The sequence below is a fragment of the Echiichthys vipera genome (genome assembly GCF_963691815.1).
Source record: "Echiichthys vipera genome assembly, chromosome: 15".
In the NCBI taxonomy this organism is placed as follows: Eukaryota; Metazoa; Chordata; class Actinopteri; order Perciformes; family Trachinidae; genus Echiichthys; species Echiichthys vipera.
In genome coordinates this window covers 14846388-14918297 of record NC_139840.1, presented here as the reverse complement: position 1 = coordinate 14918297, position 71910 = coordinate 14846388, and the positions used below count along the sequence as shown (strand labels likewise).

General features: G+C 40.9%; 5 protein-coding genes across 8 annotated transcripts; 2 read left to right on the top strand and 3 right to left on the bottom strand.

Moving 5' to 3' along the window:
- Positions 1-585: 585 nt before the first annotated feature.
- On the bottom strand, positions 586-2307 carry LOC310957558 (G-protein coupled receptor 55; the record flags this gene model as incomplete). The annotated part of the gene is made up of 2 exons (XM_083928174.1): positions 586-789; positions 1579-2307. The coding sequence occupies 2 exons, from the start codon at positions 2305-2307 to the stop codon at positions 586-588; spliced, it is 933 nt and encodes a 310-aa protein (XP_083784300.1).
- A 3472-nt stretch (positions 2308-5779) lies between these two features.
- On the bottom strand, positions 5780-11941 carry snorc (secondary ossification center associated regulator of chondrocyte maturation). Its single transcript, XM_083928177.1, has 3 exons — positions 11798-11941; positions 7054-7215; positions 5780-6948 (listed from the first exon to the last, which is right to left on the bottom strand). The coding sequence occupies exons 1-3, from the start codon at positions 11871-11873 to the stop codon at positions 6839-6841; spliced, it is 348 nt and encodes a 115-aa protein (XP_083784303.1). The 5' UTR covers positions 11874-11941; the 3' UTR covers positions 5780-6838.
- Positions 11942-13168: 1227 nt separating this feature from the next.
- On the bottom strand, positions 13169-29989 carry gigyf2 (GRB10 interacting GYF protein 2). 4 transcript variants are annotated; one of them, XM_083928168.1, is made up of 29 exons: positions 29900-29989; positions 27947-27998; positions 27585-27753; positions 26995-27090; positions 26082-26190; positions 23781-23886; positions 23586-23626; positions 23460-23495; positions 23165-23332; positions 22518-22723; positions 22205-22352; positions 21241-21492; positions 20966-21132; positions 20456-20612; positions 20159-20325; positions 19241-19335; positions 18772-18900; positions 18502-18632; positions 18281-18414; positions 17846-17986; positions 17576-17734; positions 17248-17490; positions 17044-17166; positions 16614-16928; positions 16010-16209; positions 15728-15879; positions 15429-15622; positions 14082-14223; positions 13169-13974 (listed from the first exon to the last, which is right to left on the bottom strand). In XM_083928168.1, exons 2-29 carry the CDS (start codon positions 27982-27984, stop codon positions 13907-13909), a joined length of 4086 nt encoding a protein of 1361 aa, XP_083784294.1. In that variant the 5' UTR covers positions 27985-27998; positions 29900-29989; the 3' UTR covers positions 13169-13906. The 4 variants fall into 4 exon arrangements, with proteins under 4 accessions (XP_083784294.1, XP_083784295.1, XP_083784296.1 ...); XM_083928169.1 differs by having other exon boundaries at positions 18281-18381; XM_083928170.1 differs by having other exon boundaries at positions 18281-18381; positions 23240-23332.
- A 6525-nt stretch (positions 29990-36514) lies between these two features.
- Positions 36515-43311, top strand: kncn (kinocilin; the record flags this gene model as incomplete). The annotated part of the gene is made up of 5 exons (XM_083928614.1): positions 36515-36662; positions 40934-41002; positions 41104-41175; positions 42729-42822; positions 43257-43311. 5 exons carry the CDS (start codon positions 36515-36517, stop codon positions 43309-43311), a joined length of 438 nt encoding a protein of 145 aa, XP_083784740.1.
- A 4384-nt stretch (positions 43312-47695) lies between these two features.
- Positions 47696-48325, top strand: tmem275a (transmembrane protein 275a; the record flags this gene model as incomplete). Its single annotated transcript, XM_083928742.1, has 1 exon — positions 47696-48325. One exon carries the CDS (start codon positions 47696-47698, stop codon positions 48323-48325), a length of 630 nt encoding a protein of 209 aa, XP_083784868.1.
- Positions 48326-71910: the final 23585 nt, after the last annotated feature.

Genomic DNA, 71910 nt, shown 5'->3' with positions numbered 1-71910 from the left:
TGTCTTGATTTACTGGTTGGTGTCTTACCTTTTCACTAGGTAAGTGAATATTTTAATTCATATTTGAAGATGTATGTTCAATGTATTTGCATGCTTCAGCTTTAATTATCACTTCATTTGTTTCTTCAATTGTTTCTCAATTTACTAACTGAATCTACTGAAAAAAAGTGTTCTGACGTGTTTTAGCCCTGTGTTTGTAGAGCGCCTTTGACTTGACATCTTGAGTGTACACACAACCATCTCACAAGCTTATCCATAGATCATGATAGCAGAAATACACATTGCGGCTTGTTTGGAGGATTTTCTTTTCGAGAGCTGTCTGAGGTTAATAAGGCGTCTACAGGCTTCCTGTAACTGGACCAAATCATGCATCGGAGCTCGGCAGAGCCTTTCCCCTTACTCTCAAGCACTGTGGTTAACTGACACTGCACTCTAACCTGTTACCGTTGGTGCATGCCACTCTTACCTATCAGCCCACTGGCAACAATACTGGCTCTTTTTTCAGTTTCACCGCCCTGCTAAAACTGAGGAAGCCAGCCGTCCTGTGAGGACAAATATAGATTTGAACTTGAATTGTCTTTGCGTTCAGACCTCAGAAGTGCTGAAGGTGGCTCTTCTTTGGCTGATCATTGATATCCTGAAGGTGTGTTTGGTCCTCACCTCACGAGTGATGAAGTAGTAGCACACAGCGTCCAGACAGCAGGTGATGTTGGACAGGCACATAGCTATCTGTATAAACAGGCTGATCCTGGTCTTGTTGCCGCAGTCTTGAATCATTTCTTGTCGTACCTGGAATTATATTAAGGGTCACACAAACATCATAGCATGAAAATCACAGTCTTTAAAATCTGACAATAACAGTAGAGGTACAGCAGCAGTGTACCTCTGCGTTGGTTTTGCAGGTTCTTTGAAGATGATCTCTTTATACATTAGTTTGACTTTGACTTAATGTCTCGGCTTTTGTGGCTGAACTAGAATGATCTGAGATGCCATATCTGTCACAAAAATAACAAAAAAGTGCATAATAGGCTTCACCACTGGTTAAATTGGCTGCTTTCTTTGCTTCCATGTGAATATTTGTAAATTGAGAAAATAAGATCTTTGGATGGCCTAAGAAATGTGTCTGAAAATGATCAAATAACAATAAATAAAAGATGTCAGTATTTCTAAAATCCGAGTTACAACTCTGCTCTGTATGCCTGTTTGATTTAGTAAAAAAAAGAAGGAGGAAGCACAACTTCTAATTTCAATTTAACAAAAAGTAATTTATATAGTTTGCTAATAACAGACGTTATTATGATATTTAGACATTCCTATTGTATGGATATATTGTATGTCTCAACAAGTTGAGCCAATGTGGACGGAAAGTCCTTTAAAAAAAAGGGAAATTTAAACATCTACAATTTAACTGGGCTGAATAGCATCCGCTGATAAAGATTATATATTGTGGTCGAAAGCTCCAGAATAGCTACTAAATGGACCTTGAGGTGAGATTGCTTCCCCCTTTATTTGTTATCTACTTAAATCTTTTCTCTTTAGAGTTAATTTGACTTTAAATGAACTTGCAGTTTCTCTTACCAGGAACTGCAGGAGGATGGCCAGATGGCTGGGGGTGAAAGGAAGCAGGAAGGCACTCAGGCTGCTGTAGATGATCTTCACACAGGCCCGACTCTGGGGGCTGCGCTGGCCAGACTCCTTAAGCGCCCATATGGTGTGGACCGAACAGTAAACCACCACCAGCGCAGGCAGCAGGAACCCAAACACCTGCAGGCAGATGATCACAACAGGGCTCCAACCTTTCTCTGAAAACCTGTGGAAGCAGTGGAAGTCGGTCTGCCCGGCTTCCCTGAACTGATAGATGGTTGGAGAGATCGCTGCTAGCACCAGCACCCAGATCCCCAAACAGGTCCCCAGAGCCACTCTGGGTGAACGCAGTTGCTTGGCTTTGAATGGGTGACAGATAGCCACCCATCGGTCCACAGCTATACACATGATGGTGTAGATGCTGCCATATATCCCAACAAAATACAGGCTTTCCAAAACAAAACAGAGAGGCTGGAGGTTGGCAGGCCAGCGGTGATTGGTGGCGTGCATTTTGAAGGGAAGAGGGAAGAGGAGGAGCAGGTCCATCAGAGCCAAGCTGGTCATGTAGATGGTTGACTCTGTCCATTTCTGCAGAAATACGCAGAACACCAATAGCGCTGCAACATTGAGAATCAGACCAAAGACGAAGATGGGTACGTAGATGGCCAGTTCCAAATATCTCATCACTTGGTCCACCCCTTCAAACGAGCAGTTGCCTGTCATGGTGTCACTTTCCGCTGCTGCAGGGGAAATGGTTTGATTTGATTTGATTTCTGCAGCTCTGTGAAGATTTCAGAGTGAGTCAGTCTTTCCTGTCTTTACTCTTTGTTCCCACACAGAAACAATTGTAACAGTATGCAAAAACCTCTCAGTTGTGTGAGTTCAGCAGCTGTGAACTTGTTTTTGTATGTAAACGACCAAAACACCAAGAGAACCTATATCGTATTGGTTTCAGTAACGTGCTCTATATGTTTAATGTAAGTTTAGACTAGTAGAAGTAATAAGTCGGGTATTAGTTGAAGTAAATTGGTGATTTAATTCATTTAGATTTAAACGAAGATAGCTTGATCTTGACCTGGCTGTTTGACGCTTTCAGTGAACCTGTCTTTAATCAAACACCTATAAAGAGTACCACAAGGATCTGAGGGTTTAGTGAGTTAAACACAACTTGAAACCAAGAATGAGGTCTTTGGTGGAACCTGAAGTTACTTTGCAGTCGTCACTAGAGGAAAGTGTGAGCTTGTGACAGAGAAAAGCCCAAACTGAGGAGTGAAAAATGGTTGTACAGAGAAAAAACAAAAACAAATTTCTGGGGACATATATCTGGAAAAAAATCCAAAATCATCCACCAGACCTACTGCATGTTAAAAGTCATGTAGGAAATCGTTAGCAGACAAATATTCAGCACGTTGTTGACTCATTCAAGTGATCGACATCAAGGCCGTTAACAATTAGATCAACGTCGTTCCCGATCAAATTAATAGTCTAAATGTTTTACAATTCCTTTATCCCTTTTATTTACTTTATCCTGTCATTTTGGAGTATTTACATTGAACGTCTAATTTGTAATTTAAACATTTAAACAAAAGTGTTGCACAAGTTTGGTTTGTCATTATAATTTGACTGCAACATTAACCTGGAACTTTCTTAGAAATGTTGTACAGTGGAAAATCTTGTTGCTGCCTTACCTCACGGATGCCAGACTCTCAGTGGAACGATCAGTGCGTCTGTCTGACAGTCTGTGCTGTGCTGTGCTGTGCTGTGCCAGACTAACTTCTGCTTTCTCTACCTTTGTTGTTTCGTCACCACTTCCTGAGTCATGCACCATCATGCACGTCTGTTCAGATGATAATTAGACCTGAAACTATGAATTGTTTAATTCAAAAAGCTGATGATTTTCTGTTTTATGTTTACTTTCAAAAACACCATCTTGGACATCATTTTGTTGTTGTTTTTTGAGTAAATGATAAATTGGTTAATCAAAAAAAGAATCCTCAAACTATAATTAAATTAATAAATAATTGCAGCCCTAATAATAATAATATCAAAATAATGATAAAAAAAGACCAACTGATGGAAGCATTGGACAAGAATAATTGGAGAACCGACTTCAGCAGTGCAGGGAGACTGCTTAGTCGCAGCATTGGTTTGAGCTAAAATGCTAACAGTATGCTAAAACACTCATGCAGATGAAGCCAACATGCTGATGTTTTGCTCACCGTGTCCACCATAGTAGTTTAGTAAGCATGCTAACATTTGCTAATTAACACTACACATAAAGTGCAGCTAAGGCTGATGGGTGGCAGGTGTTTGCCTATAAACAAGGTATTGCTTAAATGTTGGTGCTAGTTGAAAAATCAGCGAATCAACAAAGTCATAATCCTCCTATGAGGACCATGAATGTCTGTTTAACCTTTTTTTTTAAAATCTTGATCCACCTCATAGTCGATGAGATATTTCAGTCTGGACCTAAGTTGTGACGAGTGGGACTAGAAATCAACTGAAAAATTAAAACAAAACACAAATATCAGAAAGGACAAACTTAAACAGGATAAAGTGATATAAACTTGAGGAAACTGCAATATCTGCTGATACCACGTGCCTGTCATGTCTGTCTACCACATGTCAAGACTGTGGTATTATATTTCCTCAAACTGGAACTTCCATCATTCTATAAAAATGAAGACATATTGGTTTTAATTGTTCACTGCATCTTGTTACTGTAGGTGTTAACTAAACTAAACTAAACGAGTCTCTTTCTATTAAAACGTGTATAAAGGAAAGGCTTGGACCTGGTGACTTTGTATATATTAACTTTCTATTTATTATGTCAAACAGTAGTTAGTTTAGTTAGTTTCCCTCTCTTTATCAAAGTATAAACCTAGCAGTTATCACTAATAGGGCATGATGACTCCAATACCATGATTTCTAGACTGCTACCGTGCAAGATACAGTCACAAAACGTTACAGCTGTGTAATGGAGATCAACATGAAAGTCGGTGCCAGAAGTAGAGTGGTAGGAAGTAGACTCTTTTAGGCTGCTGGCCTGATTTGGCGTTGCGTTTTCTGTGATCCCTTTGCAAGACGGTCTCTAGTTTCAGGTCTGCGAGAAGCAGCAAATGCAGATTTAGACTGATTGTTTTTGAGGTTTTCCTGGTTTCAGGCGATGAGATGACTTGTACTTTATTGTGTTCTCTGTTTGAGAAGATTACTTTTGCCTCTTTTATTCAGAAGGGGAATCCAAGACTTGATGATGTTTGAGCAAGTTTGAACTTGAATCCCCAGTCAGATTATAAATGTTTTTGAAGTGTAATGTAGTGGTTTCGGGCAAATTAGTGTGAGTTATAGCTTTCCTTTCCAAAACCATAGCCTCTTTTCTGCAAATGCAAATGAGGCTGGCAGCCACACTGCCACCTACTGTTGTGACTGAAGTGAGTGGTCTTTTCTCACTTTAAGTTATGGGCTGTGTTTTGGGACCATACAGGATTTTGTAAAGAGTTCATTTTGTGTAGTTACTTGAGACAGCAATTTTTTTACATTATTAGAGTCAATTTTAACAGAACACAAACAGCAATAGAACAAAGACATTACAGGTATATAGTAAAAGAAAAATTGGTTACATTTCCATGCCTTCAACCCCCAACAGTTTTCAGGCTGTCCATCCGTCCCATTGTTGTGAACGCAGGAACCCCTGGAGGGACTTTAATCAAATGTGGCACAAATTTCCACTTGGACTCAAGGATGAACTGATGAAATTTGGGAGGTCAAAGGTTCTGATGCTTAATTATGACAATAGTTCACACAATGCATTATAGGATAAACAAATTCATACAGATCTGGTGACACTAACTTGAAACTGTGCTGAATGTATAGATGTTTTGTGCTGCTGGGTTGAAGATGTGTGTAAAGCATCAACATACGCCCAAAAAATACACTTAATACCTTTGATTAATTTCCTTCAAAGTCTTTAACTACATATGTTATGTAAGTCTATGCCTGCACGGCACTCTGTCATCTTTTGTGAAAACATGCCTTTCTTGTTTTGTATCAAATCTAGATTTTCATAAATTATCTAAATTCCAACTGAAAAATACTGGTCCATAAGTAGAAAAATATAATACATGAATATAAAAATATAATATTAATATCTAAATATCTGGGTTAAAAAAAGAAAAGAAAACACAGTAGTCACAGACATTTGGCATCTGATTTATTGGATTTGTTTATTCAACTTTCATCTCACAAAATAATCGGGCACTTTCATTACCATGGCAACATCCAGCTGTATGGCTGAGGACTCTGTGGCTTATGAACAAAATAATGTTGATAAAATGATTTCCAACCCCCTGCAAATAAAAAGAAATATAAAAAATCTACCAAACTCTCACTTGTGTGTAAACCAGTGTCAGAAGTAAAGTGAGACAAAGAGTTTTGCTCTTTGGTCCCCAAGAAATCTCAGAATACCCCTAAAAGCGTGGTCGAGTGGTGACAGTTGCCCCCAAAATGTTGTAAATGCCCTGTTTTTTGTATAGTGTAGGCAAAAGTAGCCCCACAAATTATTCATTCAAATAATTCATCCACGCTCTAACTTTATATTTGCTCTGCAGGTAAAAAAAAACAAAAAAACAACCCAACTACCCTGTTTACATTCATCGAAGAAGCCTTTCTAAAATGTTTTCCCTTTATTTTGACTCTACAAATGTTTGTAAATGGTGCAATACAAACTTGTACACGGTTGACACCAAGGAAAATATTTTAGACATGATTTCGGCACAAGTTGAAATAATTGTGAAAGACTAATTAAAACCTCATGTGTATCTTATTGAATAAAAAAAGACAGACTGACAAAACCACACTCATACAAATAAAAGCAAACACATGCAGGATACTTGTACACACAAGGAAACGAACAGTCCACAAACATTAAAACCCCCTTGAGAGCATGCGAGATCGAGACAAAGACAAAGTGAATGACATGGACATGCTATGATTTCCACTGGAAGAGCCAGCCAGTTTCTAACATTATACGTTAAGTAACAAGTGGACATGTTGAGCAACAATTAGAGTGTGTTTACTGGAGGACATCAGTAATAGTCAGTCAAGGGACCTGCCACAGTTTTCAGCAACTACAGCGAAGCAAAAGACACAACTCATCTTGACTCTTTGCAAGAAAGAGTCAAGAGATTGAGACGAGAGGCAAAAGACAAACACTGACATACAAACACGCATTTGCTCAAGATGGGATGTTTTCACTCTAGGAGGCGGTGAACTTCCTGAGTGTGATGACGATGAGGGCGAGGAGGACAGATGCTCCTAGGAAGACCGCTATAACAATGGCAGTGATGGCGCCTGGCCCCAGCACCCCTGCGCACACACACACACACACACAAACACAGACACAGACACAGTTTTAATAATTTGAATACAAAACGATCGACACAGATTTGGTGTATGTAGTGTTCGTTTTACCCTCCTCCTCGTCCAGGGCCTGAGAGTGTGTGGTGTCATCGTAGTCGAAGGTGAAGGACTGCTCTGTCATGTCCTGGAAAGGGTCTTTGGTGGTGATGTCACTGGGTGGTTCTCCAGACATGGTGTCCTGGTTGTCTCTGGTTGTTGAGTCTGCGACTGTCTCTGAAGACATAGGGGAAAAAAACCTATTTACCACTTGTGCTTCTTTAGAAAATAGCTGCGTGATCTAGAAGCTGTCACTAAATCCCTGCGCAGTGTTTTTCTAAGGTGGTAATTTCACTGGCGAGGCGCACCGCTTTGCTAATGACTCTGTTTGACTTTTCTCTGGATGTGGAGGCCTCTGAGATGCAGAGCTGCACACATGGCCCCGTCTGTTATGACCCCAACAGCCTCTCTCTGTCTCACTGGGTTAACGGCTGAGGCCTCGGGCATAAGGATGCCTTTGTAGAGGATGGACATTTCGTCCGTTTGAGCTACGGGTAGCCTCCTGACGTGTTTCAAGGGTTCAACCAAGCTTGTCTATTGTCTCAAAAAACTCCTTCAACCAAAGTTTGGTTAAATTTTTCAGTGGAGTAGTAGATATTTAATGCAAACAGCTTGTAGGGGGGGCAGTGATTAGCTGACTGCGCATGAAGCTCAGGTTCATGTTCAGGTTCAGGTTCACAACTCCCTGCTCGTCTGTTCTCTTTCATTCCCAAATTGTCCTCCAACGTTTCTCCCATCTGAGCATGAAGTTACCCTGAGACTTTTCACACCTCTACAGTAGCCAGAGAAACATTTCTAAACTCTTTTCTAAACCCTCTCCAAATTTCTGTTTCCTAACACAACTTCTAGAGCGTCAATTGAAGATAAACCACCAGAATGACGTCTGCGGTTGCTGACATCTTTACGGTAACTGAACAGTTACAGCTTTTCTTTTGAAATTCAGACGAACTTCAGATGAGACTGATCTTCATGTCCCCTGGAAAAACAAACTCCACACACACGCCCACCCACTCACTGATTCACTTGTCCTATACTCAACTCTACGCATACCAACAAAACCATAATCCAAACAATTTACACACAGTTTATTTAACGCTACATATTTACTTTTAAGCCTCTGACGCCCTCAGTAAACTCCTTCACTTGCTTACTTTCCTTCCTCTGCTGTCTTCTCATGATCAAATAAGCCTCTTATCATCATGATTACCAAGAAACTAGCGCATAATGATATAATCGTATATCTAATATAGATCGTAAGTATTTAATGTTGGTATTTTAGCTGTGGTATCTTCTAAATTCTGATATGTACTTCTGATGTGAGTATTTTGATGCTGCTGTGTTGACACAGTGAGTCGTGTGCAACTTCCTGTCCTGAAGCTGGCTGAAGGTTTGGAGGCCCGGGCCTCCGGCCAGCTCTGCCATCAATGAGGCCTTCAGCCGAGGACACAAAAGGCAGCTTGTGCAGTCACGGAGGGCAGCGGGCTGCAACCAGTAACAACCGGCCAGGCCCAAACCAGGCACCGGCTGGGCACTGGATGTCAAACAAACTTGTTTATTAAATAGTCCCTGTGTGTAAAAGGTTGTGCCTTCTGGACAGCTTGATTTAATAAGAAGGCAAAAAATAATAACACAATGTTTTCCGTTGGTGTTTGTTTCCACAAGGAGGAGTTCACTCAAGCTTATAATTTCTGTTTAATAGAGTTAACATAACTGAGGCCTCAAGAAAAAAACCTAATTATTCTCAGCGGGCAGTCACACGGTCAGAAACAACTGTTTTGTTTGTACACATCCCTAGAAGATGAGCTCAAGCCCTTCATCAACGGCATCAGTCATGTTGTGTCACTCACTATAACTGTTAACAATTATTTCTCTCAGTTTGAACTACAGTTTTTCTTCATTACCTTTAGCTAAGTATTGTGATCCATTACTTTTAGTGAACTATTTACTGCTCATGGCTAGCTAAATGGACAATGGACCTGTACTTATAAAGTGCTTTTCTAGTTTCTAATTCGACCACTCAAGGCACTTTCAACACTATTTTTCACATTCACCGTTATTCATACACTGATGGCAAAGGCTACCTGACCATCATCTAATAGTCAAACACACATTCACACACACCAATGGCACAGCCTCCAGGTAGAATTTAGGGTTCAGTTACAGTTATTGCCCAAGGACACTTCAGCATGAGGACCAGGGCAGAGGGGGATCCATCCCTCCGATTGAAGGACGTCCCGCTGAACTACAGCCGCACTCAACTGGCAACTGTCAGCTGTTTTACCATTATTTTGAGCTATTTCAACTATTCCTCCATTACCTTCAGCTAATGTGCATCCATGAAATTTAGCTCACAAAATATTGCAACTGTGCTTTTGTCAGTTTCAGCTATGGTTCAACAGCCCTTACTGTACTACTGCCATTTATGAATTACTTTTCAAATGATCTTCTCGCACACATGACGCTGATGGGTTGAAAACTGGCTCAGGTTGTAAGTTTACTATTAGTAATTTAATTTCCTCTTTAACACATATATAAAGCTATTTATTTATTTATTATTTAAGTATGATTTATTTAGAATTCATAAGTTAGTACTTGTAGCCTATCACCAGTTAAATACAGAAGTAGGCTACCCCTGGTTGGGAATCACTGCGCTAAGTCATACTTTTTAAAGACATGACTCCACATGTCAATCAAGAACCCTCTATACACACATCCAGACTCATAAAAGCCTGGCAGACTGTAAGGAAGGCCCATTTCAGACACTAAAAACACAGAAGGCCATTTGTTGGTACCTCAGGCCTCTTTGGTCAGGATTTCACACCAGCTTCAGAGATGACAAAACGTGCATATGTGTGTGTGTGTGTATGTGTGTGTGTGAAAAGCCACCTGGCCAAGCATTGAAACCAAGCGTGCTGCAGCCTAAACATGACATGGGTGGTGTCATGTGTCCTTGCTTCACCCTCCTCAACTCAGAAGTGGTGGCCTTGTTTTCCATAGTTAAATATTGGACAAATGATAAGCGTGTTTTGGATTTTATTCTGAAGTGAGCAAAGAAGGAATAGGCTTATAAAATATAGCGACAAAAGTCTGCTCTGCATTGTAGTAAGGCTCTTATACTTAGGCAGATGTGTCACAATGTGCTAACAACTATAGTCAGTGTGTTACCTACAGTAGATGGAGGTAGGAACGCCCCAAGTTTGGAGAAGCAGGGAGGAATACCAGAATGGAAGCTAAGCAATGCTGTGGAAGGAGCCAGCAGCCAATCGAATCTTAGCCACCTAGAAAGTCAGTTTAATCTTACGCTATATTTAGAATATTTTCATCACTTTACCTTGCCTTCAGACAGTCCTTATTTAAGGGGAACTAAAGCCATTATATCCATCTATGCTGTCTTCAAAGCCATCAGACTCCTTTGACAAGAGCTGATATTTTCCCTTGCAGGACACAGGAGTTGCTGGTCGACCGCTGCCTCAATGTGTTAGTTTCTCTGTGTTATTGTATGACTTTGGTTGAGGGTGAGCTCTGATTCACCAGCCACACAATAACACAAACTGCAAAGGAAGAAGAGGCCGCAAGATATTTTTGGAACGGTGTAGGCAGGTCATGGCATCCCGGTGTTAGAAACCCTGACGTAGTGTTTGGCAGAAAGCCTTTTTTTCTATCAGCAGGTTTTGTGTCCCATGTAAAAGGTGACAGCCATGTTTTTTTTTTTTCACAAGACATGAAGGACATTGTCGACGTGCTGCATCCCTGTCACCCGATTGCCCTCTGACCTCTACTTTGACCTCTGGGCCTAAGAGCTGCTCTACTATGTCCAAAGCTTTTTTTCCCCCCAAGTTGATTTGAGAGAAGTCACAAAGAGGAACAGATAAAAATGGAGCAAATGAAAGTGAAAGAGAGACCAGACTGTGCTTAAATAGTACTCATGGAGAGAACCAGTTGGGTGTAAACATTTCCTATATCATAACAAAAAAAAGTTCACAGATTAAAATATTGAATATGTGCCTGTTTCTTACTACAACCTCCAAAATCTCTCCACATACATGAAATAAACTCAAACCTGTTTCACTACCCCAAAGCGATAAAACACAGAATCACTTCAGCTTCATAGCTGGAGTGAGAGGGCAGCAGGTATTCAGTCGCATATGAACATCAGGCATCATGAAAGCAACTGAATCATCCCGTTTGTCAAAGAGCAGCTTTCACAGCTCTCAGAGTTTCAACAACTGCATCATTTACATTGGGCTGGCAGACTCACATGCAGGCCTGCGTGTGTGCGTGTGTGGAAAAGAGGGAACGTATACACACATCTTTGATTTGATACAGAGGACCAAACATCAGCCCACGAATCACACACAGCAGATAAGCAAACAACTATAAGTGTTAAGAATATAAAACGTAATATCTTTTACCCTGCAAATGTCCCACACGTTTAAAGACGCAGCATTGGGGTGCAAAAAAAGTAATGATTTAAAATTACCCATTTTTAGGTTAGTGAATTATTTCAGAATTTCTTGATAAAACTTGTGGTCGCCTTATTTCCCTAAATAATGATTTTCCTTACATCACACCTTTCATTTCAAGGGTGACCAGGGTGAGATGTTTTTCTGTAACTCAGACTCAGGTCTTGCATGTTTTGTCTTCTTTTTTCTTGCAACATTTCTACCGTAGTTAAAGCGCACGCAGGTAAAGATGCATACTGGTCACCTAGCCACAGAAATTAAATAAACACATCAATCACACTCAAAAGAAGGTTTACCTGGGTGTACAAAGGCTACCAAGAGGCCTAGGAGCAGCAGGAGGATGAATCTACAGATACTGCTGCTGTGAACCATGGTGGCTGTGAGGGACAAGTTGTCAGGACAGAGCAAAAGCGTCTCCAAAACTCCTTGAACTTCAAACGAGTAGCTGACCCTGGGAGAGGAGCAGGAGAAGAGTACAGTGGAGCGCAGGAGGGTGAGAGGTAGGGAACGGAGAGAAGGGGTGGGACTAGGTGTGCACAGGACTGTCTGGACAGTGTGGACTTTGTGAGCACATCATCACAGGCACCACCCACTCCAAACTCCTCCGGTCACATAGTTGGGTGTGAGGGGTAAACATTCGGTAGCCGCTGACCATGGTCAGGTCATATCACGAAGGTCCCTGCTGGACACTTCACACCTTTACTCTTGAAGTAAATATGACAGCAAATAAATTAATTTACAAAAATCAAAAGATAGTAGTGGAGGGGAAGTACTGGGATCTGACATTTCCATAATCTATCAAAGGCCTTATTAGCAACAACATGCAGTTCCAAAAGTAAAAACTCATTATGCAGAATGACTTTTACAGCATTATATAAAATTGGATTGTTGTTACTGATGCATCAATAAACTAGACCATCTTGTGATGGGAACACACCAGCAACAGGCATAAAGTGTGTTCCTTACTTTCTAACCCCCTACTTCTGCCTTCCTTTGGATCTCAACTACACAGTGTTCATGACTGCATCTTACAAGGTTGACGCCAGAGACCCACAAAGTGACAATTCTAAATAACATTAAAAAAAAGGTATGTTTAGTGTAATTGCCAAGAGGCATTTTGGCAGAGTAAATGAGGCCAAATCTCATCTTTGTCAGTGAAAGCTTTTGTTTTTTTTTAGAAAAAGGTTTTATCTTCAGTAAGGTGACAGTATGCGTGCATGAAAATGTTTTTGCTTGTCATTACAAGGAATTGGTGGGTTTCACTTCCCCTTTGTGGATTTAAAAACCATGACTGATTTAATGTAGTATATGCATCACAACCAAGTGGTGAGAGGATGCACTTTTACTTCCTGAAAAGCTGAAAATGCAGTGTCTATGCTAAACTATGTAGCAGATTACTTTGAAAAAGGCACGTGGTTCAATGACTCATTTTCAAATTTGTGACTAAATTCTCACTTTGCGGGATGCAAAATGTTCTTTCATTCATTAACTTTGGGAACTTTGTTTTTATTTATACATTTCCAGCTCTTAACAGGATCTCTGTAAAATGCTAATTATTGTGGTGTGACTGCATGTGAATCAAATTCTGCACATTTGTGGTTTTTCTGAATAGTTCAGACACAGGTGTCAACAGCCCACACATCAGACTGTTTTATTTTCATACCGCAATAAAAAAGTATGACTCCAGCAGATCATTTTCATATATTATAATACAGATGCAGAATTGAACGTTTATTCTTTAAACCCTAGTATTTTACAAGAAATAGATAACTACTTGGAACTTTTGACATGTCCTTAAAACAGGACATAAGTGGGCACAAATCCTTGGGCTCTACTTTGCCGTCATTATCCATGAACACCCAGCAGAAAACGGAGGGAGAAGGGAAAGGGGCGGTGTAAATTGTAAGGGGAAAACATTCAATAAATAAAACAAAAACAAAAGGATATAATCTCTCTAACCTTTCCAATAATACCCCAACCGCCCAACCCATATATCCACACTTAAAAAAATCCCATACAATGGAGGCCAAATGTGAAATTTGTTATCAGTGAATTTCAAGACATGATTCGAAGCCAAGCAGCTGATGCCCAACACACACATCTGCAGGCTTTCTCCAGAATCTTGAGTACATTTGGTGATCGCCCCTTGGCCGGTCGGATGTTTCACTTGCCAGTTTGCTCTGGTCCATTTTTCTCGAAACCAAAGGAATACACACCCTGTCTCACTGTTTTTTCCCAATTTGGAATTAATGGAGGGATTACCAGAGTATGTCTGATAAACGTGAAACTGAAAATAAAGGGGAAAGTTGTTGAAGCAGTCCGGAGGTCGTGGCAGGGGGGGTTCGGGGGAAACAGCTGCTGTTCAAATCGGATACAGTCAGTGGGGTTTGCTTGGCTGCAGTCCCTTAAAAGTCCTCCAAAGTCTCAATCTCTCCCATATTCAGTCTCTCAGATGATGCATTCACAGAAAAACCTGTAACAGGCAAAAGATCCAATTAGCAGATGAGATTGAGATTGAGATTAAAAAAAAAAAAAAAAAAAAAGCAGTGACACATTGGTCAGATGGGTGTTTGCTCTCACCTAGAAGGCTGGGGTCTGCACGGACCATCTTCTGCTTCTTTTTCTTCTTCCCTGAGGTGACCGTCTCAAAGCGCTGCTGCTGGTCACTCATATGGTTGGACTGATAGAGTGACGGAGATCCTGTTCCACCCCATACAGAATCCTGGGCAAGAGACAAATGTGGATTTTAAAGACGTCTGTTTAACAACACCAGCAAAATCCAAATGTTACTACAAGGCGTAATGTGGTCCGAGTAAATTTTGATCTCATTACAGATTAAAACTCATCATAACGTGATGTGGAAGAGGGGATGAACCAAAACCACTGTTCTGGTTAGTTTTTTCAAAACGGCACATGGACTAAGCTACGTTCATGAATATTCAAAGTTATCAAGAAAGCAATTTTCTGGTACAATTAAATGCAAACATGACATCAAAAAACGGTATCAGATCGAGATCAAGCCCCCACCACAGCGATTTCTGGTTGATTCAATACGGAAGTGCCAAAAATTGCAGTTCGCTGAGTGGCCACTAGGGGTGGGTTTCATAATAGAGCAATTTCTCATTGACCCCCATGTTACAACATGGTGCCGCCAATATTCTGGATAATTTGACTTCACTTTTTTAAGTACAGTGGGGAGAAGTGAAGCAGGTTCGTCCATGAGTCAAAGTACCAACTGTGCCAAGCAAATAGAGTGTTAATAATAATAATAATTATTATTATTATTATTATTATTGAGAAGAGGTAAAGTATCTACCTAATGCAAGAATATTCGATATGAAGACAATGCTGCCTTCACTGAAGATGTGGGAAACATGGAAATAATCTTCCTTAACAGTATGTATTTATATATTGCTGTATCTAAATATAGAGGGATACAGTAAAGTGACTCCTACACTGATGCAAAAAAACATTCAAAAATCTAATAAAAACATTGCCCAACACACCCAGGAATCTAAAAAGGGAGATGGATGATAGAACTTTCAAGGTATATGATACGTAGACAGACCAGTTTTGCCAGAGGATCACACAGTGACATGTTTGGTCTTCGTCCCCATCAGCAAACAAGGAATAAGCAGTGCAATGACATCCTTTGGAGCTAATCCAAAGGAGTGACGTGAGAGAGAGTCACAGCACAAATGTAAATAGCAGTTGCTTCCATGGAGTATGACGGCATTGACGATGTCTGATGACTTGCTCTGACTGGTCTGAACATGCCGGGCGGAAATGCAAGTGCAAACCATTTTTGGGGAGCAACAGGGACAAGATGTCTCTCTTTTTGATCCCAAGACTCAAAATAGAACTAAAACATATGGTACCTCATATGCTGAGCCTTTAACTCGCTGGTATCATTTCAGTCTTTCTCACCTGCTGCTGCTTGAGGGCTTGCTGTTGGTTTTGCGGTGCCGGTTTCTGTTGGTTAGCGTTCTGTTTGGCACGTCGTTCCAGGAACTGCTTGGCAAAGTCCTTGGCCTCGGGAGTGTCCCCCAGATAGGCCCTGACATAATCGTGCACCTCGTAGGGAGAGTCCACTTCTTTCAAGAAGGATGCAAACGTTGGAACTGGCAGGGAGACGAATGGGTATTTGTGAGTTTGGCTTCCAGAAATGGTTAATCAATAGTTGTAGGTGGAGTGCCTTTGCAAAGAATATTTTTTTTAAGTCTTACCATCCAGATTGTTGGCTGTGTTGAGGGTGTGCAGGGTTTGCTCACACCATTGCATGAAGGTGTCCTGCCGGCCCTTATTGACCCCTTGAAACAACTTAAGCAGCTTTTCCTCCTCTTCTGCTTTCTTATTGGCCCGCCCACTCACAGAGTTACTTTATATGTACATAAAAAATGCAGAAGGAAGAGAAAAAGAGGTCATTAGGATCGCAATTTTTCATATCCTTCATTTGGCATATCATGCTTTTCATCAGGAGGTTCTATTTTGGCATTCTTAATAAATACCTGAGGTTGGCGTTGCCTTTGTTGCTCTTCTGTGTACTGCCTTTCTTGGTTTGAGGAGGTTGCTGGACAGCCTCTTTCACAGCCTCATCCCAAAAGCCCATGTTAGAGTTGTGGGTGTCACCCCAAATGCTGCTGGAGTCTGAGCCCCAATTAGTGCTGGTGTTCACAGACCCCCACACCGAGTTACTCAGAGATGACGTCTGTCACGAGAGGGAGATTGTGTTACTGACATCACACTTGTTTCTAGGGCTTAAAGTCACAGAAGATTACTGAAAGAATTCATCAATTATGGTTGCCAATTCATTTTAAGCTAGTCAACTTAATTGATCTACTAATCATTTCAGCTCTCCTTCGCTCTTTCGCAAAACATCTCTTTTGGTTATTAGTATTACAGTGATTAATCTAAAGAATGGCCTTGTTTTTTAGATCATTTAAATTTCCAAACGATTTTGTGAATGAAACTTTAAACTCTGTCATGAAAGCTATTTTTGACATTAAATTTGAATTTCTAATGTCAAAATGTTGCTGTATCAACTAAAAATCCACACCCAATCCTCTACGTAGCTTTTAGCCAATATGACATGGTATCATATAGGTCACGTACAGTTCTGTTTTGAGTGCGGATCTGTTGGGTGACAGTGGGGTGTGGTTGTTGCTGCTGCTGCTGCTGCTGTTGTTGTTGCTGTTGTGGCGGCTGCTGCTGCTGCTGCTGCTGGGGCGGCTGTTGCTGCTGATGCTGCTGCTCCTTCCGCTGTTTCATCTGCTGGGCTTCTTCCCTTTGAATCTCCAGCAAAGATTTGGTAGCAGCTGGCTGTTTGGCCACACTACCCCAACCAGACAGCTTGGACTGGGGCTGCTGAGCCAGATGCAAGGCCTGCTGCTGCTGCAGCTTCAGGAGTTCTTGTTGCTGACGTCGTTGCTATGGGGATGACAAGGAGGACATGAATTTAAGTTTAAAATGACGAGCAGAGAGGCACTCAAATGTTGCAGGTGATAGAGCCACCAAACACAACCAGGCTGCTCGCTATCTTTACCTCCTCACGCGTCTGCCGTTCTCGTTCCTCTTCCAGTTTCTGGATCTCAGCCAGTGACAGGGCGCTCTGAGTCTGGTTTATAGCATTGACTGACTGCTGGCCCCACTTTGAAGAGGATGGAAGCTGTGAAAGAGGGCAAGGTGTTTTATCAATTTAAAATATAGATTTTGTCTATTTTTGCTGATTAGTCCTCTGTGCCCTTACCTTCATTTGTGCAAGCTGCTGCTGCTGCTGCTGTTGTTGTTGAAGTCTCCTAAGGGCCTCTTGTTGCTGCTGCCTTTGTCTCTGCAGCTCCTGCTGTCTTTGGGCCTCCTGCTCTCTCCTCTTCTGCTCCTCCAGTTGCTGCTGGGCCAGAGCAGCTGCCGCTGCAGCCTCTTCCTCTGCTCGCTTCTCCTCCTCACGCCTCCTCAGTGCTTCAAGCTCCTCCTGCTTTCTGCGCTCCTCTTCCTGGTGAGGTAGAAAACATTGGAATTTATGTAGACTTTACAAATCCAACAAAGGTTCTAAGAAGTATGTAACCTGTTTTCGTTACCTGTTGGCGAAGGAACTCTTCCCGTTTCTTTCTCTCCTCCTCTTCCCTTCGCCTCTCCTCTAATCTACGGAGAGCTTCCTCATGTGCTATTCTCTCCTCTTCCTCTTTTTGTCTGCGCTGTGCCTCTTCTTGCTCTCGTTTCCGTCTTAATGCCTCCTCCTAAAGATTTACAACAGTGGGTCAGTCTCAACTCCATCGGAAAAGATGGCTCACAATGAAACAGGAGCTTAAAGGCTTTAATGGCGTCAGATAGTTTTTCGAACGCTTGACCTGTTTTTGCCGTGCCAGCTCCTCTTCTTCCAAGCGTTTGCGTTCTTCCTCTTGTCGAGCCCTCAAGGCCTCCTCCAGCCGTTTCCTCTCATCTTCCTCCCTTTTGGCTCTCATTTCTGCCTCACGCCTCTCCAACTCCAACTGTTGGATGAGAAAATAAAAACACACTCAAGACATTATCTAGAGAAACATGACATTAGAGCACATTTCCACCTAACCTTTTATCTTAAAATCATAGATCCATCAGCATCACTTTAAGAATTCACAATTTGAATTTAATAAATTTCCTCCAAATCATTCAGCCTTTGAAAACACAGACAAAAGATGCTGCAGTATTCTTTTCAAGACTATTAGGGGTCCTGACTTTAGTTGAGAATTTTTGAACCATGTCACACTGATGACAAAAACAGAAAACTGAGCAGAAATACCATTTACCTTTGCAGACTTTGACTTCTCCAACTGTTGCATCTGCTCGATGGTTGGAGCCTGTGCTATTGAGTCTATAGGTAGATCCCACACGCTGCTGCCATCCCACGCTGTTGAGTGTGATATATGATGCATTAGACCTGCTATAACATGATATAGACTTTTACTTTTCCACTCACGTGATTAAAAAAAGAAACCAACACTGCATTATATCTAAGGTACCAACTCACTGTTCGGAGTAGCTTGTTGGACATTTGGTGTGCAGGAAGCCTGAGAGGACGGGTTCTGCATTTCCCACACAGAACCAGAGTCTTGTACAGACAGGGACCGGGTAACAGGAGGTAGGAGGCTCTCAGATGCTCTACAAAAACAATGTAATATTCGCTTCATGTCAACGCAATGTACGATTTCTAAACACTGAAGCACAGGTACAGATGTATTTAGAAAAAGAGTGATACAGACATGATTGTGCATTGTGTATGTGTGTGAGAGAGATCAACCTTAGCTTGAGAGCCTGGTATTGCTGTAGAAGCAGGTTGATCTGCTGTTGGTGTTGCTGCTGTTGTTGAACAGGAGCTGAGCTAAGAGCAGCAGCTTTCTGCTGGGCCAGGGCCTGAGCATACTGCTGCCTGAGTGGTGAAGAGATAAATGGTTGGGAGAATTGAGAGACAAACAGGAAAAAAGGAGTTAACATTTGAATATCAGTGGATGAATTATGTACACTGCATGTTACATATTTATTTCCTATATGCATTAATGCAATTTAATAATGGGTGCATATTTTTCTCAGTTTTATTAGGTGGTGGTCATTTTGATGGTGAAGCATAAGTTGTCTCTGTAACTTATTCCTGTATTATTACCAGGAAGTACTGCAGTTTATATATGTGTGTATTTAAAAATTTTAATCCTGACACATGAACAATCATTAAACTGCAAACAAAAAAGCTCTCAGATGTGAGCCTTGTGTACCTGAGGAGGTATTGATATTGGAGCTGCTGTAACTGGTAGAGATTGAGAGCAGTGAGCTCTTGCTGCCTCTTCAACCTCTCTTGATCACCGTCCCCCTGCATTACAAAGAAACAGCTGAAATAAGAGGTAGTCAAACAAGCAAAAACTAGCAACAGACAAACACGTTTGGACCTAAAACTACTCTTCACTCACAGCCTCTGAGCAAATTGACAGAGCTTGAACAGCCTCCAGTTGTGCAAAAGCCCTTTCCTGATATACCTTATTTGTACTTGAAATAGATCACTTAAGATCGTGTTGTATGTTCACTTAAGCATCAAAGTCAGTTGGCCACAAAAAAACAACACAAAACATACCAACAGCCATTCTTTCAATATAAAATTAATATAAAAAAACAATATGATATATTTGATTGTATGTGTGGAAATGGCAGGAGACGTTTTCTCTTGTTGCTATAAGGAGACCAAACAATGACTAATTTAATTTAAGTCAGTGTACCTTTAGCTGCCACTATCATTAAAGGATAGAGGAGCCAGACCATGGATGTATAACAAAAATCAAACAGTGAGTGGCTATTTCCACAGATTGCATATGCATCTTATGCATTTAGATCTTTTCAGCTGGCTATAATGTGGATTTTAGTCTGTCTTGGATGCATTTACACTTATTTAGTTTAGCGATCAAAAAGGAGAAAATATTGTTACATGAAAAAACAACACAAAAGCTATCAAGTCGGAGAGAAGAAGGGTCTTAAACAATTAATTAACACATGAAGGATTCCTCTGGCACATCTCACTGGTAAAAAAAGACTGGAATACCACACCACCTGCAGGTCATGGCTAATACTAGCAACTAGTGCTAATTACAAAGCAAACCTTTGGACTGAAAGAATGAAACAGGCCACAATCAGCTAACACATACCTGTAGAGGTGGAGGTGCGGGTCCAGGAGTGAACGGTACTCTCCCCCATATCTTCATGATCTCGCCAAGTGCTTGAAATACTTCGTCACATCCTCTTTTGACTAAAAGAGACATTGTGAAGTAACCAGCCTGGAACCACTCCGTCATCTCCGGGTTACTGAATGGACCTGAGAGAGCCCCCACCAAAAAAAAAAAGATAATGGAAAAGATTCAGGGGAGATATTGGGGCAGTTCTGATAATAAATTATACATTTTAAAAATCACATTCTGAGCACATGAAACCTCTTCCAATCTCACCCTGTATCTCCCCTTGGGGGTCTTTGTAGAACCACTTGAGAGCAGCCTCGTGGGTAAGCGGCAGGCCTGCAGGTTTGGGCTTCTCTGAAGTCTTTGCTGTAAGTCTGTCATCATCCACCACACTATCCTGTAGGTATGCTACCATCTTTTCTGCCTCCTGGGGAAGGATGGGAGCAAAGACAGAGCATTTAAAAAAAAAAAAAAAAAAGATATTACATTACTCATAACCCTGTTTAAAAAAGAAAAGTCATAAGACCTAGCATAATATGGCTTCCCTGCTCAGTCAACTAATTGCTTGTTGGGGTTGCAGTGGGCAGAGACCGTATGACTTGTTTTATGGTCATTTATGGGAAATTAGCTATCGCTATCAGTCAAAGGGTTTATTTGAAGGGTAATCACATCTGTCATAATATTCACAATAACCTTTCCTTTTCAGTAAGTATAAGATTTTAAGAGATTATTTAAAATCGGTCAAAGGTCAATGTTACAACTAAAAGTCTACTAACTTACCCGCTCAAAGTGTTTCAGTCCATCTTCATCTGTGTCGTGTGGCACAGTTATGGGCCTGCCAATAGGTGCCATTATACTTGAAGAAAAGGACAAAGGATTGTTCATCACCACAGGAACCTCCATAGGCTTTTGCGGTAGCTGAACACTCGGCGAAGGAGCAGATATTTCTGCATAAAACAGCGAAAGGAAAAACAAAATTAGTCGCATTTCCTGGTAGGTGGAACAAATTGGCAAAAAAAGTCATTTGAAGGTAAAATTGAAGACTCAAGTCTCACCTGAAAGGGTGGTAGAAATGTGGTTCATGGGTAGGGACTCAAGCATGCTGTTAGACATGGGGACGTGCAGGGGGACTTTGCAGGGCTCTGGTGGGAGATCCAGGGGTGGTTGCCGTTCAGCTGGCCTCTCAGACTCTTCTGTTCTGTTGGGTTGGCCCAGTGACAGAGAATGGGCAGGAACCTGGGGCTCTGAGACAGGGAGAGCAACAGGTGCAGCCACAGGTAAAGCCTCCTCTGATGCTCTTGACAACTCTAAAAAAATAAATAGTAAAAACATGAGAGGGGATCGTAACCAATTTAACTATCTTCCTCGATTAAAAAGGGTTTGGTGAGCAGCATGAATCAGACAGTCACTGCGTTTATCTTCATTAGATCGCCTGAAAACGATACCAGGCTGCTACAGTTTAACCATACAGACATCTACCCACATCAGACTGCTTGGGTAGCAGCGGTTAGACTAGCAACTAGAAGACTTATTCTGCTCAGAACACTGCGAATTTCAGCCTGCAGGCATGTTTCTTGTGAAAACGTAACTATAAATGACAAAACGCAGTAAATACTCACTAAAATAAAATGAGAAAACGGTGCTGCAACACGTCTTTTGGTTTAAAGCTATAGTCGCCAATCAGGGTGGATAAGTTTCTGACGCACTGCTCATGAACACAGATTACACTGTGAAACTAGTCAGACCTAATCAAATATTAGTCAATATTGCATGATCATGCATGCGTCATAAGTATGATGTTTCTTTTGATTAGTTAAATGCTTCAAAAGTAATATGAGAGGTAGTGTTCTCATGTTGAAAGTTGCAGCTTGGTAGGTCAAAAGGGCCCCAGGTTCAAAAATCTGTGAAAATCTCATGCGAGTAGGATTCCAATTTTGCACTAAATTCATTTGACTTCTTATCTATGCTTGTTCAACAGCGTAAAAAAAGAAAAGAAAATCAGTACTCAATCTATCTGACCTGTTCGTTCAGCCTCTCTCTTGGCCTCTGTTTCCATTTCTTTGGTCTCTCTGGGCTGACAGTTGTCCTCTTCGAGGCCCTCTTCACACTCATCCAAAGGTTTGAAGTCAAGCTCTGCCTCCTCCAGGATTGGCTCCTTGGAGGCTTTCTGAATACACAACATGGAACATAATTACAGTAACTGACAATAGTATCATCATATAAAGATTTCAGTCTTAGTAGCAAAGGAATGATTGGCTCCATAATAGCTAGTGAGTATCTGTTAAATAAATAAAAGGCACATTCAATCATTGATAACTTAAAAACTCTTTACCTTAAGTGAGAGAAAGGCTCCTGATGAGTCGAAGGTGCCTGCCTCCTCGTCTGCGTCCTCCAGACACCACTCTGGCAGGCTGTCCCTCTCGTCGTCTAGGCTGCCGCTGCCTGACCGAGGCCTCCTGTAGCCGCGCTCGTCTTCTCTTGCATCAAATGGGAAACGGCGGCGCTGATCGGGGTGCCACCCTGCTGACCGAGGCCCATCTGGGGAAAAAAGTTACGTTAAAAATCTTAACCTCATGTTCTACCTTAGCTTCATCAAGATGGACATAAGTATTGGCCACCAGTAGTGCTACTGAAATGCATTTGATTGTTTGAGCATGTGCAGATCAAACGCACAGGGAGGTGAAGAAAGGAGACAAAAGTGCACCTTTGAATTGTCCTTGCATGAAATGTACCCTTAATTGGTACCTGTTAAATTTAATGTAATTCTGATAGCCTGCTGACATATTGGCCACTATAAAGAAAAAAAAGGTGGAGCTGGATAATACACCTTAATCCAAGCAGGTTGTATGATGAAAATGACGACTAGACCAAACAAATGTACCTTATTCTGAAACAAGCCATATAATAAACATGGCAGTTCACCACAAATACATTTATCAAAGACAGACGTATTGGTAACATGGTCAGTGCTACGCCCACCTGGGCTCGGGGGGCACCACCGGTCATTGTCCCGTCGAGACCCCGCCAGGCGCCAGCCCCCCTCATCATCCTCACCATTCTGAGCAGAACGCCAGTTCTCACTCTCTGAACGTGTAAAATCATGCTTCCTCGGCAGGCCTGTCACACCATCTTCATAGTTGCCTCGGACTGCAAAGAGAAGTGGGTAGATTTTTAAACTTACTTAATCAGTTAAAACCTGTCATTTGTGTCATTTACACCTACTGAAGAAATCTTTAGTGACTGGTCAATTATTAAACTACAAAGGCACACTTACTGTGATTCATCGGAAAATGTCCTGGAGCAACTTCCACTAGGGTGACAGAGAGCAACAAGTAGATAAGTTCATTTACCAATGAATACATATATATTAATTATTAGAGCAGCAAAATGTAACACCAACCTGGGTCTTTTCGACCTGGCTTATCAAACCTTCTTTCTCCCCTGGTGAAAAAAAAACACACATTACATTAAGTCATTACAAAAATATGTTTTATTTCTGCCTTGAAAAAACCCTCACATTGAACTTATGCACATTGTCAAAACACAGGCAGCTTTTTACAACAACACTTGACCCTACAAATGGACATGTTAATACCTTTCTTCCCAGCTTTGGGAGCGATGCATCTCTCTCCCTCCACGACCAAAACCTTCCACATCATCAAAACTTCTTTGGTAAAACCCTCCGTCTCCTCTTCCTCGCCCTGAAAACAATCACAGGTTGATGTGACCTAGTAATAGTGTTGCCACGATACCAAAATTATGACTTCGGTACGATACCTACCTAAAATATTTTGATACCGATACTAAAATGATACCACGGCCTAAAACTAAAATATCATCAAAAGTAATGTAATAAAAAATTAGATGACAGAATGTGGAACTTAAAATTATGTATTTCTTTTTATTAATTAAAACACTTAAACCTAAAAAAGTCAAAATAAAAAATACATATATTTGATAAAGCTGCTGAGCTTTATAGCTACTTGTTATAGCAACAGTGAAATGATTATGCAGCTGTTCAAAAAAAAATAAAAAGATTTGTCACAGAATCCAAATGAAAACAGGAACATGTTCGTTATCATCTGGACAATTCTTTAGGCAATTTAAGGTTCTTGGCGTCGTTGTGTTGTTGATCAGCATACTTGTAAACACCAGCGCAAGTTATGGTAAAGTAAATGGCTTCAGTGTGAACTGTTCATACAGAGGTGTGTGAAACCACATCGGACAGTTAAACGTTACACCTGACTGCCTCCTGCAACTCTGATGATGAAAAAAGTTTGCTTGTCACAAACAAACACTCGCTTGACTTAACGTTACATCCGTTACATACATTTGTGTTATCTATCGCCAACCTATCGCCAAACTTCCATAATACGCTCTGTGCGTTTGCTTTTTCAACAAGCCTAGGATGGTCGGCAGGAGCACTCGAGCCACTGTCAGCCATGTTTGTCTCGCTCTGTGAGTGACATGTTACTACCAAGCCACGCCCACTCTGGCTATCAGTGAGGAAGCAGAGAGTTGCTGCACACAGACAAGCTGCCCCGCTGTTGCACAAAATTCATAAAGTACCGATACTAATAAAACGTGAAAAATGATTGTTTTTAACGGCTGGGTACCGCGGTACCTTTCCAGTATCGGTATACCGTGCAACACTACCTAATAAGACCTGAAGAAGTCAGGTTGCTATAGACCGTGCTTAACATTGTGATCAAAAAGACCAAATGTGGTTTAAATACAAGCAGAGGGTTGCACAAAAAAACTGAGATTTTCTACAACAGATGATCAGGAAGTTTCTATCCACCTTCTTCAGCTCTTAGTCACAAATGACTAAACTTTACCAAACACTATGGATGCAATTAATGATTATTTTAATTTTCAATTAATCTGGCAATTATGTTCTATTCATTAATCGTCTAGTCTATAAAATGTCAGAAAATAGAGAAAATTGTCGACACTAGTTTTTCAAAGTTTTATCTATCAAAAAACAAGTATATTCAGTTTAATATGATATAAAATAGAGAAGAGCAGGTAATCTCAAAGTTTGGAAGGCTGCAAAACAGAATTTTCAGCCATTTAATGCATTTTTTAAATAACTGGCTATTATTTCCTGTCGATCAACAATTGTTGCAGCTCTACAAACACACACACACGACTGAACTAACATGATAGACTGGACAAAATCTGCTGAATTAGGCTGCTATACTCTCCCTTTCCATCCGAGCATGCACAATAAACCAGCTCTTGTGGTTTTTAATTCCTTTTTCCTCTCCATTATCCGTAGACAATATCCTCTAACAGTGACATAGCAGTTGGCTGTATGCTGTTGTATTTTCCTCATATTCTCAGGTGACAGGCAACAGTATTGCGCACTACTATCAACATCTGACTTCTGAACCCGAGTACTTTATGTTTTTCATAAAACCCTCAATACTACATGTCTTCTTGATTAACCTTTAATTTAGGCAGCTCAGAAAAAGCTGACCAATGATAATTTAAGCAGTCCTAACAGAACTGTAAAATACAGTATGCAGCTTTAACTGACTGGAAGATGTACACTGGAGTCTGAGTGTGTGCGTGGTGCTGGAAGTCTGACTTCACTTTGTTTCCATGTTTGAGGCACCAATAGTTCAAACAGCTGCGGAAGAGTATGCTAAGTAAGCACAACACCTACAGAGTGCTAATATTACCCTCCTTGTCCCGGCTGGTGGGATTCTTCAAAGGCATCTTAACTATCTGCAGTTGTTGTGACTTCTGAAACTGCATAGATAGAATACCGTAATGTCGCAAATAAAGGCTCACTTAAATGATATCTACTATAATGTTTCCACACCGTAAACTGAAGAACTGAGAAAAGGAAACATGAAGCATTCATGTATGATCTTAGTTAAATTCTTACCTCTACCCCTTGAGGTACTTCGGCCTCTTGGTGCCCCTACTATCGGACCGCCTCCTCGACCTGTCAGCCGGAGTACAGCTGCACTGTTTACAGACATGGAAAAATTTCTCTGCAAACACAAATGGGGGAGGGAGTATGGAAGACAAAATGTAAGCTTTCAGCTCTGTTCTTCACACCTGCTCTGTATTTGGTTAACCTGACTCTCGCCAGATGAATTTTGTCCCGCCTTGACTACGCCTAGCTCCCCTCAACCACCTGGGATCAATCCATAGAAATTGATATCAGGTGGTCAAGCCAATCAGAAGTGCCGGGCGGTGTTTTTATAGATGTGACGTATGAGAGAAGCGACTGTTGTGATTCAGACAACAATGGCGGCTCGCATCGACGAAGCAGGCGTCAACATCGATGCTGCTATTTCATCTGTGTTGTCCAATCCTGTGAATATTTCTTCTTTAAAAGAACAGAGAACAGCTCTGAAGGCTTTTGTTGGCGGAAACGATGTTTTCGCCCTTCTCCCAACTGGTTTTGGCTTTTCCCTGCATTGCTCTCATCAGCGTCACAGGTTGGTTTCAATGTGAGGGGTTAAAGTAGCATGTCAATAAAGATGATGGACAAGTAATTTATCCAATGCAAGGATTTTTGAGCAGGCCCAGACTCATGAAATCCCTTTCCTAGGGAGCGATCCCAGATGGATGAGTGGAGCAAGGCGGAAAAAAAATTAATCTGGTGAGAGTCAGGTTAGTATATGGTAGCATAACTGCCAAAAGTACTGTATAATTCCCCAAAATCCCAATAAGGAGCCAACTGGCCTGAGGCCAATGTGACATTTATTTTGGTGAAGGCAATTAGTCTAAAACAGTTTCCGATCTTACAATTCCTCATCAAGATAGAAATGTGATGGAAGTACTTCTACCTGTTCCTCCTCTGTAAAAGACACGAGTGCCAGAGGTGGCAAGGGCTCCTCTTGCAATATGGGCAGGAACTCCTTATCGTGTAGGTCTATAGGGATCTGGAGGAGAGAAGTAAACATAGGCATCACTTTAGATGAATATGGGTTTGAAAGAATGTGTTATAATAGAATAAAAATATTGTATTGAGCCCCAGAGGGAAATTTGGTTTGTTGCAATTGTTCCCTTCTTGGATAGAAAAAAATATATGAAGAGAAATTATAACACTGAATAGAAATAATTAATAAAACAGATTAAGAATATGTATACCTAAGTATATTCGGCTGGAGAAAATATCAACTTGTAATTGTAAATAGAAGCATAAAGTAGGTTTAGTGACTGAAAATATAGTGTCCAAGTATATTACTAAAGTAGCAGAAGGAAATATGTGAAATGTGTGTACAACTACTTATATATATACACACTCACACAAAGGTTAAATTAACTATATTGCAGTATAAATATAAAAGTAGGTAAACTCGGGCACACCATCATAATCATGTTGACTGCAAGTCTGCATCAACAGCTCAGATGCAGACCTTATAGGACTACCCACCTTGTTATCCTTTACATAAAGTGCTAACATTTCTTCTCTCCCGTAGCGATAGTCTGCAAGTTTATACTTTGGCAATGCAGGCGAGAGTGGTGGAGAGGCAACCCCACAGCCGCCGCCGCCACCTCCACCACCCCCACTGCTGCTACCACCTCCAGACAAGGCACGGAGCCTGCAGAGAGAAAGAGAGAGAAGGGGTAGTAAAAGCAGACAGAGGAAGGAGGGACAACACTTAAGCTGAGGTGGCACTTGACATGTCTGCACATGTATGGAAAAAGCTGCAATGGGCCCCAACAGAAAACCAGTTTCACAACCTACATATTATTTCTCTCGGACTAATCACAATTTCATGCTAGTTCATTTACCATTCTGGTCCAAAGTTAAGTGTCTGGGTTTCGGCCATTCTTCCTTGAAGTTCTGGAAATATGAAAAGATTAAAAATGATTAGTACCACCCATTGTACGCCGTTATGGTATAACAATTCTACTGTTGAAAAACAAATGCACCCTTAATGCAAGAAAACAATGCACCCTTCGTCTCTGTGTGGTACCCACGTCAGACACATTTACGTGTATATAAACATTTAATAACAGTTCAGTTAGCTTTGAATTTAGTTTTGTTCAGATACTTGTGACGCAACAGTTAGCTTTATTAATTGGACCTCTTCAAACGCAACTGCAACCCTTTTACTATGTCTTAAGATCAGGATAAATGAAAATATTTCAATCCCAAACACATTTCTAATTAATTTATAAATATTATTCCCCAACCTATGTTGTTTTATAATACAAGTTTAAATAAAGCTTTTTCCCCCCACAATTAATTACCACAGCCATTTTGTACTTTCGGTTTTATTGCCTGCTTCAAAGTATTACAACTGCTGAGGACATATTAGCCCATCCCACTTGCACCCATGCAGTGTACAGTTTCAATATGCTAAACGAAGCTATTTTAGGAAGTTACCCAGTCTGCAAACCGGGCATGTCAGACACCTGTAATTGACAACAGCCTTTATTCATGCAAATAAACTACAAAATATTAAATCAACAAGATTATCTGTTTGCTTATAGAGAATTGAAAGCGATGATTTATGACATAGCGAGGCTTCCTCAAGTACCGGGGACAAACGGCTACAGTGACGACACAGGGACACACTGACCATATGGAAGCAGGTTCAAGCCACGTGTAAGTGGGTAGTTAAAGCAAATAAATACAGGAACTGAACAACAGTTAGCGACATTTGTGGCTATTACTCCAGCACTTTACCCAGTGTTACAGGGGGGAAACCGGCCAACTGTCCTTAAGTTATATAACGCTATGACTAGTTTGAAATTATTTGATAATAGCCTAAGCATCGCCCATAATCTGTTCACAACAACACAACTTTTATGAGTTTCGCTATGTCAGTCTTGCATTTTAGATAAGGATGACCCCGGGTCAAGTCAACAGAAAAAAAGACTACGACTATAATGGTTGTCCGGATTGTTACGTTGTGTGACGTTACGTTAACCCGACCGCTGAGCAAACAGCTAGCGTTGTCATACCGACCCACACTGCCGTTGTAGATCGAGATTAACCTTAATTAACGTCACTTTTAAAAATTTAAAAGTTGTCTAGAGCCGCGAAGGTTAAGTGGAAACCATCATCGGTTGCTAACGGAGCTAACCAGTAAAATAAACGACCACGGATAAACGAGCTAAACACATGACACTACTAACTGACATTAACGGTTAAAAAACAACAGTAGACCTATATATTTGACGTAATAGTGTACGTTTTGACCTAAACGTTAGTTAAAAGTGCCACTTACTTACTAACTAACGTACATGCTGTTGCCACACCAACGGTGGTCATGCTAGCGCGTTAGCTGTCTGCATTTGACCAAGTAGCCAGTTAGCAGCGTTTTATCCCGGCGTAGCTAATGTAATGCAAGCTATGGATGTGTTTCGATGTTAATTTAGTTACCCACAAGAGAAGACGTATTGTCATATGTTCTAACGTTATACTGACAAAAGTAACTCATAACGTTAATCCCTATCCTCAATCACTTGTAGCTAAGTATGCTAACAGGTTGGCTAACTAGCTTCCACGCGGCCTGTCGAGCAGCCTGGACCCGTCCCGCTCTGCACACGGCCCTGGACAGGCACACAGCATCACTGGAGCCCGGTGCTGCGAGGCCCAGGTAAACATGGTGGTTATAACAACAGTCCCGAGAACACCCCAGCAGCTCAGCACAGTAAGAGTCCCTGACATGGCACTGTAACTTAACTGTACGATTGTTTATTTTGCTAGTGTATTAAACTTTTTGGCTGTCTTACCTCTTGCTTGTTCTGACAGCACAAGGTTTGTATGCGAGTTGTGTTGTGTGGCTCTCTCTCTCTCTCTCTCTCTCTCACCCTCTCTCTCTACGTTTTCCACAAGATGGCTGAGTGTGGGTCACATGACAGCTCATAAAAAAAACCCGTATGCCGTGGACAGATTTGCTGACCGGTGCGTATTGTATGCTTCCTAGCACGTTTTTAATTACATATAAAGTTTAGGAGGTTCCTTACAAAATAATACACAATTATTATCCAGCTAATCACTATATGCACCCCCCCCCCCCCCCAAAAAAAAACATGAATATTAACCACTCTTTCTGTAATTTACATCCAGAAACATTTGTTAATTTGTTCTGGCTTTGCTCTTACACCAAAAAACTATGGACAGAGCTTAGCAAATTTGTTGTTGACTCTTTCACGATAGCTGTTATTTTACTTTGGGAAAACGTGGTTTTTGGTTTCCACAATTAGCCTAAGATTGAAGTAAAATGTTACTTTTTTAATAAATCTGTTGTTATTAATGTTTTTGCAAAATTGTGACAGTGTACACAGTATTGTAAGCTTCTTACCCTAAATTTGTAGGATTTTAATGAATAGAATAACAGAGAATATATCAGGATACTATATAGACTGCTCTGATAAATCAGTGCAATCGTCAGAAAAATGGTTCAATCTAAAGCTAAAACTTATTCCTAGTCATACCTTTGTCTGTTTGTGTACGAGCCTTTTCTCTAGCTCAGTGTTTAGCCCTCCATAATAAGTGATAACATCCCTATTGTCACTCTTGTTTTTTCATTTCTAATCTTAGTGTATGAAAGATGTAGAATGTTTCGCGGTTACATTGCTTTTAATCAAATAAAACAGACTCATAATTTTCTACTGCAACTACTTTTAAATGCTATTGACTGTCATATACAAGTGAGTCGTCCTCGCAATCATGACTTTTTGAAGTTCACGTACATCCGCGCGGTGTACGCTGGCTCGTTGGTCTAGGGGCATGATTCTCGCTTAGGGTGCGAGAGGTCCCGGGTTAAAATCCCGGACGAGCCCACTTTTGTTCACCGCATTTTTCCCCCTTTGTGAGTTGCGTTTCAAATGTCATCAATTTGCCAGTACTATCCAGCTGCAGACCCGGAGCACAAGCCCCTCACTTGTCACAAGCCCCTTGCCTTTACTTTATTGAAAGTGACGCAATAGGTTTTTTTAATAGGTTTTAAACTTTTTTGAAAAAGTACAAAACATAGCAAGTTAAAGGAAATCTTTTTTTTTAACTTTATTGAAAAAATAAGTTTTTGTTTTTTGAAAAAGAACATACAATTCCCCTCAATCAGGTCTCAGTCCTTCCAGTTAGTGTATATTCATCAGTTATTGTATCTTACGGTTAATTTAGTCCTGAATATTGTGACATTACAAAAATAAAATTGAAAATCAAATATTACAATGTGGATGTTTTAGTGAAGATAAACATCTTCAAAGTTTTAATGGAAACAAAAATTAAATGAAACTTTAATAAACGAAAATTTAAAAGGCCTTTATAACACGGTGACGTGAAATTTCAAAATAAAAGTAGTGGGCTGTAGAAAAGGACGATATTTAGTCAGTCAACGAGCACAACAGTCCTGTGGCTGCCAATAAATATTAATAAAATTGAAAAATATAAAAAATTATATAAATGTATATTAATAATAAATGACTATATGTAATGTGAAAGGTCAGTTAATTTTAAAGAAATCACAAAATGGAAACTGTAAATGTTAAAGCAGACAAATTGTGAGATGGTGCCGAGTTTGACCAGCAGACACATGAGTATGGATTAACAAAGTTTAGTTTAATAGCCTTTTAATATTCATTTTATGATCCAATTTTAGAATTCAACAATCAATAATCATCTAGGCAACAATACATAAAAGTTATTTTGTCACTTTGTACTTCGATCTTAATGAGGCAAAGTTAACCAGTTTGTAATCATTCATTCATTCATCTTTGTAGGTTACGTTACTCGGACCACACCTGTTTGATCTCAACCTTCATTTTGATCTCAACTATAAAACCTGTAATGTTATAAGGCTGCATCTGACTGGCACAATCATTGGGCCAGGGGAGTCGTAGAGTGAGGAGGGGACCCTTATGACCCAGTGACGTGCAGTCAGGGGAGGCAGGTGAGGCTGTGCCTCCCCTGTCATCATGAGAGGAAAAAGAAACGAAATAATAAAACAACACGTATTAATATTTATCCTCTGGACTATGATTTTGGTGTAGTTCTTAATATTTCTCAATATCTTAATATTTTGACCGTTTTTATAGTAAAAATTGCAGAAAATTCTGTATTTTCTATTTAAATAAACGGAGTCTCTTCGGAGACGAGAGGTGAGGCATGGACAGCCGTGCCTCCCTCCAGATTGCGCAATCACTCACAAACTGGATTGAGCGCGTGCAAACGGCGCGTGCTTGTTCCCATTTCTGTGTATCTTTCCAATATGATGGTTGAGGACACTTTTATGTAATAAAAGCATACGTCTTCTTTTCCATGGTGTTCAGTAATGTATTTTACGTATGTGTGTAATATTTGCATCTTATTGATAAGACATAAATCCACAGGGAAAATGCTCGCCTTGAGGCAGGCACTACCATAGACATATAAAGAGTAGATGCCGCATCGAACGTTGGGCCGCGAGAAATGCGGCCGCCATCTTGGATCGGTCCTTCTCCCAGATCAGTTCTATGAATGACTCGTTGAGCCTATGAGTTGAGCAGCAGAAGGAACAAGATGCCAGAGCACTGTGCAGCGTATTCCTGCTCTAATCTAATATTACAATATTACAATTCATAATCAGTACGGTACAGTACAATTTTAAACAATTATACATAAATCCATGCATTTTTGAATGTTATAGTGAGTCCCTCAGGCTGTGGCTGGTAGATAAATATTTAGCTGCCAGAGGAGCTGCTGTCCCTTATTATATTATTATTATCTTGTCACAGTAGAGGCGTGGAGATTAGCCTCTGTGGGAATGTTAGTTAATTTACCCCCCGGCCAGATGTGTGTGTGCAAGCCTGTGTAGATATGAAAGGAGAAGCAGGGAGGAGAGGGGTTGTCGTACATCTGGTCTAGTGTAAATGGATTGCACATTTCAAGCAGTAGGTCAGCAGAGGATGTGCTGGGGTTTCATGAGAGGAAGACACTTCAGAGACAGTTCATCTCAGGTCACCTCAGATATTCTCAGTTTTGTTTTTTTAAATATTAAACATGACATTTAGATGAATTATGAGATAATTTTTCATGTCATGTCACTTTTTTTTTTAAAGTTTAGACTATCAAAGGAGAAGTGACAGAATCTGATCAACATCCTTTGCTGTTAAACTGTTTCATCAAACAGGAGCAACATGATGTGGGGTTTATTATAAAGAATGAATTAGAGATTTACAAGGCAAGCGTGAACATGTATTTCCACTCTGTGCCCGATATTCTCACCGCTGAACAAAATGTCCCATACATTTTTACTTGGTTTTCCACATCTCCACTTAAAGCAGGACGAACCAGAACTGATGGGTCCAGGCTTTTTTAGTTCAGTTGTACCACAGAAGTTGAAACAGTCTGAAAAGAAAAAATCATACATTTATTTAACTAAGGAAAAATCTTAAATGGTTTGTATAATTTAAAATGGATATTACTGAACTATGCCCCGTGTTTTTGTTTGCACATTAAATACAATTACTACATCATTAAAATATGTAATAAAGAAGACATCCACATAATTAGACCTTGCCTAAAAACAAAGGACACAGTCATTTTAGATACTATACAAAGTACTCCTCCAACATCACTGTCTTTTAGAATGAGAGCTACACTCTACACTTGGTAACTGTGCAAGAACAAAACAGTGTGAAAATGATCGATTTAACAAAATGTTATATATATTTGTATACCACACACACTCGCTCAAATGTGGACCCTCCCTCTCCTCTCCACTACCACGACTATTCGACTGGCAGAGCATGGATCATTTCTGAATATTTATTAACATATAGGGTTCGGCTCTTGTTTTTGTTTTTTAGTGCCTTAAATGGAAGTTTGTCTGTTTGACTTGTATTTAGATGTGTCCAAAATGTCATCTCTGTCTCTCTCTCTGACCTAATTGTATTGATACTCTTGATTTATATGTATTTTAATTTTCTCTGTGGGTGTGTGTGTGTGTGTGTGCATGCGTGTGTTTGTGTGTTTGTGTGTGTGTGTGTGTGTGAGAGAGAGAGAGAGAGAGAGAGTGAGTGAGAGAGAGATTTATGTATTCATGTATGAAATATAGCCTATTAATACTCTATAAATGATTTATATTGTTGTGTTTATATTTATAGTGTTTGCAAAACACCTATCATACATCACATATATCATATATCAGAATATTCTATTACTGCTAATCCCACTGTGAATATTAAAATACGCTGAACCGTGTCCTGTCCTTACACTGAGTGGAGCGGGCGACCGGGCCAAGATGGCGGCTCCACCGCTCGTCAGCGCCAATAGGCCCAACGTTCGATGAGGCGTCTACTCTTTATGTCTATGGGCACTACCTCTGCCTCAAGGAAGGCGGCGATATTGAGCAGCCTGATAGCCAGCAGGTCACGGTGAACTCAAACCCGTGTGCAAAAAGTAAACACAAAAAGTGTGCTGTGCGACGCTGTAGAGCTTAGCGACAAGCTGTCATTTCTCGCCCTGAAAATGGAGGATTTGATTTCTAAACTAAGACATTATACAATGCTGGATTTTCAGTCAGTAAAGGTAAGATATACGGCAATATACAGTGGCACTGGTGTTTTAAAATGGTTTTCAGCATCCTATTCTCTCCTATTCTCTCATCCTATTGGCATCCTACTTCCGGTGCCCTTGCTTGGACCATGATATAAATGTCACCAACCCAGGAGCCCAGGACAAGATGATATCAAAGGGCCCTCTAGGAGATAACTTAAAGGTCAATGCAAGTTCTCCCATCCGATTCCATTGTTTGGTTCGCCTATTTGAGCATATAGATAGAAGTTAGGACCTCCAGCCTTATCAACACATTGATATGTTTCCTTATCACCAAAGACCAATCCATCAAAGAATATCAAAAGGTCTGACCCCGACGTGATTTGAACACGCAACCTTCTGATCTGGAGTCAGACGCGCTACCGTTGCGCCACGAGGTCTGAAACATTTTGAAGATTTGGACGGTAGATAAACACTGATGTGGTATGTGGAAGTCATTACAGTTGCACAATACAGTATGCAGCCCATCCCTGTACGGGCCACTTTAATTCATGAATCTCGTACACAATATTTGTTTCTTGTCTTCAAAACATTGATTACCGCTCACAGTATAAACAGGCGTTCTTTTACTATATTGACTATTTCACAACACACAAGGCGTTGGTGGTATAGTGGTTAGCATAGCTGCCTTCCAAGCAGTTGACCCGGGTTCGATTCCCGGCCAACGCACAGTTTTTCTTTTTTCCGACTAACATCATTCATTCCAAACTACTGTATGATTAGAAAGGCACTAGGGGTCGCCAAAGCTACCCAGTGGTCGCAAGGCCTTCTTGATTTTAAAGGTGGTTGACAACTTTAAAAATATGCAGTCGCCCTTTATCTTAAAATTTCATTCATATCTGTGAAGCACACTAAATTTAATTTTTTTTTTCAAATGAGGTTCGTAACCACTGACTTAAAGATTCACAAAGTTATGGGTTGCCACACACACACACACACACACACACTCACAAACACACACACACACACACACACACACACACACACACACACACACACACACACAAACATACACATATCACCAGCAATGATTGATAATAAACTTGCTGAACAGGAAATGTGTCACTGTTTCTCCTCTCCCCGCTAACTTCATTTGTTATCCTATTCACCGGTGTTAATCCTGCTCACCCTCTTTTCCCTCTGTTGCCATGGATATGCTATTCCTATGGCAACTGCAGGCCTTTGTGGATGGCCTCGGGCCCCCGCCGTAGAGGACTGTCTGAACCTTTCATTACACATTCCCCTCAAGCTCACACACAAATCACACAAGTAGCACATAGCTCTAACTCTGTCGCCCTCTTTTACTCGCTCCATCCTCTCTTTGTGTCTGCTCTGCCTTTGTGCTCAGACCACTCTCGTTTTTAAGTCCTTGATGCACTGCACATGCTCAGACACACAGCTGTTTGTCATTTTCCTGTTCAAATTTCCTAAATTACACCCCAGGCTTTCACTGCGTGCCTGATACCTGATGCCAGGGCTGGTAGATGGCTGTGATCAGATTTGTAGCACTAGTATCGCTGTCGTAAGAGTCAGTGCCCCAAGCTTTCTAATTTTCGGTGGCAATGGAAACCAGAGCTCCATCTTTAAAGATGCATGAGACGTCTTGAGCTATGGAGAACAGAGATGGAGGCTCTGCCAGGGAAAGTGTTTCTGTGTCAGAGAGATTGAAAGAAGGGGAGGTAAGACGCTGTGACAGATGACAGTGGCAGTGAGGGCCCACAGCAGATTACAGTGTCAGGACTGCCCACTGTGTGCGTGAGTGTGTGTGAGTGAGTGTGAGGAGCAGGTGGGGGGCCTCCACCTGCTGAATGAACCCTGTCAGTGTTGGGGAGTACCATGGGCTACGGGTGGGCTCAGCTCTGCTCAGTATTGTGGCGGGCTGCATCATCATTGGGGTGTCCAGGGAGTGTGACGCTGATGCTGTAGGAGGGATCTTCCTGGGAGCAGGAGGCCTCGGTGAGTGTGTGTGAAACTTTTTAGGAACTTCCCCCTGGTGTGGGAAAAGTTTTTGGTAGTAATTAAGGTAATTGGTTGTCTCATTACAAGCCATGATGCTGGTATTGTTTTCACCTTGTAAGTCTGTGTGTGTTTGTGTCATCGTGTCAAAATATGGTCCTGGAGACAACTACTGTAGAGGGAACTAGTAGTGTTTATATTTCTGTAACTGCGAAAGTGTCACTGTGCATTTACATGCAGTTTCAAGAACCAGATTATATTCAGATTAAGGCAATACTCCGGTTTCTCTCTGGGTAAAAGTTTTTATACCCCGGTTAACAGACCTAGATAACTCCTTCAGTTATCGGAGTATTCATGCATGTAAACAGCTTACACAGAGTAACATCGGGTAACGCGTCTGCACATGCTCCGTGGGTTATAACTCCCCCTTCCACTCTTCGCAGTGGCGTTTGACCAAGAAATAGAATAATAGTGCGTTCCATTTACCTCGGAAGTCGGAGCTGGGAATGACGTCATACCCGAGTTATCAGAGTTTCAGTTACAAGAAAACACGGCTGAAACTACCAAGCTACAGTTAGCCGTTGTTAGCACGGCCTGCTTTGTAGTTTGCATATACACATAAAAAAAATGTAAATTACACTATGACAGCATTCCCATATAAATACATCTAACAATATGTATACTGCTGACTTATGGTGACAACAAATAGTAAAAAGTGTTAATAAAAGGATTATTACCATTATTACAGGAGCTTCTTTACTGTGTACAACCGGGCAGCCATCTTTAAATGACAACTAAGGGGTTGTGTGGATCGTCGGACTTTGCGAGTCGGAAATCCGACCTCTGGTTCTTCCAGTTGAAAGTCCTCAGAGCTCGGAAATCCCAACTTCCATGTACAACTGGAAGCACCATAAATCAGGAAGCAATGGCGCCAAAACAACATGAAAAATAAAAACAACAACACAAGCGTTACATTTATCTGAGGGAGAACTTTGCAAGTAACATCACTACCTTGAAGACCCATTTCTGTTGTGATACGGTCAAAAAGTTGTCCATTTTCTCCCTTCTTTCCAAGTTGTTGTGATGTAAGATGCTGTTATGAAACTTTACAGGTTTGTGGTGGAGTTCAAAGATGGGAGTGGGCCGGAAGTAGAGGAGTAGATAGTAGGGAAGAGGCCGTTGCCCCAACACTTAACGGCCCTGCCCCGATCTGGCGATGCAGCTGGTGTGATCCCAGTCACTCTTTGCTTTGAGCCTCTAAACACATACATTAATCTCTTTCTGTCACTTAATATTGATGGAAAAGTTAACAACTTAAAAAATACACTGGATTTTTACAAGAGAAGCTTTTAAACATGATTTTGACCTGATGTTTCATGAGGCCACCATCAAAAAAAAAAGTCACATTACTTCTGTTTGTAATCCCAGTGACGCCAGCTGTAAAACACAGTTAAATACAATGGGGTTTTACGTAATCTGTATCTGTGATCGGTGTGATTTTGTTGCTCCTCCAAAGTTGGTCAAGTTGAATTTCTCTTCCTGGAGTTTTATGCCACAGGGAGATAATTGAGCCAAAACATTAAGTTAGGTCACATTAGTATAACCAAGGAAAGAAACCAAAAGTAATTCATATTTTTTCATGCAGAGCCCATAAAACATAAAACATAAAATATTTCCTCATTTGGTGTAAGAATGCTTTAATGCGTATATTTTGTCACCCACATCAAATATGTGATATTAAGGTCACAAGAAAATTCATCAAAACAGATTTATATAATACTATTGTTATGTATACAGCAGTGGGATTTGAGGAAGTAAGACTTATGTTAAGAACACCTCCTGAGAGAATTGTCTGGCTTGAGGAGGACACGTGAGGAATGAGGTTACGAAAAAAACAAAAACCAATCTAATGTGAAAGATCTGTGGCCCGTGACATTTTCCCTCTGCTGTTCTTGAAAAACACACCATGTGATCATTTGATACAGCAGTGTAACCGGAACCAACTGACAGGCTGAGGAGTTGCACTGCCAAAGATAAAGGAGCGAGAAAGAGAAAGAGAAAGAGACAGAGAAAGAAACAGAGAAAGAGACAGAGACAGAGACAGAGAAAGAGAAAGAGACACAGGCATAGACAGAGATAGAGACAGAGAAAGAAACAGAGAAAGAGAGACAGAGAAAGAGAAAGAGACACAGGCATAGAAAGAGACACAGACACAGACAGAGAAAGAGACAGAGACAAAGAAAGAGACAGAGACAGAAACAGAGACAGAGATAAAGAAGGAGACAGAGACAGAAACAGAAACAGAGAAAGAGACACAGACATAGAAAGAGACAGAGACAGAAACAGAGACAGAGACAGAGACAGAAATAGAAACAGAGAAAGAGACACAGACATAGAAAGAGACAGAGACAGAGATAGAGAAGGAGACAGAGATAGAGAAAGAGACAGAGACAGAGACAGAGACAGAGATAGAGACAGAGACAGAGACAGAAACAGAGACAGAGACAGAGACAGAGATAGAGAAGGAGACAGAGATAGAGAAAGAGATAGAGAAGGAGACAGAGACAGAGACAGAGACAGAGATAGAGATAGAGACAGAGACAGAAACAGAGACAGAGACAGAGACAGAGACAGAGACAGAGACAGAGACAGAGAAAGAGACGGAGAAAGAGACAGAGATAGAGAAAGAGACAGAGAAAGAGAAAGAGAAAGAGACAGAGAAAGAGAGACAGAGAAAGAGAAAGAGACACAGGCATAGAAAGAGACACAGACACAGACAGAGAAAGAGACAGAGACAAAGAAAGAGACAGAGACAGAAACAGAGACAGAGATAAAGAAGGAGACAGAGACAGAAACAGAAACAGAGAAAGAGACACAGACATAGAAAGAGACAGAGACAGAAACAGAGACAGAGACAGAGACAGAAATAGAAACAGAGAAAGAGACACAGACATAGAAAGAGACAGAGACAAAAACAGAGACAGAGATAGAGAAGGAGACAGAGATAGAGAAAGAGATAGAGAAGGAGACAGAGATAGAGAAAGAGACAGAGACAGAGACAGAGACAGAGACAGAGATAGAGACAGAGACAGAGACAGAAACAGAGACAGAGACAGAGACAGAGATAGAGAAGGAGACAGAGATAGAGAAAGAGATAGAGAAGGAGACAGCGACAGAGACAGAGACAGAGATAGAGATAGAGACAGAGACAGAAACAGAGACAGAGACAGAGACAGAGACAGAGACAGAGACAGAGACAGAGAAAGAGACGGAGAAAGAGACAGAGACAGAGACAGAGACAGACAGAGACAGAGACAGAAACAGAGATAGAGATAGAGAAAGAGACAGAGACAGAGACAGAGAAAGAGATGGAGAAAGAGACAGAAAAAGAGAGAGAGACAGAGAAAGAGGGCCTGACTTTTGATCTGAGGGCGACAACATCAGCACACGTTGTTAATGGGAAATGCATTCTCACTGATGATTTGATCAGCTTTCAATAACTCACTTGTGTTTCTAATGTGAATGATAATTTGGCAAATTTCACGTGCAGCTTGATGGAGACACTCGCTCTGTTATCACGTGTGCAGCTAAGTAGCATCTAATTATGTGTTTTGGGACTCCTGCGCCTCCTCTGACACATAGGATGACTAATGAGTATGAACAAAATGTTCTCGGCAGATTCTTTTCACTCCTTCTGCAGTTTCATGACATTTTAAGCACATACATGCATCACAGCCACCCTCAGGACCTGCCAGGGTTTAATGCCAGCTCTTGTGGCTTATAAGGGAAATCAATAACTGTGTTGAATTGGAGCAGAGTGCCGCTGAGAGGCACACAAGCCCAGAGGTTCAGATATTACTTTATACTTCCAGTTGAACGGGAAGAAACATCACACACTCTATGTGATACACTAAAAATAATAAAAGAGTCTTATTGCGGGCCGTGATGTTTACAAGTTTGGGAACTTATAAAAAAGAAAAGAGGTTTTTTTTCACATATAGCACATGAGCAAATGAAATTAGCAAAGTGATTAACAGATACGTCTTTATAACGAGATTTATTGTCGATTTTGCACAATATTTTCCTCTACGCCTGGTTTTGTTTCACTCCACTTTATACAGGTCAAAGAATAAATATGATTGACTATCATTATCTTCAAAATATTCTCAATAACACTGCAGCTGATCTTTTCTTACTTCCTATCCATTCAACCAATAGTGATTAGGACACAATGGTCACTCATCAAATGCATTATGTTGTCTTCTTTTCAGGCCTGCTCATATCGATCTACCCCTTCATAAAAGCTTGGCTGAACATCAACCGTATTCTTCCGTCCTTTGGTAAGTATTTGATGTTTTCATTCATTATTCCAACATTCAATTTAAATTCCCTTAAAAGTGACATTATTGTATTTTTTTGACTCTGAAAATATCTTCCCCAGGAAATTTCAGAGTGCACCCCACACCTGCCAATCCCGCTCCTGATCAACTTGTAGAGACTCTAAGAAGAGAAGGTGAGTTATTGAATGTGTGAGTCTTAAAGGGATAGTTCTGATATTTGAAGGTGGGGTTGTATGAGGTACTTTAGTCTGTGTGTTACCCTCAGTAGATGGCAGTCGGGACACACTCTGTTTGGAGAAGTAGGGAGGAGGACAGGTATGAAAACTAAGTGTACTGCAAAAACTTTATTTTAGCCACCAAAAAACATCAATATAAGTTTAAGTGTAGTGAATATTTTCACTACTTTACCATGCCGCCAGCCAGGAAACTGAAGCAGTTCTATGTCCTTGTCAACAAAAACAGCTGCTTTTTTTGTGTAACCGTGTGACTTTGGTGTTTTCAAGGGTTAGGAGCTGTCAAAACGAACAAATGAACTACCCAATCGAGGCAGCGGGAGACCAGCAACAAGGAAAAACTAATATATGTTGTTCAGCTTACCTCTCGATAGTGAGCTGTCAAACTCATGTCTGTTATCTGCTGCTAATCTGACACCTGCCTGCACACTGGAGAGCAGCTCGTTAACAGCGGTGAGAGAGGTGTTGAGTCTACGTAGGTGGTTATTGCTGAGCATCATCCCTCTAATATCTCATGAAACACATTAAAACATCTTCATTTCACTTTGTTAGTTCATCAGAAACTCAAGGACAAAATATACTTTGTGTTAGCATAATACGGCAATGTGCTGTGATCACGAATCATAAGACACAGTTTGTAACCAAGTATGAAAATGGATGAGTAAAACTTGAAAGGAAGACCTACATGGTAACAAGAATAAAATAATATGCATATTCACACCAGTCCCCTTAAGTCAATGATATTTCCTATTCATGTAACATCTATGTGATTTGTATATTTGGCCCATGCTGTTCATCCAAATTTTCTTAATAGTATTTTATTCTATTATATAGCCATAAACTAACATATATATAATCCAGCACTCACTTTTCAATTCATTTCTAAAGATCTTCTTAAAACATGCAATAAACAGATTTACTGTTGATGGTCTCTATTATCATTATTCATTTATTTACAGAAGACATACCAATCAATGTGTATCAGTAAGACTTTATTTGTGTAACACAAAGTACTTCACACGATACAATCCCCTGATCGAGCCCAAATGTTCCACCAGTTAAATAGAAAAGAGTTAGTGATGGTTACAGTCAAAAAGCAAATTATTGCGGGATGCAATTAATCATGGCATTAATTCCCTCTGTTATAGCTGTTTAACTGCACACATGCCCTTAGATGAAATGGGTGTTTTCTTTTTTCTTTTGTGTTCAGAAGCTGCAGTTGCTTATACACGCAACAGCTTTTCATTTGAACCTAGTTGTAAGTGGTGAAGATGATAGATAATAATAATAATAAAAGACAATCCAAGTGTGTGTGTGTGTGTGTGTGTGTGTGTGTGTGTGTGTGTGTGTGTGTGTGTGTGTCTTTTCCATTGAGTTGTTCTCCCACCTGCCATCTTCCACTGCTGCTCTCAGACAGCCGCAGACTGGTGAAATGTTTTAGTGAATGTTGCAGTGTGTTGATGTGTGTCTGCTCTCCTGTGCTCTCTCCGCAGGGACTCAGAGTCAACTAAATCTGGAGCGTTCTAAAAGTCGAATGGGAACGTTTGTGGAGGGCGGTCCGATGGCTGAGACCAACCCAGATGAGGGGTACGAGGCCAATATTATATCCGTCGTGATTCGAATTTTGACACTCTGCTTCCTACCAATCTATCTCATCTGGGCCCGTATTCCCCAAAACATTTTCCCTTACCACTAGGACACTAGGAGGACTCCTTAGTATTTATAAGAATCACCTCTTAAAACCTCTTCACAAAGCTGATGTGAACAACTTTTGCTAAGGAATTGGGAGAAGAATAGAATAGAATATGAACTTTATTGATCCCTATAGGAGAAATTCACCTATACCTCAGCTCAAGTTACACACGCACACGCGCACACACACACACACACACACACACACACACACACACACACACATATACATATATACATATATAATTTTCTACAAATGTTTTGGTCCAGCTTCATTTGACAAACAGAAACAACCTTGCTTACATGAGTCTTGCTCTCGTGTTTTGCAGGACATCGTCAGACATGCCGGACATCGTTTCTAGACGGAAACAAGACCAGCCATGACGTCATCACAGGGCCTGACCAATAACCAATATTATTCGACCTCCTCGCTCAATCTTCCTCATATTTCTTTCAAATGTGGGACAAATGATGCTGACTTGCTGTAGAACTGTTGTATCAGCGAAGCTTTCTTTACGTTTTTTTGACATCGTCTCCTGATATTGTAATCATGTGCTCTAATAAACATATCCAAAGATTGTCCTGTGATCGTTAGAGGAGTATTTCCAAACTATGAGTGAAGCAAATTAAGCCCAGTAGTCCCACTTGTGTGCAGCTCATCTCATCATCTCAGCCGCCAATTAAGAAATGATTACGGTCGTTATGTGATGATGGGACTCGCGCAGTATGCAGCTCAAGTTCCCCTGCTCCCATTTGTCATGAGCGAAACAAATTGGAATATGTGTGTACAGGCACACACACAATCAGCTACATCCGTTGCATGCACACTGTGGACCGCACCCCCACAGAGAAACATAATATATTGATATTCAGGACAACACAGGCAGAATGGCTGCTGCATGGGAAGTGGCGTGGGGGAAGAACGCTGTGCTCTGACAAAAACTGAGGCGTACTGTGAGGCTGAATGATGTCGGCAACAACAGGAGCCTGACGGGTCTGCGGAGCGTTGATGACAACCAGCAGTTGTCAGGCCTCAAATCACAATCACTCTGCGTCTGAAGAACAATAACAACAGAGAGACACATAACAAATGCACATGATTAAAACTCGCCGTGATAAAAGCCTTAATGAAAACTAAAAAGTATCACCTGTGAACCATCTAGCCATTACCAGTAACTTATCCCAGCATGCACTTGACAAAAGGCACTTTTAAAGGGTCAGTTCATTAAGACACTTATCATTAAGAAAACCTCACATTTTCCCAATTATTCATTCATCTTCAACCGCTTGTCTCTGTCGGACAGGACGCCAGTCTATCGCAGGGGCACATAGAGACGAACAGAGACAGACAACCATTCTCACCTACAGGCAATTTTTTAGAGTCATCAATTAACCTTACACGTGCATGTCTTCGGACTGTGGGAGGAAACCGGAGTACCCGGAGAAAACCCACGCAGATCCGGGGAGAACATGCAAACTCCACACAGAAGGGCCCCAGTCGGGATTCGAACCAGGAACCCTCTTGTCGTGGGGCGACAGTGCTGACCACCACACAATTTTATCTACAGTGCCAAATCATGACAGTAGTTATCTCAGGACACTTTACAGAGTAGGTATAGACCACACTCTATGACTTATTTATGATTTACATAGACCCAACAATTCCTCCGTTGAGTACTGATTGGCAATGCAAAGCTTCCCTTTAACAGGCATCCACCCACATATCCACATATCCACCAGTGAGAAGTCTGTCACCGCCCAGTGACCTGGACATGAATGAAAGTTTGATGATTATAATGAAACCATAGGAGTTTATGGTCTTTCAGATAGTAATAGTAGTGGTGTGTTGGGATTGTTTGGACTGTACATAGGTCTTTATAAACCAACTGAAGAGGTTGAGAGTTTTACCTCTTCACATTTTTTTACCCTGCATGCACCTTGTAAGAAGGTGATGCTTGTGCTTGACATCCCCTCTCTGCTTTACATATAAATTGCGAACGAGTTAACGAACTTACTAATTTCATCAGTTCAATCATACTAAGGTTAATACATAATTTACTGATGCTTTATTAACATTCATCAGCTCTTAATAAGAACAGCTGTTGGGTTGCCATGTGTTTGTTAACATGCTATTTGCTAAATCTTTTCATTTGAACTCTTTAAATAATCAGGTAGATCCCTCCAATGTTGACATGACAGTTTGACCTTTGACCTTCTGAAACCTTCAATGATGTATAAACATTTAACGACTTTTAACTTCCGTTGTTGGCTTATTAGATGACTCTTGACCATTTACTAGATCCCCTCTGTTATGGAAGAATTTATTGTGGTGCCAGAAAGAAGACAAATGCCAGTCCTGTACGTCTGATACTGAAGAAGCTTAATTAATTGACCAAGCAGAACAGAAGAGTCGTCAACACAAAGTATCGAAGCCACCTCATTTTAAAGCTCAAACAGCAAAGATCAGATTCTTATAGCAAGAGGAGATGTGCTATCATCTCATTGGCTATAATGCATAAACATGAAATTAAGGAAGTGACCTGAGTGTTATCATTTAAGTCTGCAGCTGTATCTTGCAGTCTGCAGAGTCAGATTGAAGGCATCAAGGGAACCGTGACCTTGGCAGGCTCCAGAGAGTTTCAGGTCAACCTAACTGACACAGAAGTAATCTATAAGAAGCCCACTATACCAACGAGGATTGAACATTAAACCCAAATTGTCTAGGGAATATGAAATATTACGTAACACCCTCCACACATGCATGAAGAGTCTACTTGGATAATTAATTTGATTTGTGTCTGATATGTTGTTTCCACAAAAGAAGGATCATTTTCACATTCAAATTCCAGAATCTATGAATATGCTGAAGTTTCTCTGCTACACAGAAGGAAGCCTGTTCTCAGTGTATGTGCACGGTCGGCTTCAAGTTTCCACATCCCAGTTGTATAAATTGAATACTCGGGTTGATTTCCAAACTCGCTGTGATGTCACAAATCATGCTTGTAGGCCCGCCCCTTAAAATCAGTTTAGAGCACAGAGAAACTTTCCTCTTTCAACAGATAAATGTGAAATTGTGTTCAACTCTGCATCATTCTGCGCAGTGAAGCTCAGACATCTAAATGCAGGGACGAGAAGACACTTAAGACTTTAATGCAGGGGGACTTTAATGACATTTACAACAGCAAACGTGTTGGTTTATTCATTATTAATGACTTATTGATGACTCAAACACCAGAGAGAGAAACTCAAAGAAAATACACACACCCCACCCCTGCCTGAACACTGGGTGGATCTGCGAGGAGGAGTCGGGAGAATCGCATCCAGAGGTCCACACAGATGAGAGAAGATGCTCTGAGCGGCTGATCAAATATATGTGAGAATGAAATACGACAACCTAACACCGACTACCGGATAGATGTCCTCGCATACGTTAACGTTTTCCCCATTTCCGTTGCAGGGTGACCTGTCAGGTGCTGTGCGCGTCTCTGTCCACATCAGGAGCAGCGCACGGTGTTGCGTCCGTGTGTCAACTCAGAAGAAATGCCATCTCACCTAAGTGATCTTTCCTCCCCTCGCCTCGCATGTTATGTTCCTCAGCAGGTCGGACCGCCTTGCTTTTGTGTTTCAGTGGTCCACTGATTGACTGGCTGTCATGACTTGTGCCCTCAGGACTGTGAAGCTGCGAAAGCAGGATGAAATCCCTCGTTTGGTGATTATGCGTCCGTTCAACCTCTCAGTAATTGCACCCGCTAATTAGACTGGGAATCTCGGTGAACATCTACTGATTGAAGAATGGAAGGACCTTCAGTATATCGACATAAAGGGTAAGATGTTTCATTTTACAGGAATGCAACACATCAGTGCAGTAAACGTGCATTTCAGTGTTCTCTTAGCAAAACCCCATGATTAAACGTAGCATTATAATATATTCAGGGAGATGGATTTAATGATACACAAATTTTAAAAATGCATCCTTTCCCACACCCCCTCTCTGCATTTGCACTGTATATTCTTGAATGGATGTATGCTGGAATGAAAGGGCTGATTTGATTGCAATACTGAAATGCCATTCACACAGTGGTCTATACTGTAGCTGGCACAAATTAAGCAGCTGCAGTGCTGCACACATTTTTCTTCACAAAACAGCAATTCTGATCAGACAAGTTAAATTATTTAGCACTTGGCATGACATTTTTTAAATGTTGTTGCAGAGTGCATTGGTCTATTTTACACCTGTGATTATGCAACAATATAGAAAGTAGAATTCTCCTTTAAGGGTTTCCACCAATAACTCTCAACAGTTTAACTGTTTGTTTATTGTTTATTTCAATGTTTTTTTGTCTACCCGAGCTATGACCTTTTGTGCATTTTTCTTATTTGTTGTTTTACATAGAATTTGATCCACACAAGTTTAGATTTATTTAGAAATATAGTATACTTATTTTTTCAAGGGTTCAGTGTAGCAGTCCTTCCACATGTGACTAGCTCCCGGCGTCACCGGTATAGACCACAGCTGTACTGTAAGAGCCCACAATGATCATTAGCTGTCCAGTGACACTGGTGCACAGAACAAGAGCGGTGTAATGAGTGCGCTTATCAGAGTTTATTTCATTTCATTGTGTGAATCCACTCTAACAGCTCTCATGTATTGTCGTTCACAGACAAAGCTGTTTCATGACTGTGAATTTATTTAAACATTACCATGAGGAAGAGTTTGGAGTGAAACACAGGGAGATTTGATCAAGAAAGAGAGCCTGGAGGTGAAGACATGGTCATCACTGATAGAAACACCGGCACCCCTGTACCTAAAAAGGAGCCCCAGAAGAAGACCAGGAGGAAGTCTCGCCCTCATGGCCTGCCCTCTCCCGCTCTCTGCTGTGCCTGTGGCCTATGCATCATGCTGGCTGGACTCAACATCACCCTGGTGGGAGCGTTTGCCTTCAGCACGCTGGTGCCTTCTGCCAATCCCCCGATCATCATCGGACCTATCCTACTGCTGGTGGCCTTTTCCTTTTTTGGGGCCTGTTGCGTGTGCAGCCGCCTCCCCCCTCCCCACAGCTCACGGGGGTCTAAGGTGGGTGGCAGGGGTGTAGGATTGATGGGACGTGGCGGGCTGGCTGGTGGAGCAGCCTTTGAAATAGAGACCAGTGAGCACACGTTGCAGGATACTACAGCCGTGCAGCTCAGCCCCACATCCTCCCCTGGATCATCCCGGGCGTCCAGCCCAGAAAAGGAGGCTCCTGATGTGGCCCTACCAGGAACAAGCAAGCTCTTCACCATGGAGACCAACGGCCCTTATTCTGTTTCTGCCACCGCAGTCTACTCAGCCTCCACAGCCTCCACAGGAGCAGGAGGGGAAGTGAGGCTCAACCTGCCACGTGAAGAAGTGGTCACCTAGCAGAGCAGAAACTCTTCCAAGGCCAGAGTGCTGCCAGTGTAAATATTCTTCTGGGCTGAGGGCTTACTGAGTGTGTGATTGTGTCCTCAAGTTTAAGTAGTGCCATATTTCTGGTTGTGAACAGTATGCTTTTGAATTTCTTGCTGTGCAGCAAACTGGTAATTAGCATGCAACGTCAATGAAACATCCAAGTGTTTGTGGATCATAGGTTTTGGAATTCAGATTCCTACCTCTCTTGTGCTGTTTTCCCCTTGCAGGTCTTAGTTTTTAACGTGGGGCATTATGAACAGTTTGTGCGTGGGACCATAAGGATTTACTTTTCACCGTCAGCAGTGATTTTAGAGGGCTGGAATGAAACAAATGATTGTTGATTTGTTCTGAAAACTTAAAGATTAGATGTGAAAGGTCATCAGTGAACTGTACAGGTAAATTTGTAGTGACATCTGGCATTTTTGTGCCATTCTCAGTGCTGAACTTGTTTTGGGGGCATACAATATTATAGGTCACAGAGGTCTCAAAGCAATATGCTCTCACCTGAGATTTAGAAAGAAAGAAGTCCCTTGAGGGTAAAATTACATTTTCTCACTGTTAACTGATAACACACAGGCCTGTAATACAATCACAGGTCACACATGTCAGGGTGCGGGGGTGAAACAGGCATCCCGAGCAGTTTGGGATTTGGCGCCTTTTACACGAGCACCTCAGGTGTGAAGTACACATCCTTTGCTTGTATGGGGATGTGAACCGGGGACCCTCTAGTTACAAAGCAAAGTCCCCACAGACGGAAAAATTATCTGCATTTACGATTCATTACACAAGTAAGTGATTATTACAACCCTACTTGTCTACAGCTAATACATTTGTGGTGAACAACGGTTTCTCTCTATATTCTGATTTCACATGTAAATTTTCAATGAAAGTAGTTGCAACTCTTTTAGGCTCATCATGATGTTTTCAGTTATTCATACGCAGTGTAATGCAATTTTGGTCACGATCCAAGCGGAATAGGGGCTTACCTCACTATAAGACATACAAATGTGCCATAGTGATAGTTTTGTCATCATGAATTTGAATTTGCAGTGGGACCCCACGAAGGAATGTTTTACAAATGTTAACATGTGGAGTTCTTATTTGTACTGTCTGATATAACAAACTTCGTATTTAGCAGAAGTTAACCTCCCCTGGACCGTGCATACACAATTTAGGCAAGTCTGTCAGAGTTTAGATATTCACAATGCATAAAGATCTGTTCCCCATCAGTGTGATGTCTTTTTGTAAGTTATGATCTCGACTGGACATTCAAACCCTGATTTCCTTTGAAAGGAAAGTTGCCTTAGACCGAGATATCAGGATCAAACTAATGAGGGCTATAACAAAAGTGCACAACAACATTTCTCTTCAGAAAGCCTTTATTTGGCTCTGGATTGCTATTCCATAGTGTTAAGAAATCGTCAACAAATTTTTTGTTTTCTGATGGTACCAACAGGACGCATTGGAGGCTGATTGCTTGGCCTCCAGTACTGCTGATTGCAGCTTTCTCGAGAACCGCTCGTCCAAACAACTTCACACTCCTGAGCGATTTCATGCCATGACACAGTTATGTCCCTGAGAGTATACATAGGCGCCATTTGAGTACAAAAGATCACACGGACATTTAATGGCCTCAATTAAGCCAAAGCCAGGCTATTTCCAGGAACAAAAGTGTTCATTCTGAAAGTCCTTTGAAACATTTGAGTTTGCTCTAATGTAGTCTCACATCGCTAGTAAATATTGTCTGGCTGCACAAGTTTACATTCTGGTGAAGGGGAAAAAACGCCCTGGGTTGTTTATATTTCTTTAACCAATGACAGTTGTCTCTAGCCCAGATGTAGCAACGGTGCCTTTGCAAAATACAAAGCGGAGATACCGTAACAGATGTCAGGCTTTATACCCATTATGTACCTCCAGATAACCAGACTAGATACGATTTAACACCTCCGGTCTCTCTTTCTTCATCTGTTCTTGAATGTACTGTAGCAAGCTATGGAGAGTGAGCTGCACCCAGCATGTCGTTCTGCAGTGCAGTGAAAAATGACCAAAATACATGCCATACTTGTTCACATGCCTTCCCCCTCTCCATCCCCTAGTATCAGAGAGACAGAGTGCAGAGGAGTTGTTTGGTTGAATATGTTAGTCTAGTTTTCCTGACTCATTGATGCTTTAGCTGACTGATGTAAAGTTAGAATCTATGGCCCCGACCATGGCTGTGTAATATCAATATAAATTTCAACTGCGCTCCCAATAGACAACCCCCCCCCCCGTTAAAAATTAAGAAATCGTCTGGGTGTCCGCTTTCAAAATACATTCAACAATACACCCACAAAGTGTGAAGTTGATAGGATGAATGGTTGTTGAGAGAAAAGGACAGACAGATTGATAGAGATTCTTTCCTTCTTTAGATAATAAATGCATGCAAATGGCTTAATCTTCCATCTCAGCAGAAATGTATACAGAGTAGCGAGAGCGTGAATACCTGCATACAGATACACAGTCCAGGGACCAGAGAATACCCTTATATAGTGTTAACCTTCATTATTTGTGTCAACACTCTCTCTCTCTCGTGCTGAGCTTATTTTTGCATGTTTGAGTCATGGAAATGCAAACACCCTGTTGTGAACTATTGCTGTTATCTATGTGTTTAAATTTGTGGTGCACAAAAACCTGGAAAATGTAAAGGATAGAATATTTTTGTGAAGATTATAATTTGTTTATTTAAAAAAAAAAGTAACAAGTGAAATGTGAATCCTTTAAAATAAATCAATAAAAAGACTCTTTCAGTAGAACACGAGGTTGCTCATTGTGTTTTGTGGCGTGACACTGGGCTCTTGCTACATTGCATTTTGTGTCATCATGAAGTGAAATAAAGAAAAAATGTCCAACTAGATTTGGTCAAATTTCAAACAAGTCCAGTGTGATCTTGTTGGAGCCACACAACGGTTATTGTAATTTAAAGAAAATAATAGATTCATTATTTGGTCAAACAGTCCAAAAGCCAAATATATTTAATTTGCAGTCATATAAGATAGAGAAAATTGACTTGAAGATATTTGAATTAATTTATCGTTTATCTGATTAATTTCCTGCCAATGGACTTAATGTTTTCAGTTTTATTCGCATAGCTTCTTCAGAACAATATTTATTCTGAAGAAGCAAACAAGAAGTGCTCCTCATCTCTTAACACATCTCATGAAGATGCCCTTGAGAGAAGAACTCAATATTAGCTCCATCCGGCCCTTCTACAAGAGTTTATCTGTGTTTCATGTATTTAACACTGGAGGGCGGCAGAGTCACACTTATGAGTTTAAGATTCGTTATATAAAATGTGCCTTTCATTTTACATCAGGCCAATAGATGTCAGTAGACCATAACAAACTTCTGTGGGCTCCTGTTGAAGCTGTCAAGAGAAGGAAATGCTGTGATAGATTATCTTAAAGTGAACTTGGTGACATTAAAACCTGCACATTGATTATTGCTATTCAAAATCATTAGATATTGTTTGCTGTTGTGATGTTGCAAAACCTGCCAAAGGCGTCACGGTCTACATGCTGCTTCTAGAAGATTTCTTATCGTTGAGAAAACACAGGTCGGTTGTGTTTGTCAATCTCAGTTTATAGCAGCAATGATACCAACGTAATGACCGCCTCATTTTGAGTGTCCACGTTGCTCATTAAGCTCTCCTTGAGCGCATGAAGATGATGACGGCACATATCTGGGGTGGCCTACTTTCTGAGGCAGCCCGCAGATGACAAAACTGATTCAGGGTCTTTTTTTTGTTCCTATCCAGAAACAACTGATTTCAATTTCACAGTTGAGTTTTTAAGGCTTAATAGTGTGAATTTTACATTGACCGAGTCTTGGTTGGTTAAAGAAAAAAGATTAAGGGTTATAGAGATTTAGAGACATTGATTTATAAGGGGATATTTTGACCGTCTAAAAATCCAGTTTACTCTGGTTTTATAATACAAAAACAAGATGGTGTCCGACCCATTTCTCTGTTCTGCCTCGAATGATGCCTGATGCATTCTTACATACAGTAACGATTAGGTAAAAACTGTCACCGGTCACTGTTTGAGCCAAAACACTGATGCTGTCATACATTTGCAGCGTATAATTGGGGTTTTCTATGATTAAGCCTTCACCAGAACAGTATTAGGTGAAAACTACTGAACAGCTAATCCACTCCGATCTCCGACCTCCGACCTCCCCCTCTAGCAACTGCTTCCAGGTTTATGTTGCATTTCAACTGTTAAACCCTTCCTGCATCTTCTGCCTGTTGGCCTGCAATGAAGAGGCTCATAAAACATATTCAATGTTTAGCCAGCTGGAGGCTGGAAGATGTATTGCCTTCTGGAGTTGAAGGTTTGTAGGTAAGCTGCAGCACAAGGAAAATATTCACATGTTTACGCTCTTGGTGAGCTAAGGCCAGGGGTTGCAGTTTACCTCTGCAGAGTGGCTTACTTACAAAAAAAAGGGATCAAATGAAAGATGCCCTTTGTCCTTTGAGTCTACTTGTCTCCATTGTGTCATCAGACTTCTTTAAAATCCTTTTTTATGAGCTTGTTAAGTGGAAAAAGTTCCATAGAGTACCCTTCATACACTGGGAAACAAAATACACTTTCTCTCGACCTTTACTTCCCTTTTAGCAATGACGAATATACCAAAAGCCACAAGAAGAGCAGACTTCCTCATCATAGTTCAGATTATTCGGCTTGCCAAATTATGGGTAATGATAAACGTTTTTAGCACACAGACTGTATATTAGCTTTTGACCTGGATTTCTGTTTTATCACAGCAGCTATCAGATGTACTCTGTGACCACAAATGTTTGCTTTACAATAAGAGCAGAGCACTGTGTTGGATTTATGTCAGACAATTGAACAGAAAAACATTTAAAAGAGGCACAGACAGGCTGTAAACAAGCAGTAGTAAATTTGTTGACATTTCCACTGTTTGTCTCTTTCATAAAAGGTCTATTTGCATGTGGCATCCATATTGATGAATTGCAGGAACACATCCAGTATCAACAGTCTTCTCTCAACACCACAGTGTTACAAAACCACGGACAGGCTGCTGGTACGTCAAATATTATCGCAGTACATTCCTCTTTGTTGACATCTTTGAGCAGATTGTAATATTGCTCTTGTTCACACGGATATCGAGCTGCAGCGATGACTGACACTGATTTTCATGGCGCTAAGATACAGTGTTAACACTGGGAAAGGTTTGAATATTAGAGCGACACATGCACAGCTCAACCTCAGCTGCATGTCTTCTTGTTTATTATGACGGGATGCTGCACACTAACAGAACACTGCTGCAGCCACATACACCTGCAATCCTAAGCATCCCATCCGCTCCAAACCGGAGTGTGGCGGATCTAGACGCACTGTTCATGTGCTCCTGTGTGGATGTGCTTGTGTGTGAGAACCCTCTCAGTTGAATGAGTCGGCAGGGGAGGGGGATGGAGGGTGTAATCAAGCTGAAAAAGATTAGGGGAAGACGAGCTGCTGAGGATCTATGGGAGCAGACACTGGTTATATAACCCTAACCCAGTTTACTCCGCTTCTAAAGACAGACTGAGGGTGGAGATGGGGGATTAACTGAACTGGGGTGAATCCTTGCATTTAGACCAAAATGGACGCGATCATTGGTTTTCTGCACGCACTGTCGGTTCAGATGACAATGGGTGTCAAATTCTTATTCAAACTCTGTTTCTCCAGGTCAGCAAGGAGGTCACAGATTGTTTTGTCATAGTAAAATCATTAGCTGCAGCAGGAGAAAATGATTTTGCTGTCCAACTTCGGTTATTGCTTCATTGTACTGGTGAGTGCAACAACATATTTCAGGCCCTCCCTGCAACCCTGCAAGTGTTTACTCAAGATTGGTCTCTGAGTACTTTTGCACATGTGATTTGATCAGAAAACATATCAGATAATTGTGTTGTTGTGGTCCTCCATGTGCCATGCATGGGCGGGCCTCGTGACTGCTGGACTGTTTCCGTTGGTTTCTATGACCGCAGTGTGAGGGAGACATGGAGAAGAAAACTCCACTACCGACCAGGGGGTAAAGATACAGTGGATTTTGACTGAAACCAATGAGGGTCCTAATAGTAATACCGCAGCGCTCTGCATACCAATGGCAGTCGACAATGGGTCCCTCGCCATTCTTAACTCCTCCATTCACCCTCGGTAACTGGCAGTTTATTCAAGTGGCCGGGCTGTTGCATAACCCTGCTTTTCACAAGTCTACATGTGGGCCCTGGGAGAAGGAAACATACACAGTAGCGCACAGAGAGAGGATCCCATTGCAGTTCCGGGATAATATAAAAGCACAAGAAAAACGTTGCATGTAACAGTGTGAGTAGCATTAATGCAGGGGTGGTCAAATCAATCACCCTTTCCTATATCCAGCCATTAACAAAGCCAATCAATGATGCTTTCAGTTGGTTTAGTAACACTGCGCACTGGGGTGAACAGTTGGGCTTGTTTCTCTTCACCATGACTTGGTGTCTTTGACCTGTTCTGTGAATGTTTTGCTTTTGCATGTGGCCCACTATTTAACCAAGTAAATCAATAGACGGCCTGAAAATAGAATGGGAGAGAGCCAGGTGGGCAAATATTCAACTTGTGAGTCCAACAATCCAAAATCATATTTTGTATCGAGCGAGGCTGTGCAGTAAACATTACTGAGGGGAGTTGCACCTGATATCTAAGTGTTAATAGCGAGCGAATGCAAGTGTTAATCCGTGATGTGAGGCCAGGATATTGTGTACAGCACAGTGTGTTTATGTTTGATGAGACAGCTGCACGCTATGGTGACAGAACAAAATTAGTCAATTGAATACTGTACTGGGATGTACTGGGATGTCCTGGGGTGCGAAGGCGTTGGTAAACAACATGTGGTACCCAGCGATTCCAGCAGAGGCCCCCATCTTTCATAGAAATACAGGGATGATGGATGAATAACACTTCTCGACAGCAGACTGCTTCAGACCGGTTTGCGTGCTCCACATTAAGGGGAGGTTGTCATACTCAAAATTCAACATTGGACTCAACTGTCAGCTCTTTCTGTGCTTTACTGCACCACTGTGCTGTGGACACAGTTTACCTCTTGCTCAGCCTTTAATGGGAAAAAGAAGCACCTCTGGTTGTTTTATATGCAGCAGTTCCATAAAGGGAACTCCAATTATGTGATTTTGCAGTAAAGACAAGTTTTCTGTCATTATATTGCAGTGCAAACAGCTACTTATTGTACCTTTGTCCCTGCACACTGTTACGTCTCCCTTTGTGGTTTTGTAATGCTATGATAACAGCCTGCCATGTGGGTCATCTCACTGCAGAAAGGATAATAGGTAATTTGGACCTGTGCACTGTATAGTTCACCACTTAAATATATATTGCACGGAATAATAATGATATGATCAGTCAGAGGAGACGGCTGAGGAATGACCCTTGATTAAATTAAAGGTCTCATCTCAGCATTCCTGAGAGCCATGTGTTGCGCATCAGGTATTTATCTTTGGAGCATACCATAGAATACGCTCCCCGAAACACACTACCGAAGGCCACCAAAGTGAGTGAAAGTCTTTTTCCGGTTGGGAGCAAAGGCCTGGTTTAGTAGTTTCCTGGTCGACACTGGCCACCTGTTGAAGAGAGGAAGCCCTTCTTGTTGTGCGTCCCGCAGGCCTGTTTCATAGCAGAGAATCGGTTTGCCATGGCAGCGGATATCGGCGCACACGGCACTGTGGGGGTGGCCGGGTCTGTGTCAGCACTCATTACCATCCACTGCCTCAGTGGATGTCTCTTCCAGGAGTCCTTTAGAGCAATGTAAAAGAGAGATGCTTTACACTTTAATGACTTTCCCACAGTGGCTCTCCAAAACAACAGTGCCCCTTAAATTGCTTTGCCCTGGCTGAGACTGGAGGAGAGTCCCCACTGCTCAACAGAGGAAGGGAAATACTGAGTCCACTGTCCACTCGGTAAGGCCAGCCAACAGGGGGGGAATAATCAGGTCTTTATGTGGCATGAGGCCTACAGGGGACAGCCTTGGTATTGTCCCCACAGCCCCCTCTCTTTCCCCGGTTTGATTGTCCCTCTAGATCCAAAACATGGTCACGTTGCAAAACCTCCACAAACCCAAACTCGGGTTTGTGCACCTACATCCATTAACAAACCCTGACCCATCAGCCAGTGGACTTCCAGTTTAAAACAAACAGATGAGGCAACATGTTCTCTCACAGTTATTTGTTGTATACAATAGTCTTTTTCCAGGTACTTGTTCTTGTTTAGATCTTCTGTTGGCAGGTTTATGAAAGTAAATATCCAGATCTGTGATTTAAGTGGCTTGCAATGATCACATGGCCACTATCTCCTTCCAAAAAAAAAATCTTTTGTAAACGATAATCTGTTTTGTTGGAGCTGACTGTTGACAGAAGAACAAATGGACAATTTGTACAGTGTGACACTGACTTGATATACACTTTTCTACTAAACAGAAAAGAAATGTCAACAATAGCTGCCCCCAACTCAACATTAAACAGACAACCCACATGCCAGCTCCACATGATAAATGTTGATTTTAATGTCTGTTTTGCAGCCACTAAGATGAAGCAGAGCACCGTGCAGAGTTGGTTTCTTTATACAACTTTAATCTCCTATATTAAAAAGGCTGTGGACAGAATATACTTTGATCTTTACTAAAAATTACTAAAATAATTTGCTAATCAGCACTGCAAGCAGGAGCTCAGCAGCAAATCAGGCATTTTTCTGCTTTATTTAACTGTTAAACTCCTGGTTGGAGACATGACATAATAGTTCCTCGAGTTGCACAGGTGGTGAGGCCAAGTCAAAATAATTATTGTCATCAATGTGTCGTCAAAACTGGGACAAGGCTCAAGATTTTATAACAATGCTCATTTTAGCTGACTTTGTTGGAATAATTCTCTCTCTCAGTTGCATGTTCTTTCTGCAAGGTGTCAGCAAACAAGGCCCTGTTAAAGTGGATTACATCCATGATGGCATGTGCAATAAAATATAATCCCTGTTATACTGTAGCTGTAAATCCTCCCTGAACCTGCTGTGTGTGTGTGTGTGCGTTATAGCCAATCATGAGGGTATGTTAAGTATGTGCACTGTCCGTGTACCCTTATTTCTGCTACTGTTGCAGTAGGAAGTAGGACATTTAATTCCTTTGGTCTAAACACCTGTATAATGCACAGGTTATCTGTCCAGGAAGATTCCCTGTTGAGCAGGGGAATTGCCCAATGTGTCTTTCACCACAAATAAGAAGAAACAATGATGATAATGATAATGACAGTATGATTAATTAATGAACCATGTTCATGTGTTATCTAATTTAATGATTTATAATTGAATGCATTGTATCTACAGCATGCATCTGTTTTTTTTTGTTTTGCTTTTTCTGTTATTATTTATTGTGGGTACTAACCAAGATATTTATTTACACACACCAGCGTGCAGCTGGAGCCATGAAATTTCCCCAGAGGGTGGGGACCACTGACTTTGGAAGTTTCATGAAGTTCACATTTCTGTTTTGGGAGGAAATGTCTAAACAGCTGCTAGTTGGATTGTCATGGAATTTGGTTCTGACGTTCAAGTCCCCGTCACAATGAATTGTATTAACTTTGGTGATCCTTTGCTTCAGTGCCATAATCACGTTGAAATGTAAATGTAATGTCTGATTGTGTGTTTTATGAAAAACTTAACACAGTAATTGTGAAAAACACAGTAACAATTATACCTGCAGGTATGCATTGGGATTTTGAGCATGTTAGCATTTACCTCACCGTGCCTATGTATAACCTCACAGAGACACATTGATGAGTGACAGTCATATTCACTCACAAAAGGGGCTTAAAGAGAAAATGACCTTGAGAGAGTTGATAAGTTCATCTCCGAACAACAGGCTGTCAAATCAAGGCCCTGGTCCGACCAGTTATTGTACTGTTCCTCTTCAAATTAGTTTTGAGTAGGCGTTTCCCAGTGTGAAAGTGAACAAAACTCAACCCTTCCCTTGTTCCCGATCTGATTACATGTATTCACCTGTTGGCGTCAGAGCTGAATAAAGACTGAGAGAAAGAAGTAAAGAAAGAATTGCATGAAACTAGAAACCAGACATTAGGACGTGTAACTGAGATGGTAAAAGTTCACGAAGGCAATTTAAATAGATTATTGTTATATCACCTGGTCATTCAGAGGTCAAACCAAACACTGTTTTTCTATTTTTGGAGATTTGACCGCCGCTAAATAAGACACAGCATGATGGATAATATGATCTGAGTCCATGACCATGTCACCACCACCATAGCTTTACAACTGCTCTACAAGGCTGCCAAGGCTCACAGTGGAAATGAAAAAGGCAGGTGACACAAGGATGCAGCTGTTTCCTTGACTTTCCCTGACTCATGGCTCTCACACAGCTGACTCATGAAAAACAAAGTCACCTCCCTTGCATCACGCACAGATACTGCTTACTTAGACGTCTGACACTGTGAAGACACTGGAGCTAGTGGTTTTTCCCTTTACATGGTTATAGATGTCATGACTGTAGACTGTAGGCAAGCGTAGGCTAAAAAAAGGGTAAAGAAAGTTTGGGGGGAACAGTCCGTTAGACTAGAGAGAACAAGAACAGCCGTCCTCGCAATGATGCTATCTTGAGATAACAAGATAATTAACTTTTGATGCCTGCGTGGCTATGTTCGATTTTCAAAATAGGGTTTTAACAAAGTGGAAATAAGATTAATTGGATTATAGTATAAATTAAAAAGAAAATACCCCTAAATTATGAGGGCAATGTCTTCATTCTTGGATTTTTGGGTTGCTGGAAAAAAAAAATGGATGACCAATTTCAGACAATGACTGACACATTTGAGTTAAGGACATCACTGATACATACACACACAAAAAAGCCTTTTTACTGCCTCAGCTAGAGACAGATTATTATAAATCCATTGCAGTTTGTTATCTTTTATTGATACACTTCAGCACAGCATAAAAACATTTTCTACTTCACGTGTGTTTCCCCTCATAGTTTTTCATGTGCAGAGGTCTTTCTTGCACATAGAAAACACCTCAGCTGTCGAGTGACATCTCTCACTTAGCACTCTTTGCAGGTTAGTATAATGTAGTGATTTAGCTCAGAGAACTCCCCCTCTCAGCTGAGCTCAAAGGCTTTGTGAGATGCCAGGATAGCTGTGCCCTGTGTCAGTGTCCCTTACCCTGTGATTGGCATAAGGCAAGCCATATGACGCAGCCAGCATGATGGTGAGATCAGCGTAATCAGGAGGCCACGAAGAGACACTGCTTTCACACAACCAGGCGATGAATGCCTCCTGTCATTTCATCTTTAGATCTGTGGCTCGTCATTACAATATAACATTTGATTTGATAAAATGCACCAGCAAGGATTAGTTGATTGTAATGGGAACCAGAGTCTTCTGTGCACAAGAAAATATGCTGCAAGTGTCCAGTGGAGACCTGGTGTGTGTGCACACAGAAGAAGGCAATACTTTATTCAAAATTTCCTCAGTGAGCTAATCCTCCCCCAGCTTTTACTTTTCATGAATGGGTGACAGGTCCATACACAGCGCTGCGATAATATATTGATCTTGTGATGGAATGCTTAAGATTTCCGTCATATCCGTGCAGAACTGTTTCTTCCTTAAACCAGGATTTGAGCACGCAATTTTCTGGTTTTACCATGCAGCCTGCGCTCCACCTGGTTCAGTGTCTGCCGGTGCAGAGAGTACATTCAAAGAGGCTTATAGCCATCCGCTCTTAATGAGGCTTTGCTCACTTCAGGCCCCCCTGTCAAGAACAATGACCCAGCTGTATGGCTCTTTTTTCTTTGGTGTGGTAGAACATATGTACAGTTCTGTTCGCAGGTCATTGGGAATGTAATGCGTCCTCAGCCGTTTATCTCTAATTTATGTGGTGTTGTGGCCACGGATAAAACACTGCTGCACGTTATTCTTTGCATCAGGAACACAGCGTGCTCAGGTGTTTCCCAGAATGCTCATCAAAGGTAAAGAATAGACAATAACAGAAAACAGGCCTCTTGTACTCGGGTTTTCTCATTCTGCTGCATATTTCTGCATATGCACAGCGATTATAAATTTCTGCTTTTGCAGATCACCAGGCCAGTTTTGCCTGAGTAGGCGGCTTCTTATGTTTGAAGTTTGAAAGAGGCTTTAACCACTCGCCTTATAATGGAGCCATTGAGATCTTATGGAACTGAACTTGCTTTGAAACAAGCCCCTCTTACATAAACAGCTAGCAAGGCCAACTCTAATTATCACACAGAGACAAATAATGGGCTTCCGAGTGGAACTTTGTGGTGTCAGATTTGGTTAGGACTTTGTTTTATGATGGGTTTGGACATTTTGTGACATCACCCTCCCTTTACTACAGCGTGACACATTTATGAAAGCTGCCAATGATTTCTAAGAAAATATGCATACGTTTCATTTCGTGTTAAAAATGCCATAATAGGATTAAAAACTATTCATCTGATTTCAAAGCATTTAAAAGGGATTATATAGCACATACATGCACGTCTCTGCTCCGTTGTACAATACAACAACTGGGGTTCATTTTGCTTCTTGGTGCAGGTCATCTGTGGCCATTCCTCCTGCAGGCAATGCTCTATTCAATAGTACAAGAGCAAAGTTATTGATTATGGTTTCCTATAAAGCTCTTCCCCATGCTGTTTATGTTAACTCCGACCTCTCATTGACCTTATGACAGGTCAACCATAGTGCACACAGTCAGCTATCAAAGGTAGATCCTGAGATACTAAAGAAGGGTGTGTTGAAAAAGTTGCTTCTGTAGCAAATTGGTTGCAGTTCATGCTACAAGCCCTGATGTCCCCGGATTAATTCCAGCCTCTGGACTTTCACACCGCTCTTTATGTTCAGTCCAATATAGGCAAATATTTAAAAAAGAAGAAGTTGTTTAAAAAGATGTATTTCAATTTCTTTTTAATTGATTAAGTTGACTAGGTGCTTCAGCTCTATCTGCAAGCATAGTCTTTATTTTAAACTATATTAAAAAATGTGCATGTTATGACCATTGCTGTTGTTATCCCATATATCACAAATAAAATATCTCACTAATACAGATAACTCTAAGTGACCACACAGTTGAAAGTTTGACAGTGAAGTTAATCGTCTTTACAATGTGTTGAGGATGGAAAGGTGACAACATACAGGAAATTGGAAAAAAAAGGTCTTACAGAGAAATAAAACCTTGTCCCATAATAAAATGCTTTATTGTGTGGAAACTGCAAAAAATACGGAACCTACATTAACAAAGGTTCAACTCCTGCCACATAAAAACAAACTTCAACCTGATCATGGCGCCTGTTCAAAAGATTTTCTCTCACAGCTCTGAAAACATAAAGAGGCCATTTGTTGTCTTTGTGTTTGAGCTTTAATTAAGATGGCTCAGCTAAATGTCTCTGTTGGTGTGTGCATACGCTGCACTGTATCAGGGAAGGTTGCATAATAGTTCCTTCAGTCTGTACTCAGAGTTGCACCCCAAAGAGGAACAATCAGATGCTTCTAGCATGACTTGGTTCGGGTCGAGTCGGGTGATGTTACACGAACAAGCTGCTGTGTGCCAGCTTAATGAATTGGGTCCATGCTGAAGGGACAATTCCTGTTTTATCCTGCTGTCCCTCTTGACAACTCCTGTGCCACAATGCACTGCTTTCCGTAGATACAGTTCCCACGGTAAGGTGGGCAACCTGGGACACACTGCGTGGTTCGTACTGTAAGAAAGCACCATTGTGCAATTACCTGAGTGTCTGTTTAGAAGCCGAGCATGCAAGGGAACTGATTAAATGACGCCCAGAGAACAGGGATGAGAAAACTTTAAGATACAAAGAAAAAAAGCAAACAATAACACCTTTTAAAAAATGCCACTATGAGAGTTCAAAGGACTGGGGAAGCTTTTATGTGTAGAAATGAATGACCCTTTTAGTGTGCTATTGTGAAAACTTTCCTTGGGAAGCAAAAGTGACAAAGAAGATGTAAAAATGCTGCAGCGGAAGTTAGCCAGACACGCTGAAAGAGAGGAAAAGTGCATCTAGGTCAAGTTGTGTGTTTCTCCAGACATATGGAAAATATATATTCCAGGCTGTTTGGGATATGAATGTAAAGAATTTTCCTTAAGGCAAATTTATTTGGGAGGAATTGAAAACCCTTTAAGACTGACCTAGACAATGTGTCCCTTCAATTTTAGACCAAACTGTTTTAAATTTGTAACATTTGCATGAAATTTGATTAAATCTTCCCATCAGAGTTACATTAAAGTTCAAAGGGCATTTTTATTTCATATCTACCAGAGAAAAATTCCCACAGAAAAGACACAGATATGTACAGAAAGTGTTTTCGGTAAAACAGACAAAGACTGAGAGGTTTGCAGGAAGTTTTTCAACTTTTATCTCTTGCAGTTTTTCAGCAGGCTACTGCACATATATGTTTGAATGACATTGCTGAAAAATGACTGTAATGTTTAACAGTTAATAAAGAAAACTATAAAATAAAACTGTTTAGAAAGATGAAATATGGATTGAACCATAGTTACTCCAGATTTTGGTTTGCTTTGTTTGTGTTGCAGTTTTGTGGCAGGAGATACTGTAGGGTACATTATGCAGTTAACGCAAGTAGTATTCACAAGCAATGCTGCCTTGAGGTTGTCCCCTCTTTCTGCAAAACCCCTGCTCCTCTGGCCACTGGAGGGCAATCCCTAGCTTCAGAGTTCACAGTGGTTTCACTGGTTTTAGAGTCTTGAGATTTGAAATTGTGCACCTCAGAGGATAAAGTTGAGCCTGAAAAACAGTTGAAACTCTGGAAAAAGAGATGTTCTGTTTACCAAATTTAATTTGTCATTATCTGCTACTTAACTAGCATAACTAGGTATGATGTGCATGTTTCATACAAACAGCTCTTCTCAGTAAACTAGTTAAGTGAAAGCAACTTTGTCAATGTAATACAGTTCAGTTCAGTTTATAAAGTCATCCCTGCCCCATTAACGTATGTCCTATCATGCACATTTGCACATTATCTTGCCTGAGAAAAATGGGTCAATATATATTGAAAGTATTTACAAACTGACAGCAAGACATCATCATATTTGGTCAGAAGCCATCTATTGCCTGACAGAATTCTCCACTAGTTACACTTCCTTTACATCTTCGGTTAACTCGAAGGACTCTACTGAGCTTTGGAGAAAACCACCTAAAGATTCTTGAGGTGCTCTACTTGAAATCAAATGGGATTGCTTCCATAACGCTCCCACCTCAATATGTGAAATAACAATGTTTTTCCAGATTACAACATACCCTCATTCTCTGCTCAGAACTCCATTACTCCACTTTCTTTACAAGACAATAGCTGTTTGCTGTCATATTATTGTTCTGAATACTGAGTACACTGCCTTTTACTCTACATAGTCATCAATTGTGATCTAATATAAATACTTCTGGAGGTCCCTCATGAAGCAAAATCCTCCAGTAAACACTTTTAAATGTCTGATACATCGAAATGTATCATTGCAACCACTTAAATTTAAAAAAAAGTTTTAGATTTGAGTTTAAATAAAACCTCAGTATGTCCATTCTCGTCCACCTTACTATATTTCATTAAAAAAAAGATGTCGCAAATGAAAATTACTTCCAAAATATGAGCCTTTGTTTCTCAGTACAAGACGTGTCGGTTCAGCCAATGTTATGGAAAGTTTTGGAGATGTCCCAGGGATCAGATCAACAAACCAACAGGTGCAAAAACATTATGTTCCCCTGAGAGAAAATAAGGGATTCAACAAGCCCTCACACCTCTGAACAATTCTCAAAGTTATTGGTCACACAAAATGGACAATATTTGGTAGTGAAGGCGACTTTGGCTTCACTGGACTGCTGTGTGAATCAGCCTTTAACACGTAATAAAAACACATGTATCAGACATGAAAATAACTACTGATTGCATTATAACACTGATAACATTTTTTTTATCCAAAGGGTAGAGTTGCATGTTCCTGATTTCTTGTTTGAGCTGTTAAAAGTCAAACATCTGTAGGAAAGATTGTGAACCGTCTATCCACCCTGTAATCTCAGTTATTTCACCTTGCTGCTGACGTAGGTTGTCCTGCAGAGGCAGGTGCACTGCCTGACTTCACACTAGAGCGATTATCAATGTTATAGGTACTTTATTCACTTTGTAAAGAATAACCCTGAATCTGTACAGCACATTCAGAGGAGCCTTCAAGGTTAGTGCTTTACTCAGAGGCACAGTTAGTGGAGGACAGAAGCCTGCCTCTGCCGTACGCTGTGTTTCGCGGTTGCATACACTGTAGCAACAAATGAAATATGGACAGAACTGTGTGTGTGATTGTTTAATAAGAGACAAGTAAGTAGAATAAACAGTGTATTCCTACAGCTTTCACTACTGTTGATGCTGAGTGCAGCAACGTTGGATTTTGAGATGGGGACTCTGGGAGATCTCCGTCTGGGAACTCATTCCGACTTCTGACTGGAGCGCAGTATAAGCATAGCCCTGGTTCCCTTGAAAAAAAGCTCTTTGGTGAACAAAAGTTTCTGATACTAACACATTTTGTTACGCAAGATAATCTTCAGAAATGAAAACCACTTTTATGATTAATCGAGTTTAATGCAATCGGCAGAAGTAAAGAGTTAACATATTTATGGCCCCTAAGATGTTTGACATCGACTGTAGTGACTTGTTTTTGTGCAAAGATTGTCACTAAAAAGGTTTGTTTTCACATCCCTCTCCTGAAGGAGGAGTCTGTGCACTTTAGATTCAAACGTATTCTGGGCAAGTTTTAGTTGGTACGTCACTAGTACATAAACCAATCGCTGTCTAATATGTGAAACACTATTTGACGGGGGAACAACTTTGACACAACACCAGCAAAGAAACCTGAAACCTCCAGCTTAGAGAGCGGACTGTCCACTGTACAGAGTACAGTACAGTGGACAGAGAGAAAACACGCTGCTGTTACAAGCTAACAAACAACAGAAACAAATGCTAACTACACTTCTTAGCCATTCTGATATGTCTGCTAGTTGCCAACTTTGGTGCAAAAGAGACTCCTTATCTATGTCTGGGTCTGACTGGTGCTGGGTTCAGAGATGCCAAAACTAAAGTTGCAGATTGCTTGTAGGCGCGGGCAGCTTGGGTTCCATGTCGGGCTTCTATTAACCATCAGCCATCCGCCCAAAGCTACCCAAGGGGCTCTGCTACCCAACCGCCTCCTGTCTGAAGTTGGCTCAAGTAGGCCAAGCTATCCTGTTTTCCGCTGCTATTTCACTGGTCAAGCTTGGGGAAAAGCTAGAATGTGGTCACTGAAGAGTCTCCTAGTGTGAACACAAGTATGCAGCGGTGATGAGGACATATCCGGAATTTCTCAATGAGGGAGAAAGAGGGGATGTGCTTCCAGTCCCTAAACAGATTTTTTTTTTTTACTTTCTCTGTGTGAGAACCATATTTAACGGATATATTAATCATAGCATAGTAGTTTTTACATACTTTAAAAGTTGTGGCTTTAAGTTGTAGTGCAATGAGCTATGTGAGCCGCTGTACAATTGTTTGATATTATTTTTGATCATAGTTGAAATCACATATTTGGATATTACTGATGGCAGGAAAATAAATTATAGTTTCCGTTAGTATTTCTTCTGCTATTGATTGCAGATTGTTGTTCCATTAGTGGGAAACAGAACATTTTGATGGGTACCGTTATTTCAGCTAACACTGTCAAAATGTGGCTTCAGAGTGCCTTGTCCCCATTGAGCTCTTAGTCTCTCCACACATGCTTTGACGCATGTTTTTCGTCTTCAAAGAAGACTAGATGTGCGTCTGTCCAATCACTGGTCTCTCAGTGGCCTGCTACCCCCCCCCCCTACTGCTTCATGACCTCCCTCAAACCTCTGCCCTCCAATGGGGTGATCCTATTACTCTGACAGACACCAAGAACTCAGCCTTATGGTAAAATGCGTCATCCCCGTCCGTTGTGCATCATTCTGTTTTGATTGCTGCCTGTGGATTAGAAGAAAATTGATTTACGAAGATGACAATCCTTTGAGTAATACACAGCACAGCAGTTTGTATTCTTTGCTCCTACTTCGCTCATTTACCCTACTTGTTGTTGTGCCTCAGTTACGGCTGGCAGTAGTATATGTGTGTGTGTTGGGTGTACTGGAGAAAATACAGGATTTTCTAGGATTAGGCCCTTGCAACAGACTAATGGCAGTAGGAAACTTGCCATGGCACCATCAGATACATGATCAGCCCTTAATCTTACAGGAGCTCAAGGGGGTGTGGGGGGTTGGAAAGGGCACTGCTTTTGTGTAATCATTTTTAAATCTCTGGGTAAGAGGGAGGCCTCAAATGCTCAGCGAGAAATGTATCCACTGTTGTTGTGCAGGCAGAATGCAAGAATCTCACAAAAGATATAGCATACTGCATGACTGCATTGGCATGCCATAGCATCGCATCAGAGTGTGTGTATGTGTGTGAACTACTGCAGCTGTCTACTACACATTGTCTGTGGTCAGATTTGATCACTGCTATAGCGTCACAACTGTGCATGATACAGTCACGAAACTGTACGTAGTTGAGATCAAAATGAATGCAGAGTTTGAAGATAGGTGTGTTCCGAAAAAGGGCGACTGAAGTAGGTGGGTATAAAGTAGATAGGGGACATAGGCCCATGCACTTTACTCCCCTGGCCGGATTTGGCCAGGCTGCCGATGTGAACCTATCCGACTGTTAAGACGTGACGTAACACTCTTTCAAAATATGATTTCAGGGATCCAAGCCGGTCCAAGCCTCGTATTGCTACAACGCCACAGTGCCGTGTTCCACGTTGTTTGAACAGATCTGAGTTTTAAAAAAACAACGTAATTGTCATCTTACCTCTTTCTTATCGATGAATAAGGTGTCTAACTGACGAAAGAGGTGATCGTAATTGTTCGACCGCTGTTGTCTTTTTTGTTTCAACAGAGCGTTCGGACCCGGAAATCATATTTTGAAAGATTGTTACGTCAGACTTAATAGCCGGATTGCAAAGAGATCTTAGTTTTTAAATTTTTTTATTTTTTATTTTTATAAATGAAACATTTCTTAAAAATTCCTAAAGCAATTTCAGTCAAAAGCAACTGGACTTGGTTATTTGTCTAGGAAGACGTTTCACCTCTCAACCAATAGGCTTCATCAGTTCATGTATACATCTGTCTCTGGATATCGAGTGGTGAAAAACAAGAACATTTACTCAAATACAGGTGAATTACGAGACAATAAGCCATGGGCACAGGCCTATAAAAGGCCCCACGACACACAGCCTCTGTCTGTTGTTTGTTTGTGTCACTTTGTACTTGTTTTGGTCTTCAATTATTTTCTGTCTGTGGTTGTTTTTGTAGTTGTGTGATTTTCAGTCTCTTTTTGTCATTTTGTGTCCCTTTACATAGTAGTAGTAGTAATAAATATAATAACTTTATTTGTATATCACCTTTAAAAACAACAGTTTACAAAGTGCCTTGACATAAAAAAAATATAATACACACACAAATACAGTATAAACAAAGCAAATAATGATAAAAATAATAATAGCAGTAGTAATAATAATAAAAGTACCACAACTGTCAGTAGAGAGAAGGACAGAGACGGACTGCAGCGCTGCAGTCCTTGTGTGTGTCTGAGAGAGGGAAAGAGATGAAAGAGGGAAGGAGAGGTGCAAGGTTGTTTTCTGTTACTACCTTTATCACCTCGATTACAGCCCACCACCAGATGACGGGGCGTAATAAAGGCGCAACAGCCCTCAAAAGGCAGTGTGAAAGGGGCTTTAATGGTTGTTTTGCCCCTTTTCATAGGCGCCGAGGCGAGTCTCTTTGTGTCTCTTTGCAGCTGTTTTGCCTCGCTTTGGAGTTGTTTTGGTGTTTTTGTGTCTGTTTGTAGTTGTTATATGTTTCTTTGTGGTCATTTTGAGTCTCTTCCTAGTTGGAAAGATGCAGCCAATCAACTCCAACTGATGATGACTGGGCAGAAAACAGATCAACATTGGGCATAAGAGTCCTGAAGTTGGATGTCAGGCTTTACCCCAGCACTGTATATCTGTTGAGCCTGACTAGGGGTTTATTAAAGTCATCAGGATTCAGCTTCTGGGGACAATGAATGGTTTTACTATATTAGACTTAGACTTAGACTTAGACTTAGACTTAGACTTCTCTTTATTGATCCTTTGGGATGACTCTTGCAAGGAAATTGATTAAGTATTGCACTGCAGTCCAACAGTTGCTGAGATATTTCAGTTTGAACCAAAGAAAACTAGCTCCACTTTGATCAGCAACAACATTAACATCTTGCTTTTATTTTGTGTTGACATTTATATCGATTATTTAAATACATTTTAAAAAGCTAAAAACAAAAAGCAATTTTTACTTTAACAAGTAACTAGTAACTAGAAAAAGATCTGCCACTGCGGTTAACACATCAAATCAATACAGCGTTAAAGAATGATCAACTTGTTGAAGTGAAAAAATAATATATAATATATATATTCTTAATAAATGCAAATGCATTGGTTCACTTTTGTCGTGGTCAGCTACTTTGATGAACATCTAAGCCTTTCAACCTCACAAAGTCACATCATCTAACTCTCCGCCGCGCCCAATCACCTGGTCAATTTACGCAACATTGACCTGCCATATCTGCATCCTAGAGCCAAAACCAACACACTCAAGATTAAATTCATATGATGTATAATCTGTCTTTGTTTTCCACCTGCTATGTTTCCACGTAACTTATCAAGACTCAGGTAAGGCGTACCATGTGATGTTATTTAATAATGAAGAAACACTTTGACATTGTGAATTGTTGTTGTCAGAGATGTGTGTGTGTGCATTCTAGCATCCGTGAAGTGTGGGCATATGTGTGTATGTTTAAAGGGCGGTGAAAGTCAGGTCAACGTGAATCCTGGAAGAACAACCTTTTCCTCTTGTCAGGCATAAACATCATCATAAACAATACTCAGAGGTGTTCAATGGGGAAATGACCAACGGGCTTCGCCTGTCTTAACTGGTCAGGACTAGAAGCACATGGAAGGATGAACAAAGGAAGACAAAGCGGTTGTGTTTTTACTCACGGCCCATTCTCTTGGCCTTAGGAAGTGCCTGTTCACCATAATGGACACTGGACTTTACCCAGGTTGTTTGCCTTGTGCAGAGTTAAGCCCTGTCTCTGCAGGTCACATGCAGCATGTTGTTTGTGTAGTGTGTGGTACAGTGACGGGGCAGCAGAGGGATTGGAGTTAAGCTGTACAGAAGAAATAATGCCTGTGATAATTTACCTCCAAGAAAATAGTTTTTCAGGATGTGTTTACTTCAAATACCAGTATCAGCTATCTGCTTTGTTGTGTTTGTTAGTTTCCTCGGATTCTTTGTTGCTACAGTAACATTTTTCATTGATTTTATTACTTCATAAAGTGCTGACAAGCTTCAGTAGAAATACAATAGAGGTCACAAGGAAGTACAAAGGAGATTACACAAGTTTGAGCCAACTGTACTGTATGTTCGGAACATTCAGATATCAAAAAGTACACTGCAGCAATTGTTAGCAAACTTTTTTAACTAGCAATTTTCTCACGTTGAACATTACTTCTGCTGCAGCACTCCTGTGTGAATCTCTAACCTTCAAAGAACCATTGTGTGGTATTAAGGGGCATCTATTGGCAGAAATGGATTGTCATAATTATAAAATTGTTTTCATTAGCGTATAATCACCTGAATGTTTAATGAGTTAATTTGAATGTTTTTCTATGTGCTTTTGTGTTGAAACTCTGTGCTGTTGCTCCTTGGCCAAATCCCCCTTTTACATTTTGATCTCAACAAACTTGGTTAAATGAATAAAGTCTTGATTATAATATATATTACTATATATTCACTTCATAGTGCCCCAAGACAACATGGCATGTTCAATACTTTATGCTAACAAGCACAAAATACAATATGTTGCATATTACAGTTATGTGGCAGACTCATCACTGTCAGAGATGACGCAAAATATCCAAAATCACAATGCACTACTCACTACACTACTAGTATGTAGTATGGTCTGGCAATGCAAGACGAGTTACGCAGTGATTTCGGACAGCTTGTTACAATTTTTGAGGTGTTAATAATGCTAGATGGTGAGATTATTAGACAAAACCTCCATACAAATGTCTATATGATGAACAGCTGATGTTTCTGGTTGTCACACCACGTTGAGAGATGTCCTGCCTTGGGTTTTTTGGGTTTTTTTTATCTTGTGAAAAGTATGTTTTATTTAAAAAGATTAATCTTCCTCTCGCTTATTGAGCTTTTGGCTAGTATTTGTGTGTGTGTGTGTGTGTGTATCTGTGTGTGTGTGTGTGTGTGTGTGTGTGTGTGTGTGTGTGTGTTTGTTTGTGTGTGTGTGTGTGTGTGTGTGTGTGTGTGTGTGTGTGTGTGTGTGTGTGTGTGTGTGTGTGTGATATTTATTTTATAGCTCTTGATTGCTGCTGCTGCACTGACCCAATTCAACAACAATCAGCTTTGAACAGTAGAAATGATGAAGCAAACATGTTAGAAGCAAGCCATAGAGGGAGTACTGTGCACAGATAGCCATGTTGTTCTGTCATCACATTAAATGTATTAGCAAAACTAACACATATATTGTCTAGATATAGATGTAGACACTTGCAAAAACAAAAGTTAATGATCTTGATGGAGGCTGCAGCTGAGTACTCAGTCTGAAACATGAATAGAGAGAAGACAGGGAACATCTCTGACTGAGCAGGCACACGATTGTGCAGGTTTGCTACTAATGCCAGAGAAATATGAAACATGACTGGCAGATAAATCAAGGTTTTACTACTTTGCTTAAGCTGTCAGTTGTCATTGATTTTTTTTTAGCTACATACACAATGATTTAGCTCAAGCTGTTTCTGGTCAAAGCGTAAAAATAAACCCTGCTATTTTTGATTTGGATTATATTTCTCCACCCTGTTTAATCATACCAATTGTTTCACTTGAGCGAGTCACTTATCTTTTACTTGCACATTTGTCATTTTCCCATGTAGTCCTACAAGACAAATAAAACTCCATGTGTGTATATAAAGTCATTCCAGATTTACATGTAGATAATTATCATTAGCGTTCTTATTTGGATGATCGGTCTTATTATAGAGGAGAGTGAATGTATTAAAACAAGACATGGATCAGACAGGATCAAAACAGGAACCAGCTCAGTTCAAATACTGCATCTGAAGGAGCTGATGATGGAGAGCCAGAAGCTGCTCACTATGGTACAAAGTTTAGAAAACGCTCTCATGACATATGTAAAACTTGCCTAACATTTAACTTACAATACTTCTGTTCAGATTACGAATGCAGGACTTTTACCAAAAAAGTTAAAGATCTTAGTACTTCTTCCTCCGCTGTCCTTCCCTGATATTGGAACAGACCTTCTGCCGGTGTGGTGAAATTAAGCT

What these genes read in the sequence shown, in the direction of transcription:
- gigyf2 (XM_083928168.1), bottom strand. Translation starts at nt 27,984, where the DNA reads ATGGCCGAAACCCAGACACTTAACTTTGGACCAGAATG. An exon ending in CATTTCTACCACCCTTTCAG is followed by an intron (nt 21,133 to 21,240) that starts GTGAGACTTGAG and finishes TGTTTTATGCAG; the next exon opens with AAATATCTGCTCCTTCGCCG. An exon ending in CCCCCAAGGGGAGATACAGG is followed by an intron (nt 20,326 to 20,455) that starts GTGAGATTGGAA and finishes GGGCTCTCTCAG; the next exon opens with GTCCATTCAGTAACCCGGAG.
- snorc (XM_083928177.1), bottom strand. Translation starts at nt 11,873, where the DNA reads ATGGTTCACAGCAGCAGTATCTGTAGATTCATCCTCCTGCTGCTCCTA. An exon ending in GGTAGCCTTTGTACACCCAG is followed by an intron (nt 7,216 to 11,797) that starts GTAAACCTTCTT and finishes CTATGTCTTCAG; the next exon opens with AGACAGTCGCAGACTCAACA. An exon ending in GGCCCTGGACGAGGAGGAGG is followed by an intron (nt 6,949 to 7,053) that starts GTAAAACGAACA and finishes GTGTGTGCGCAG; the next exon opens with GGGTGCTGGGGCCAGGCGCC.